Consider the following 55,968-nt stretch of genomic DNA (forward strand, 5'->3'; position numbering starts at 1 on the left):
TTTTCTGCTGAAATGTTGCCCGAATTGCGTTTGTTTTCTGCTGAAATGTGGCCCAAATTGTGTTGTTTTTTGCTGAAATGTTGCCCATATTGTGTTTACTTTCTGCTAAAATGTAGCCCAAATTGCGTGTATTTTCTGCTAAAATGTGGCCCACATTGCGTTTATTTTCTGCTGAAATGTGGCCCAAATTGTGTTTGCTTTTTTCTGAAATGTGGCCCAAATTGCGTGTATTTTCTGCTGAAATGTTGCCCAAATTGCTTTTGTTTTCTGCTGAAATGTTGCCCAAATTACGTTTGTTTTCTGCTGAAATGTGGCCCAAATTGTGTTGTTTTTTGCTGAAATGTTGCCCAAATTGTGTTTATTTTCTGCTGAAATGTGGTCCATATTGCATGCATTTTCTGCTGAAATGTTGCCCAAATTGCGTTTGTTTTTTACTGAAATGTGGCTGTGAGAAAATGCGGAAAAGCCGCCGCGAGCACTCAGAGCAAGGCGACTGATTCCGCGTCCAACGCGGCAGGTTGCGCGCGTGGGTCTGCATCCACTGTCATGACGGAGCGCGATGAAACCGCCGCATGCCTTATGAACAAGGCGGCGGATTCCGCGTCAGACGCGGATGTTGGCACGCATAGGCATAATTCTGACAGTACTGCTGAACGCGGAGGAACCGCCGCATGCTTGGACAGCGGTGCGGCTGGTTCCGCATCCAACACAGCAGAAACATTACAACACATGTCTGGTGTGGCTGGGACTGATAGTCCACACAGGTTCAGGAGGACGCGCGCGCGGAGAGGCAGATCCTTTATGACAGTCAGAAGGGCGTCAGCTGACCAAGCCGGTCAGCTGACAATTCCAGCAGTTTTCATTGGTCCAGCACTTAGGGGTGGCGCTGGAGAGCGCTAGGGTATATATACTGGGTGCTGGTCATTTCTCTGGTGTCTGGCGTTGCGATCACTATGTGGTAGCACTCAGACCTTCTGTCAGTATCTGTGTTATTATCTAGATCAGTTTCCAAGGTGTTGATGACCAAGGAGCTCACACCTTAGTCTAGGAATCCTGTTATTATCTGTGTTATTATCTAGACCAGTTTCCAAGGTGTTGATGACCAAGGAGCTCACACCTTAGTCTAGGAATCCTGTTACCATCTGTATTATTATCTAGACCAGTTCCGGGGTGTTGATGATCTAGGAGCTCACACCCAAGTCTAGGCATTGTTGATTATTTGTTATGACCTTCTGCTCTCCTGACCACTCTTCTGATCTCTGATTAGGTACTTCGCTATATCTGATACTCTGTTGCCAAACTCTGCTAGTCTTAGGATTCTGCATCTGTCTCCTGTCTCTGTACTTTATCTGTCTGTGTGTTAACGACCTGGCCTGTCCGACCTCGAGAACTATCTTCCCTGTTGGGAGATAGTTCCCAGTCCTGTCAGTGACACTTCACCTTTGGTGTCACTCACTCTCTGATCCTTCCCACTCTCAGCCTGGCTCCGCCCTTTGGGGAGCATCAGACCAGTGGAAGGAACCTGTTCTCTAAGCAGTATCTCGTACTGCCTAGCACCCTCTACGCGGGTGCTCTCCTCAAAGTATACGGTTGCACCAAACACTCATATTACTCAGGTGTCCAGAGGTTAGAGATATATCTGATTATCGGTGATACTGCAGATCATCAATAATCGGGTATATATCTGCATTCTTGGTGATACTGCAGATCACCGGTAATCAGATCCTCTCTGTGTTACACCGATCGTTACAGAACGCCAGACCCAAAGACAAATGGACGCACACAGCCGTCTGGGCACACTTACCACTTCGGTGGATAACATCAACCAAGTGCTGGGTGGCCACCAGACTTTAATAGACGCACTGTCTGAATCCGTACGAACCCTCCAGACGGGTGTAGTTCAAGTGTGATCTCCTCCTAGCACAGACATACGTATGCCTGTACCTGAAAAATTTTCTGGTCACAGATCTGACTTCCGAAATTTTAGGAGTAGAGTGTTGTCATACTTTGAGTTGAGACCTAGATCCTCAGGAACTATGGCCCAAAGGGTCACGTTCATAAAGACTCTATTATCAGGCGATTCTCAGACCTGGGCGTACAGTCTACCCGCCGGAGATTTAGCCTTAACCTCGGTAGATGATTTTTTTAAGGCTATGGCAATAATTTACGACGATCCAGACATTGCCTCGACTTCTGAGCGGAAGCTCAAATTGTTGCGTCAAGGCAAGAGTCGGGTCGAGGAGTATGCTGCAGAATTTAGGAGGTGGTCAGTTTCAGCCAGGTGGGACACCTATGCCCTTTAGGGATTTAGGGTTATCAGATGAGGTTTCTGATCTAATGTTAAGTCAGCCTGAACCTAGAACCGTCGATGAGGCCATTTCCTCGGCCATTAGGATTGATCGCAGGTTACGTTATCAAAGGCAGACCCGGGGAAAAAACAATGTTAAGATGGTGTCCTACGCTGCGCCTCCTGTGACCCCACCTCCTTCCGTTTCTCCTCCACCCGAGCCAATGCAGATTGGTCGGTCCAGATTGTCTCAAGTGGAGCGGAGACGCAGGATTTCGGAGCAGTTGTGTCTTTATTGTGCAGAGGGGGGTCATAGAGTGCGGAATTGCCCTAAAAAGTCGGGAAACACTACTGCCTAGGAGTAGTTGGGGGTAATACCCTAGGCGTACGACTCTTACCCCTAGAGGATAAACGGTTACTTCTTCCTTGTACGATTACATGGGAAGAAAAATCTGAAGTCTCTGAGGCCTTCATTGATTCAGGCTCAGCGGCTAATTTTATGGATTACGAATTTGCTAAGAAATTGGGTATTCCGCTTACCCCGGTAAAACCACCCATCCAGGTTACGGCAGTGGATGATTCCCCCCTGCACCGTAACCATCCTCTGTCTCAAACACCAGAGGTGGAGGTCACTATAGGGGTGCTGCACAGAGAGAAATTGCAGTTTTTTGTGTTACACATGACAACCTCCACAGACATCCTTGGCATGCCGTGGTTACACCTTCACTCTCCTCAGATAAATTGGGCCACTGGTCAGCTAACAAGCTGGTCAGCCCATTGTTTCTATCATTGTTTAGTGAAGGTGACCTTGGGTCAGACCAGGATTCATTTAGAGGGAGTTCCGGAACAGTATTCCGAGTTTTCAGATGTGTTCTGTCCCAAGGCTGCCGATAAATTACCTCCACATCGCCCTTTCGATTGTCCCATCGATCTCCGATCTGGTTGTATGCCCCCTAGAGGTCATCTCTACAATTTATCTGGGCCGGAAAAAGTGGCCATGCAGGAATACATCCGTGAAAACTTAGCTAAAGGATTAATTCGCCCTTCCCGGTCAACTGCAGGAGCAGGCTTCTTCTTTGTAAAGAAAAAAGACGGAGGCCTTCGGCCATGCATTGATTACCGAGGTCTGAATAAGATCACAGTAAAAAAATCGCTATCCATTGCCTTTGATAGACGATTTATTCACTCAGGTCACTTACGCTAAGATCTTTTCTAAATTGGACTTGCGAGGGGCATACAACCTTGTGCTGATGAGACAGGGCGATGAATGGAAAACGGCCTTTAACACACCCGATGGGCATTACGAGTACTTGGTTATGCCCTTCGGGTTGTGCAATGCCCCGGCCGTTTTTCAGGAACTTATTAATGAAGTATTCAGAGAAGTGTTGGGTAAATTTGTCCTGGTATACCTAGATGATATACTTATTTTCTCAGACACCTCACCCAACACAGGGCTCACGTCAAATTTGTTCTGAGCAAGCTAAGACAGAACATGCTTTATGCTAAGTTGGAGAAATGCATTTTTGAGGCAACATCCGTCACTTTTCTGGGGTACATAATTTCCACCTCGGGCCTTTCTATGGATTCTGCCAAGGTCTCTGCTGTTCTGGAATGGCCTCAGCCAGTGGGACTAAAATCTCTCCAGAGATTTTTAGGATTCGCCAATTACTATAGAAGGTTCATAAAGGGGTACTCCACAGTCATAGCACCCCTCACCAGTCTCACAAAGAAATGGGCAGATACCAACCACTGGTCCCCCGAAGCCCTGGCTGCTTTCTCCACCTTGAAAGAATTGTTTTGCTCTGCACCCATTTTGAGACACGTTGACACCTCCTATCCCTTTATTGTGGAGGTGGACGCCTCGGAGGTCGGGGTAGGGGCTGTGCTGTCTCAGCGCTCTGGGTTGCAGGGAAGATTACACCCGTGTGCCTATTTCTCTCGTAGGTTTTCACCAGCAGAGAAAAACTACGATATAGGCAACAGGGAGCTCCTAGCCATTAAACTGGCCTTTGAAGAATGGCGTCATTGGTTAGAAGGAGCAGAACATACGATTACAGTTTACACTGATCACAAAAATTTGGAATACATTGAGGGGGCTAAAAGATTAAGCCCCCGTCAGGCTCGGTGGTCATTGTTTTTCTCGAGATTTAGATTTATTATTACGTACACTCCGGGTAGTAAAAACATTAAAGCGGATGCCCTGTCCAGATGTTTTGAACCGGAGACAGCACAGTTCTCAGACCCAGAGACTATTATCTTACAGAAAGTTGTGTTGGCAGCCACAGAGACTTGGAAAGACTGGACAGAGACTTTAAGTCCCTTCCAGCAGGATGTCCCTGAGGGAAAGCGGGAAGGGGTTATGTTTGTACCACTGCCATTTCGTCTCCAGATCTTACAGATGTTCCACTTGCACAAGAATGCTGGACATCTGGGGGCCTCCAGAACACAGGACCTGGTTGCCAGATGTGCTTGGTGGCCTTCTCTGGCAACGGATTGCAAGGAGTATGTTAGAGAGTGTGCAGTTTGTGCAAAAAGCAAACCCTCCCGTCTGGCACCTGTGGGAACGTTGCAGCCTTTGCCCACCCCGGATGAGCCGTGGACCCATTTGTCCATGGATTTTGTGGGTGAACTTCCGAGGTCTGAAGGCATGTCGGTCATTTGGGTGGTAGTCGACCGTTTCAGTAAAATGGCCCATTTTGTGCCCTTGAAAGGACTCCCCTCGGCCCAGGAGTTGGCCGATCTTTTTATCATCCATGTTTTCCGACTACATGGCATTCCGGAAAACATAGTGTCGGATCGGAGAGTCCAATTTGTTTCTAGATTCTGGAGGGCATTTTGTCATCAAATGGGCATGGAACTGTCATTTTCATCGGGCTACCACCCACAGACCAATGGTCAGACTGAGAGAGTGAATCAGTCATTGGAACAGTTTTTGAGGTGTTATGTTGCGGATGCGCAAAATGATTGGGTCAAGTTCTTGCCGTTCGCAGAATTTGCGCACAATAATTTGAAAAGCTCATCCTCTGAATTTTCACCGTTTCAGGTGGTAACTGGAAAGTTGCTTAAGTTCTCCCCACTGCCAGTAGCTTCCACTCCGTTTCCAGCTTTGGAGGCGTGGCAAAAATCATTTAAGAACATTTGGGGGAGCGTGAAAAATAATTTGGAGAAGGCTTTTCAAAGTCAGAAAGGTCAAGCTGACAAGAGACGCTCCGTAGAGTGGAAGTTCCGACCAGGAGACTTGGTCTGGGTGTCCACGCGTCATTTGACCCTGAAACAGCCCTCGCCCAAGTTAGGACCCAGATTTGTGGGCCCTTTTCCAGTGACCAGGAAGATCAACAATATTACTTATGCCATTGATCTTCCTGCTAGCATGCGCGGTGTAAGATCCTTTCATGTGTCCCTGCTTAAACCAGCAGTTCATGTAGGTCCCACTCCTCCTCCTGTGATGATAGATGACCAACCTGAGTACGAAGTAGAAAAGATTTTAGACTCACGTGTTGTACAGAACTCAGTGCAGTATCTAGTTCACTGGAAAGGGTATGGTATTGAGGAGAGAACATGGGTACCTGAGTGTCGCATGCACGCGGATAAATTGAAGAAGGAGTTCCACGCCCAACATCCTGGGAAGCCGGGTAGGAGCTGTCCGGAGTCCACTCCTCAGGGGGGGGCGGGGTACTGTAAGAAAACGCGGAAAAGCCGCCGCGAGCACTCAGAGCAAGGCGGCTGATTCCGCGTCCCAACGCGGCAGGTTGCGCGCGTGGGTCTGCATCCACTGGCAAGACGGAGCGCGATGAAACCGCCGCATGCCTTATGAACAAGGCGGCGGATTCCGCGTCAGACGCGGATGTTGGCACGCATAGGCATAATTCTGACAGTACTGCTGAACGCGGAGGAACTGACGCATGCTTGGACAGCGGTGCGGCTGGTTCCGCATCCAACACAGCAGAAACATTACAACACGTCTGGTGTGGCTGGGACTGATAGTCCACACAGGTTCAGGAGGACAGAGCCTTTATGACAGTCAGAAGGGCGTCAGCTGACCAAGCCGGTCAGCTGAAAATTCCAGCAGTTTTCATTGGTCCAGCACTTAGGGGTGGCGCTGGAGAGCGCTAGGGTATATATACTGGGTGCTGGTCATTTCTCTGGTGTCTGGCGTTGCGATCACTACGTGGTAGCACTCAGACCTTCTGTCAGTATCTGGTGTTATTATCTAGATAGTTTCCAAGGTGTTGATGACCATAGAGCTCACACCTTAGTCTAGGAATCCTGTTATTATCTGTGTTATTATCTAGACCAGTTTCCAAGGTGTTGATGACCAAGGAGCTCACACCTTAGTCTAGGAATCCTGTTACCATCTGTATTATTATCTAAACCAGTTCCGGGGTGTTGATGATCTAGGAGCTCACACCCAAGTCTAGGCATTGTTGATTATTTGTTATGACCTTCTGCTTTCCTGACCACTCTTCTGATCTCTGATTAGGTACTTCGCTATATCTGATACTCTGTTGCCAAACTCTGCTAGTCTTAGGATTCCGCATCTGTCTCCTGTCTCTGTACTTTATCTGTCTGTGTGTTAACGACCTGGCCTGTCCGACCTCGAGAACTATCTTCCCTGTTGGGAGATAGTTCCCAGTCCTGTCAGTGACACTTCACCTTTGGTGTCACTCACTCTCTGATCCTTCCCACTCTCAGCCTGGCTCCGCCCTTTGGGGAGCATCAGACCAGTGGAAGGAACCTGTTCCCTAAGCAGTATCTCGTACTGCCTAGCACCCTCTACGTGGTTGCTCTCCTCAAAGTATACGGTTGCACCAAACACTCATATTACTCAGGTGTCCAGAGGTTAGAGATATATCTGATTATCGGTGATACTGCAGATCATCAATAATCGGGTATATATCTGCATTCTTGGTGATACTGCAGATCACCGGTAATCAGATCCTCTCTGTGTTACATTGATCATTAGAGTGGCCCAAATTGCTTGTTTTCTGCTGAAATGTTGCCTACATTGCGTTTATTTTCTGCTGAAATGTTGCCCACATTGCGTTTATTTTCTGGTGTCTGGGGTAACTGTTGCTGCATATATTATTTAATGGTCATAGTTGAGAACATACAAACTCCTTGCAGAGGTTGACCTAGCTGGGATTCGAACCGGGGACCCAGCGCTGCAAGGTGAAAGCGCTAACCACTACGCACGCCACCATGCTGCCCATATTGTTTTTATATCTGGCTTTCCCCATGCCCTATCACTTGTCGGTGACGTGTGGCCGAAGTCACCACACTAACGGAGAGGACCCAGAGAATGCCGAAGGGCCTTACGGGCTACGGGGACTGGAGGACGCCCCAGGTAAGTGCTGATTTTGATTTAAGTACTCCGCTCAGGGGTTTTAGTGTGAGAGACAGGATTGTGAAAGCCAGGTAACTGAGAAGTTACCTAAACTAAGCTAAGTAACCTAAGCTAGGTAACTGAGAAGTGAGCAGGTGCTATGCGAGCCCTGAAAAGAAATGACAACTGTGGGACCGAGTGAGGAATGCTCTTAGAGTGAAGCCATGCTGAGGAACCGCTAGTAGAAAATACGGCGCTCGCCATAGAATCTAGGATTCTATAACCGCTGATTATAGAACTCCAGCAGGGATGACAGGCACAGTTACTAAAAAGCCTCGTTTACCCGGCGTGTCCGCTCTCAGCTGCAGAAGTAGAAGCTCTGCAAGCCAATAAGCCATGTATTCATTGCACCCAGCGTGCCATGCACCGCCGCTATTACTCCACTCTGACTCAGCATGATTAGACAGCAGCAGGCAGGGTGGAGGATGTGACGCACGCGGCCCTGCCCCTAGAGGAACAGGTCAGGTAGACACTAGACAGGAGGAGGAAAGAAGGAGGAGAAGGAGATTCAGCAGGCGGGAAGCTAAGTGATGGAAGACAGCCTGTCATCTGCCGCTCTCATTTACATAATGCACGACTCACCTACTGCGACCAGGGACTGCCGATCCATCCCAGTAGGGACACGTAAGATACTGTTTCCAGCGCAGCTTGACACTTTACTGCTTACCACCCTCCGCAGCTTGCCACCCAGTGTTATTTAGCACCCTTGTTACTTTGGCACACAATTTGTTTTAAAGTTTATCTGAGGCCAAGGGAGGAAAGTATTTTTGCTTACCTGGGATCTGCTCCTTTGCCATCCTCCTGGTTCCATCCTTCCTGTTACTGAAAGCCCCATACATTCCAGACTTGGTTGAGTAGCAGACTACTGCACATGCCACATTCCTGTGGTCGGCAGCTTTCTGCGCATGAGTTTGTTGCATATGCGCAGAATGCTCCTAGCCATGCGCAGTAGTCCACGACCCAGCTGGATCACTGACTAAACAAGAGCCCAAAGGAGTGGACCAGGAGGATGATGAGGTAACTACAGGGGGCTGGAATAAGCCCCAGGTAAGTATAAATCCATTTGCTTTTTTCTTCTCAGGCAGGGAACACACTTGTCTTTCAGTTTTCTGCGCGCGGTTTCCTGCATACTTTTTCTGCACACCAAGTGTGTCTCTATGCAGGAAAACGCGTGCGTTTTTTCATAGCAGCTGATGTAATTGATACAAAAAACGGACAAAATGTGCAGTCATGATGCAGAATGTCAGTTTTTTTTCTGCGCACGAACAAAATATTAAGTGTGCACTAGCCCATTGATTAACATGAGTTCTCAGTTTTTCTGTGCAGAAAACGCGTACGAAAACAGTCAAGTGTGTTCCCTGCCTCAGGTTTACTTTAATATCCCAATACTTGACATTCAGCAATACTTGGCACCTACCATTTGTCTGTCACCCACTACTTGTCAACCCTCTGTGCTCTGTCTCTGGAATCCATCTGCCCAGTGCTAGAATTTACTGACTCCTACCTGCCCTATGCTAGAGTTTACTGACTCCTATCTGCTTGGTGCTAGAATTTATCAACTATTCCATACTTTCCACTAAAAACCAATCTTCCACTGCCTGCCCCTAGAACATAGCTATGGCTTCCTGGCCACTGCTAGAACTTGCTGATCTCTGCTTGCCTGCTGATAGAACTGACTGCCCACTGCTAGAACATACTGAACCACAAGAATATACCTACATACATATCTACTGATAGAGCTAACTGCTTGCTTATTGCCGGAACCCTTCCATTACTGCTTGTGTGCCTGCACAACCTACAGATCACTGCTTGTTCACTGCCAGAACCCACCAATCAATGCTTGCTCACCACTAGAACCCACCAATCACTGCTTGATTGCTTGCCACTAGAACCCACCAACCACTGCTTGATTGCTTGCCACTAGAACCCACCAACCACTGCTTGATTGCTTGCCACTAGAACCCTCCAACCTCTGCTTGATTGCTTGCCACTAGAACCCTCCAACCGCTGCTTGATTGCTTGCCACTAGAACCCACCAACCGCTGCTTGATTGCTTGCCACTAGAACCCACCAACCACTGCTTGATTGCTTGCCACTAGAACCCACCAGCCACTGCTTGATTGCTTGCCACTAGAACCCTCCAACCGCTGCTTGATTGCTTGCCACTAGAACCCTCCAACCGCTGCTTGATTGCTTGCCACTAGAACCCACCAACCGCTGCTTGATTGCTTGCCACTAGAACCCACCAACCACTGCTTGATTGCTTGCCACTAGAACCCACCAACCACTGCTTGATTGCTTGCCACTAGAACCCACCAACCACTGCTTGATTGCTTGCCACTAGAACCCACCAACCACTGCTTGATTGCTTGCCACTAGAACCCACCAACCACTTCTTGATTGCTTGCCACTAGAACCCACCAACCACTGCTTGCTTGCCACTAGAACCCACCAACCACTGCTTGCTTGCTGCCAGGACCCACCGATCACTGATTGCTTGCCACCAGAATCGAATGTAATTAACATAGTTAAACTTCCTCTAGCACTGACATTCTTGACACTACCATGCACACACCATGCAGAATGATGACGACAAAGAAGGCATATTGGAAAGTGGCAGACTGCTTTTTGCTTCAGGAAGTTCGGACCAGGTTATGCTTCTAGAATGAATGGTTGTCCACAGTTCATGGACAGCATGCTTGGTTATAGGTGTGTTTTAGGATTCATCAGTAGCCAGAACTCCATATTGTCAATGCTGCAGTCATTTTGATGTGTGTCTTCCTAAGTGTGATTTAATGTAGCTGTAATAAAGCATGTCAGTGATGTTTGCAGTTTGAGTAAGTTTCTGCTCTGAGAATCATGATAGCTTGGTCAAGTAGATACTATAGGGTGAGGGGTGAGAAGGAACTTTGACCTCAGAGTGCAGATGCCCCTGTGCTTCATCAGAAGATGAGCTTTGTGGTAGGGAAGTGACTTCAGTACCAGTACCTTCAATCATTCTGGGACAGCAACACAGTATACGGTCACATTTTTACCATTGACTGGGTACTGACCCCTGGTTTAAAAATGTTTGCCGAGCATCAAACTGCAAGGCCACACCAAATGATCTGGGAGTCTGTAGCTGAGCCAAGGTAATGCCTGGAAATGTTCACTTGCCTTCACTGTGCATATTTATTTCTATAGAGCTGATAGCCATTCCTGATATATAGAGGGCCACAGTTGTCTGCAATACTTTGCTCCTGGTGGCTACGTGTTGCCTGGTGATTCCAGCTGCAGAGGCATACACATTGAAAGGCTAGCAATTTGCATTCCTTCAGATTCCTAGATTAGGCTTTTAGAGTTTTTTGTAACTTTTTTTTCTTTTATTTCTAGAATTGCCCAGCACTCTTGCACAGTCCCATGATCTTCCAGTTGAAGTATGTATATAGGTTTGCAGAAGATGGAAGGCATGTTCCCAGACTTGAGAGATCTTCACAAGAAGTTACTGCAAGCAGCTTCCCTACATGAAGATCTGCATGCCTATGCAGCTCTGTTGGCACCATGCCTCCCAGGGGAGCCATCCAAAGTGTCAGGTAATCCCTACTGAAAGCATTCCTGAACATGTGACATCATGAGATAAACATGGATACATAGGCTTCAATTCATCAAGCATTACCGCATTCGGTAATGCTGAAAACAGCTGACTTTACGGAGCACTTAGTAAAATGTTAATTCATCAAAGCAGTTACCGCATGAGAAGCAGACATTCCTGTGCAGAGAGATAAATTACCGACTTGTTAAGTGATTACCTCAACACATGTCAGTAAAATGTTAGCAAATGTTAATTCATCAAGCTCACAGCATTCGATAACATGTGCGGTGTTTATCTCCAGCTCTCCCCTGTCGATAAGGAGCTTGGAATGCCTTCTCCATGTGTGACAGGACCATAGAAACCTCCCCTGTCCCCTGCAAGTGCTGCTGATAGGTTGGCCAGGCTTCTCGGGTGGAACAGACCCCCCCCCCCCCCCCAGGCAGCCAGGGGAGAGAAAATAATTAAAGTTATTTTCCAGGCACCCTTCTTTTCTAGGCACCCTTCGGTAGTGTAACCCCTTGAGTGCCTGTTTAACTATGCAGGGATGCAAGTGGGAGCTCGTGGCAAAATGACCTAAGCAGGGAATGTGTAATGTTTCTCAGCAGTTCATCTAAGCTGTGGCAAGTAAATAGAAACTTAAGACTAATGAGACAGATTCAGCAAGAGCAGAGGCAGCACAACAAATATAAAAGGCACATGTATAGGGATGTCGGTGCTGCCTCTTTCCTATTGTAATGCCCTCACTGCACGGACCTCTTCGGTAACTTACCGAACATCTACCACGTGTGAAAATATTGATGAATTAGCACAGTGAAGTGTAAAATACCGAATGCGGTATTTTAAGGACTGGGATTTTGTTATCGAACACCCTTTGATGAATTGAAGCCTTAGTGTATTAGTCCTACAAATAACTTGCCTTGTATCCTTTTCCATTTGTTCACATTGCAAGAGCTAGTGCTTTTATAACTAGTTCACACCATGGCGAGACTATTGCAGTGCCCTCTATGCAGGCCTTGCAAATAAAGACCTACGCCGCCTGCTTCTAGTACAGAATCCTGCCGCAAGGCTGTTAACAAGCCAACCCTGCCATTGCTGCATAACACCCATCCTTTGCTTACTCCGCTGGTTACCCATAAAATGGAGAATCCTCTTGGAAATTGGCATACTAGCATTCAATTCTCTACACAATCTAGGCTCTGTTTTTTTGTAAGTTTGTAGCAACTGCATCATATCTCCCACAACCTCAGATCAATAGGATCTAACTTGACCACTCCCAGAGTCGAATTCAAAACCTTTGGAGCCAAATCCTTCTGTTGAGCTGCCCCTAACCTTTGGAACACCTTGCCGTTTCTTGTCAAAACAGCTCCAACCCTGTATGCATTTACTGTATGTACTCGAATACAAGTCGACCTCGTTTATAAGTCGACTCCAATAATCGACCCTCTTAGGCTGGAATTTTTTATTGACTCAAGTATTAGTCTACCCAGCAAAGTTAATGGCTGCACTTGGGGCCCAGGTGGGGTTAATGCCTGCAATGCATAAAGCTTTCACTTTAAGTTTCACTTACCTGGGGCTTCTACCAGCCCCATGGAGCCATCCTGTCCCCTCATAGTCGATCACTGCTGCTCCAGTCCCCTGCCGTCAGCCAGTTTCGTTTTTGCTGACCTCAGGGTCGGCGGGCCGCATTGCATACATTTTTACGCATTCCCGCTAGTGCAGGAACATTAACGCTTACAATTTTTCACGTTAGTTGTGCAACGCTAATAAATTTTTCCCCACAATCCTTCAGGGCAAAGGTGAGACGTCGCTCCTCCCAGGAACAGGAACAGACAGCACTTCCCCTATAAAAAAGTCACATGGTTAGTCCACCCTCAGTGCTGTTTGTTCCTGCGTCCAGGCAGGTCGGCATCTCCCCTCTGGGTGAAGCCTGTGTGCTGGGCTGCAGGTGGATCCTTCTGGGTGGCTGAGACTGTGGTACTGAGGCAGTCTGGCCATGCGCCCCAGGCTGGATCTTTACTGGGGTTTGCCTACCTTTCTCTCCCGCTGCCAGGGAGAGCAAGTGTGGAAGGCGTGGGTTCCCCTTGGCGGCCTTGCGGCAGAGGAGCAGGACGGAGGTAAGCCAGCGGCCATGTGCAGCGTGGAGCGCATTGCGGCCATTAGGACGCTTGGCCGCGTCCGGATGCGTAATTTCCGGCGGGTATGCCGAATGTAGCAATTTGTAGAGCTGGTTCATTACTCCTTCTGAACCTCCGGTCCGCCCCTCATCCAATTGCGGCAGGCCGGATATGTTTTAAAGGGGAGGCTGCGCAGGCCTGTTAGCACTGTTGCTCAGAAGGAGTTTGGTCCTGCGCTGGACATGAAAGTTTGGAGACATGTCAGACGCTGTGAGGATTGAGAGCAACCAGGCCGCCCAGAAGGTGAGATAATGGCTTCTCTTTCTGGGCTAAATGTGCTAAAGCTGTACAGAGTTACATGCCTTGTTGGTTTTGTTTGTTTGCAGGCCAAAACTGAGGCCGCTGCTAAATCTGCTGAGGCTGCTGCTGCAGATAAGCATAGGCTCCCTCCTAATTATAAGAGATGCCCTTTGTGCAATGTTAAGTAATGTTGCCCTATGCAAAGACTGTCAGTTGTGCATAGAGAGGGTTATGAGGGAGGAGCCGGGTCACTCTGTTCAGAATATTATTATTATTATTATTATTATTTATTGTATTTATAAAGCGCCAACATATTACGCAGCGCTGAACATTAATTTAGGTTACAGACAATATTTAGGGGTGACATACAGCAATATGACAATACAGGAATACAAGAAAACCAGATCACACAGCACAGTATTAGTACAAGGTAATGCTTAGTCACTGGATGAAGCATGGAGATTAGGCAAGTTAGGTTCACTCAAATGCATGGCATGGGTTCACAGTAATGGAGGTGCCAGATCAGGTAGGACACAAAAGGAGGAGGACCCTGCCCAAAGGCTTACAATCTAGAGGGAGAGGTAAGGACACGAATGGTAGGGGACCAGAGTTCAGCTGTAGGTTTAGAGCACTTGTGAGGGGTAGTAGGCCAGAGTGAAAAGGTGAGTTTTGAGGGCTTTCTTGAAGATGTTGAAGGAGGGGGCTGCCCTAATGGGTGGAGGTAGGGAGTTCCATAGTGTTGGAGCAGCTCTTGAGAAGTCCTGGAGGCGTGCATGGGACTGGGTGATGCGGGGGGTGGTTAGGCGAAGTTCATTGGAAGAGCGGAGTGAGCGGCTAGGTGTGTACCTCTGAGTAAGATCGGAAATGTAGGTTGGACAGGTTTTGTGGACAGATTTGTAGGTCAGACACAGTATCTTGAATCTGATTCTGGACTGGATAGGAAGCCAGTGGAGGGATTCTAGGAGGGGATCTGCCGTGGTGGAGCGGTGGGAGCAGTGGATAATTCTGGCTGCCGCATTCATGATGGACTGCAGTGGGGCTGTTCGGGTCATAGGGAGACCAGACAGCAGGGCATTGCAGTGGTCAAGGCGGGAAATTATGAGGGCATGGATGAGGAGTTTGGTGGTGGCAGAGGTCAGGAAAGGGCGAATCTTACAGATGTTACGAAGGTGGAAGTTGCAGGACTTTGTGAGGTTTTGGATGTGGGAAGTGAAGGAGAGTGTGGAGTCCAGGGTGACACCCAGACAGCGGGCTTGAGAGGTAGGGCGAATGGTAGTGTGGTTAACAGTGACATGCACATCTGGGAGGTTCGTGGATGGCCGGGGTGGGAAGATCATAAATTCCGTTTTGTCTAGATTTAGTTTCAGGAACCTAGCAGACATCCAGGAGGAGATGGCGGATAGGCAGGAGGAGACCTTGTCCATGGTAGTGGTGGATATGTCAGGGGTGTGGAGGTAGATCTGGGTGTCATCTGCATACAGATGGTAGTTAAAACCCATGGAGGAGATAACCTTGCCAATGGAGGATGTGTATAGGGTGAACAGTAGGGGGCCAAGGACCGAACCTTTAGAGAGGAGATTAATGCTTCATTGGAATCAATTAAATCTTCATTATTGAATGCTAATCCATCTACTTCTCAGGTTGCTGTATCTGGAGTATCTGTGACTGAGGTTGATGTTAGTCAGGCTGAGTTTGCAGCTAGTTCTGAGGATTCAGACATTAGAGAAATAAAATCTGAGTCTGTTCCAAAGTTTAAATTCCGTATTGAGGATACGGAGGCGTTGATTGCTGCCATTAATTACTCTTTTGGAGTTGAGTAAGGATGTGGTAGCTAATTTGTCTATTCATAATCAATTATACAAAGCTAAAGGATCCACTGGATAAAAAAGTGGATGCTTATTTGAAGAGGTCTTTGGAGGCTAGGGTGGCTATGTTTAGGCTGGCTGTTGCCTCTACATGTGTGGTCAGAGCTTTGGAGCTGTGGATTAATCAGCTCAGAGCTAATATACTGGCACCTGTTGAGCATTTGTTGAATTCTATTGCGATTCTCATTAAATCTGCTGCATATTTAGCGGATTCCTCGGCTGAGGCAATTAGGTTTACACCCACTGCTGAAATTAATGATCAGCTTTGGAAAGTACATCGAACAAAAAGAAAAAAAATTTTTCCTAAAAAGAAAAAAGCTGTTGCAACTAAAGTTTTTTTTTTGTGTGATCAAAGAGATGCCTCTAAAGATCAGAGAAAAGGCAGAAAGTGGACTTCTGACAAGTCCGGGAAAAGGGGCTTTAAATATAAAGCTCCGAAAACCCAGTCAAAATCCCAATGACTCGTGTAAGGCGGTGGGGGGAGGCTAAGATGCTTCTCTCTCAGGTGGGCAAAAGGGGAAAAAGCCCGTTTATTTGCCGAACAATAAAGTTTGGTTACCAAATAGTTTGCGCTCCATCCATCGTCAAGATTTGTGGTCTCAAAGGCCCCAGGAGAGCCCACTCTGTTTCCAGAAATTTTGAGTATATTGCAAAACATGCTAAAACAGAATGTATTTTATCCTGTGCCGGATCAAACAATCCGAAACAGTCTGTATGCATGTTGAATTATTAGGGCTCTGTACAAATTAACAAGCTGACACATCATTGCATTCCAGCGGTGTGTAGCTGCTAAGGGTAACAATGGTTAATTTGCATATAGTCAGCAGTGATGCACTGGGAGACATCTCAAGCTCACTCCAACCTGAATTATTGCAAATTCTTTCGGTTTTAAGAAAGCAAACTTTTTTGCTTTTCTTAGCATTCTAGTAAGAGGGCTTTTAGGACCATTGTAGCCTCTTACACACTCTGAGTTCTGGGTCACCATGAGCTTGCTGGTTAGTCTGTATCCTGTGCCAGTAAAGGAACAAAAGCAAAGCTTCTGTTTCACTATTTTTGTAGTAAAAAGTCGTCGGGCAAGTTCCGCTTGATTCTGAACCTAAAAATACTTAACCTGTTATGAGACAGAAAAAGTTCGGATGGAATCCATTTTTTCAGTAAGAGAGCTACTGTTTCCAGGGGCCTTTATGGCATCTCTCTATCTAAGAGATGCATATTGGAATTCACCAAAAATCGCAAAAATTCCTAAAATTTGCAGTTGGAGTAAATAGGAGGGTAGAACACTACCAGTTTGTTTGCCTTTCGTTTGGGATCACTTCTGCCCCAAGAGTGTTCACAAAGATGCTGGGAGAAGCATTGATTCCGTTAAGAGAGCAGTCGATTTTAATCATTCCGTGTTTAGACGACTTGCTTATTCTCGGAAGTTCAGCAGATCAACTGACAAACCATTTAAATCTGGTATCGGAACATCTCCGATCCCTAGGTTGGATTATCAACCTAGAGAAGTACTCTTTGATTCCAAGTCAGAGAACGCCTTTTCTAGGCATGCTAGTGCATTCATTAAAACAGAGGATTTTCTTTCCTCCGGAAAATATCCTAAAGATAAATTTGGCAGTGAAATCATTACAGAGGGAAGACAAGGTTTCCCTAAGGATGATTTTGTCTGTGCTGGGATTGATGTCATCCACAATGGTGGCAGTACCCTGGGCACTGGCGCACATCAGGAAGTTGCAGAGTTTCCTTCTAGGAAATTGGGACGGTCGTCCATAAACATAAGATTTCAAAGTCACAATTCCTCAAACTGTGGTGTTGTCTCTGCAGTGGTGGTTGGAGGAATCCAACCTTGTGAAAGGAAGGCTTTGGAAGGAGCCTGTAGACAAGGTAATTACTACGGATGCAAGCGCTTGGGGCTGGAGAGCTCGTATAGCTCACAGAGCCTTTCAAGGGAAGTGGACAGAACTGGAGTCTGAGGTCATCCAACTGGAGGGAATTAAGTAAAGCGGGCCTTATTTCAGGCGCGATCGATACTGTCACAGTCCAATGTTCTGATCCACTCTGACAATGTTACGGCAGTAGCGTTTTGTCAACAAACAGGGAGGCACGAGATCCCTGTTGTTGCAAGAAGAAGTGGAGGAGATCTTGTCCTGGGCAGGAAAGAATGTGTTATCCTTGAGAGCTGTTCGTCTCGAGGGAAAACTCAATATAGAGGCAGACAAACTGAGCAGAAGCAGGATTCTGTCATCAGAGTGGTCTCTAAACAGAGAGAGGTGTTCCCAGACATCACAAAACGATGGGGAACACAGTCAATCGATCTGTTCACAACAGAAGACCATGGCCAGATTCAGAGTTTCTTCTCCCTCAATCCAAAAAAGCATATATCTGGGGGTGACTGCATTTATTCAGGAGTGGAACTTTCCACTTCGGTATGCATTTCCTCCTCTCAATTTGATTCCGGCAATTATCAGCAAGAGGTTGTCAAAATCGGATGATTTTGATTGCACCTTAGGGGACCCTTGGAGACTTCCTTGCAGGCCAGATCTGCTGCTGCAAGGGAACCTGTGGCATCCACATCCTGGTAGATTGAATCTGTCAGTCTGGATCCTTACTCAAAAATTGGGAGTATCTGACAAGGCAGCCTCTACATTGATGGGTATCCGTAAAGAAGTTACTAGGAAGATTTACTTGAAATGCTGGAAAACATTCCATCTTCGGCTGTCCGGCTTTAAGTTTGATAGCCTGTCAGTTCCAGCAGTCCTGGATTTTCTTCAGGAGGGTTGGGATAAAAATGTTTCTGTAAGTACGCTTAAAGTGCAGATTGCTGCTTTATCTGCTTTTTCGGTTATCCCCTTGTCTTCCTCTCCTTTTGATAGTGAGGTTTCTGAAGGCTTTTTCTAGGAAACTGCCAGTTTATAAACCATACGTTTCTCCTTGGGATTATCAGGGGTTTTAAAGGGACTGTCCAAGGGTTCCTTAGAGCCTCTTTAAGGACAGTTCTTTTAGATATCTTACATTAAAAACAGTATTTTTTAGTAGTCATCACTACAGCCAGAAGGGTCAGTGAGCTACAAGCTTTGTCTATGGAAAGTCCTTACTTTCAGGATACATTAGGGTTAGACATATCCAGAGTTTTGTCCGAAGGTTATGTCTAGGTTTCACAGGTCGCATGATATTATTTTGCCTACTTTTTGTGTGAATCCAAAGTGTGGAAAAGAGAGGATTTTTCACTCATTAGATGTTAGAAGATGTGTTCTGGAATATTTGAACAGAACTGCAGATTTCAGGAATACAGATTCTTTGGTTTATTGTCAGGGAAAACTGTAGGTCAGAGAGCTTCTAAATCTACTATAGCTAATTGAATTAGGTTAGCTATTATAGAAGCTTACAGAGTTATGGGAAGTGAGGCTCCTGCCTCATTTAAAGCGCATTCTACTAGAGCTAGGGCAGCTTCTTGGGCTAATAATGCAGGGGCTTCGCCTGAGCAAATATGTAAGGCAGCAACGTGGTCAAGCTTTTCTACGTTCATCCATCCTTACCGAATTGATGCAATGTCTGCACACGACCAAGCGTTTGGTAGAAAGGTTCTCCAAGCAGTGGTCCCACCCTGAGGTTGTATTACTTGTTAATCGTCTCACCTTTGCCCTGAAGGATTGTGGGGAAAAAGCAGAGTTAGTACCTGCTAACGATGTTTTCAACAATCCTTCAGGGCAACGATCCCACCCGGGTGTTAATTGTCTGTGTCTGATAGTTGCACGGTTATGGGTTAGTGGAATGTTCACCTGTCGGGTACTTGGCTAAACGCACTGAGGGTGGACTAACCATGTGACTTTTTTATAGGGGAAGTGCTGTCTGTTCCTGTTCCTGGGAGGAGCGACGTCTCACCTTTGCCCTGAAGGATTGTTGAAAACATCGTTAGCAGGTACTAACTCTGCTTTTCAAGTTGCAATGCTAAAATGTATTAGCGCTGCACTGCTAACGCGAAAACATGTATGCGTTAATGTTAACTAGCGGGAATGCGTAAAAATGTATGCAATGCGGCCCGCCGCACCCAAGGTCGGCAAAAACCAAACTGGCTGACGGCGGGGGACTGGAGCAGCAGTGAGGAACTACGAGGGCACAGGATGGCTGCATGGTGCTGGTAGTAGCCCCAGGTAAGTGAAACTTTTTTTTTTTTTTTTTGCCTGATAATTCCTTTGTGTAACCAATAAATCCTCTAGGCTTCCAAGTGCTGCAATTATTCACTCCCCTTTCTGCAGTTCAGCATTATCCCCCCCCCCCCCCCCCCCCCCTTCCCCTTTCCTTGAAAATTGTTGTTGCCAGTACTTTCAGACCTGGGTTTTCTTGGCATTTTCTTTATCAGTAAAGTGTCACCTACCACTGGGTAAATTGTTGCAAATCCGAATGTCACTACTAGTACACACATTACTCAGTGTGCTCAGTGTTGCTTGTGACTCGTGTATTAAGTCGACCCCTATACATTTATTTAGTTAGTCAGACCTACATTTCTAGACTTATACTCGAGTATATACGGCAAATGAAAATTGAGAAGTCACCTGTTCATCCTGGCATTTTAGATCACATAACTTTTTACCCTGTAACATATCACAAACCACAAGTGTAAACTAATCTGAGACAATGCTTATATGCCCTTTGGGTCCTACAGGAGAAAAGTGCTGTAAACATGTTCTGTTGTAGTGGAAAGGCTCCCTGAGTACTATTGAGAAGGACCTGCTGTATTTCTTCTCAACTTATCCTATTTCTGCCACTAGGTGTCAGCCTAGTACAAGCCTGTGGGAATTTTCTGGCAACCAGGGAAAGAGGGACTTAAAAGTTGACTATATTTATAATTTAAAATACATAAGTACACATACACACATTTGTGCCAGAGTAAATGCACTGTAGATTTACTTTTTACCTCGCTGTCTCTTGGTTCTGAATATGTTATGGATTAATAGGCTTTGGAATAGTGCAGGCATGTACAAAGGTTTGCCCATGGGCCAATAATGGCCCGAGATTGGATTCCATAAGGCCTGCAAGTCTCCCTAAAACAATGCTGATTGTGGCCCGCAGCAGCCGCATGTAGAGGGCCTCCCTCCTCTGCAGCTCTCTGCATGTTTAGCATGACCTCATGAATAAAAGTGCTCCGGGGCGTGGCCAGTTGTGATGTAGAAGGCCACTCTCCATTTACAGCTCTCTATCATAATTATGTTCAGTGTCATATAGTGCTGCTCTGCTCATACTGATCACAGAAGTAGGGACTGCTTTATCAGCTGCTGCTGCTCTTCTGGGCATTTGTATCTGTGCAATCATGCCTCCCGTATTCCCCTGATCCACATCCGTACCAAATTTTCCCTAGCCCTGCAAGTTCTAAAGAGAGTTTTCATCCCTCCATGAAAACCTGATACATAAACTGCATGAAAACCTGACACATAAACTCGGGGAACCCCCATTAAACCTGAGGCGAAATATCTTAATTAGATGGTGGCAGTGAGCAGGAGTCCTTGTGCTTACCACGCCTCCCGTTTCTCCTTTTGTCTGTTAAAGGCCCTATGAATGCGCATGAGTCGGTCAAGTTGTGCGTGTGCAGGTCCAGCGGCACACCTTCTTGACCCTGCTCCTGTGGGTGGGAACGCTTTGTGCATGTGCACTTCATTAAGCCTCATAGCTGCACACATGCAGAACACTCCTGGACAAGGGAGTGCGGTCAAGGAGGTGCGCCACCGGGCCTGCACATGCACGGTAGTGCGCACCTTGGTCATCTTGCGTGCACTAACAGGCTCTGATGGCCCTCTGGCACTTTCACATCACCAAATCTGACCCTCCTTGAAAAAAGTTTGGACACCCCTGGACTAGTGCATTAACTCATGGGGAATTCTCAGGGTATGCCTTTCAAAAGCATTTCATGTTCAGGATCTAAACAAACATGTCCTCTGGTCTCCCTACTCATCAACACACTTTTCTGGCAGACTCCACTCTCCCATCCCCCATGAGGAGATGGAGTAGTTCAAAACATGTTGGTAAATGTTTCAGCGCTGACAGATTAATAATACTGGCCACATATCAAGGAATAAACTTAGTGCATTTACTCTGGGACAAAAGCATGAATGTGCATGTATACATTTTACCATTTTTTATTATAGTACCGCTGTCTCTACTCGCAGTAATTCAACCGTGTTTCTATCCAGTGGCCAAGCTTAAATCCAACTAATTATTATTGCAGAAAAAAACACATATATCCAGGCACATTACCTCTGGTTAGGACATTAAATAAATTATTAAGGAAAGGGAGGTGCCTTCAGCACCTCCCTTTCCTTAATAACTTATTTAATGTCCTAACTAGAGGCGATGTGCCTGGATATATGTGTTTTTCTTGTTACTGACCCCTGTGGCTAGGGTTTTAATTCGGTGCACACCCTCCTTCCCCTGTATGTGGTTTTTTTTTGTCAGCATGCTCACAGCTTATATGTGCATGGTGCGCATGGATACATTATGTTAGCTACATACAAACAATGGAAAGTCCACGGGCCTCAGATAAAGTACTGTATCACGGGGAGTCACAGATTAAGGTGGGAGGTACATCAAGTCTCCCAACAACTGAAGTCCATACACATATAATCCAATCCGGACTCAACCCTTCAAGACCAATTTAGAGCTTTATTTCCAATAGGTAGCGGTTATACAGCAAAAAACAACAAGCACAACGTTTCGGGCCATCTGCCCTTTCTCAAGCACTTGAGAAAGGGCAGACGGCCCGAAACGTTGTGCTTGTTTTTGCTGTATAACCGCTACGTATCGGAAATAAAGCTCTAAATTGGTCTTGAAGGGTCAAGTCAGGATTGGATTGTATGTGTATGGACTACATTATGTTAGCTCCCTTGTGCGATTGGTAAGATGCGCTATCTGTCCCATGAGAGGACGTCAGGATGTGTGCTCCTAATCCATTGATAGGTTTGATGCAATGAATGTGTTTGCATGTCTGCACTATGCATGTTACAGGGCCAGAATTAGGACACCTATGTTTACCTGGGTACTTCTGCGCAGTATAGGTGACTAAGCATAAGAATGCATTCTTCTGTGAACTAAGACCCCGGCTTTCAACTTAGGTGTAGGGATAACAGTGGTGCCTGGATGAGTGAATCTGTAAATGCATTTGTTTTGAACATTTGCATGCGAGAGTGCGAAGGGGTATTAGATTTTTGCTTTTTTAATTATTATTGCAGAGTACCTAGTTAAAGTGAATGGGAATCCATATTTAAATAAAAAGTCAGATACTCACCTAAGTAGAGGGAGGCTCTGGGTCCCATAGAGCATCCCATCTCCTCTCCCGGTCCCTGTTGTTGCGCTGGCTACCCCGTAGCGGTATTCGACCGTTTCGGTCAAATACCGCTGTTTCCCGGCCGAAGGGAGGCTTCGGAAATGCTTCGGGAGCCCGAGTACTCCCGAAGACGGTACACTGCGCACGCACGAGCGCCCTCTGACGCACGAGCGCATGCGCAGTGTGGAGCTGCCTGTCTTCGGGAGGACTTGGCTTGGCCGGGGATTTGAGCGGAGGAGCCAGCGCAGCACCAGGGGCATCGGGAGAGGAGAGGGAAGGCTCATTAGGACCGAGCCTTCCCTCTCCTTAGGTGAGTATCTGCCTTTTTTTTTTTTTATTTGAATACGGATTCCCATTAGCTTTAAGTTATGGTGAATCAGAACCAATAGGATTTTGTAAGAGTAAGGTCTTTAAAATGTACCTGACATAATCATAGCAAAAGTATTTTTACTTACCTGGGCTTCTTCCAGCCCCCTGTAGTCTGCCTGCTTCCTCAGTGTTCTGCCAGTCCCCTCTGTTGTGTCACTCTGAGCCCTGTAAAATCTGCAACTTAGCTGAGTTGGGGACTACACATTTTGTGAAGACTGTAACTGCGCTCGCACAGAGCTCTGCCTGGCACAGGAGCACAATCTTGGGGTGTGCATGGCTGTGACCTCGCATGCTCAGTGGCCTGCAACTCTGCTGGTTCTCCAACTTCGCAGCGGCACAATGGAGGGGACCGGAAGGACCTCGAGGTAGCAGATGAACTACAGGGGGCTGGAGGAAGCCCCAGGTACGTATAAATCCTTTTCCTACAATTGTGTCAGATTTACTTTAACCCTCACTGATAAGGAATTACAGTCATACAACACTTGCCTGGAAGAGAACAGCTGAGTGCAGACAATAGATAAAAAAAAATAAAGGTCAATAGTTCATATATTTTAGCTCTGGGATGCTGAGACTGTGTGAAAGACTGTATCATTCATATGAGACAATACAACATATTAAACCTACTTTTTTAGCTTTCAGAGAAAATAAAACCCGTGAGGTTCATAAGAAAAAATAAAAAAAATGTCAGGAGTGGGAGGATAGATGCAGTTGTTAATCTTGTCCTTTTTATTTTCACCTCAGGTTGCCTTTAGTTTGCATTTCCACTGGAGTGCCAGGCCCCCCCCCTTCCTCCTTCCCCCATTTTTGATCTCGAAATCATGTGGTTTAGAAGCAGACTATTGATTTTAACAGGCTGCGATTCCAAATTTGCATGCAGGAAATGACTGCAGTGGAAACAGATTTTTAAAGGAATAATGTATTGCCTTTCCTGATCTTTTGTGAAGGCTTGAGTAACTTGCTCTTCTTTTCTTGCATGCGCCATAACTCCTGACAGATGAGGCCGCATCGGAGCCCTTACCAGGTGTGAGTAATGTGTCCACTTCTTGGAATCCTCGAGATGTGACCTTGTTGAAGCTCTCGCTTATCCAGATTCTGGTCATCAAAGCGGACAATGTATGCATTGAAGCTGAGATCAGATGTCAGTACACTCGGGTCCTGGAGCTGCTGCTACAAAATGAAGTAGATGCATCAGTAGTAAGAAATTACAGTAATCTCTCTTCTGGACTTTGTAACTTACATGATATTAAGTTAGCAGTTTATTTTATGTAAACTTTTCATGGACTTGTATGGCACAAATCTGCAAAAAAAAACAAAAAACGATGTCATGGGCAACCGGATCGATCGTCCAATCGATTTTTGTCCGAAATTGATCAAAACAGTTGATTGCACCAGATGAAAGATATCGCTGGTCAGTGGGTTGGAAGCGACCGCAAATAGATGGCCCATAGCTGTGCCCTGCATCAATCAGTGCAAGGCTGCTTCTGAAATCTATTAAAAACCTATGTCTAGTGTGTGGCAGCATAGATCCCTCTCTGATCAGATGCAATGTGACGGGTATCTACCTGATAGTTGACTCTGGTGGCCATCTATAAGTGTCTGGCCATTTTAAAGGAGACCTAAACTCAGAACTTCATCTCTGCTCTAAAAGATGAGCAACAGCATAATAACCTTTACAGAAAAACATTTTTTATTACCTTTTTTATAGAACTCCCACAAAGATGCTGCAGTATCGTTACTTCCTGGTTTGCTGGGAGCACAAAAAGGGTTCACATCCTGTGTTTACATGTTAACTCAGGAGTCGGCAGACAGCTGAAAGCTCAGATTACACCTGCTGAGAAGGGAAAATTGGACGGTTCTTCTCTATAAACACGCAAGGTGGATTTTTCTGTGTTTTCCTTCCGATCCTAGTTTTAATCTATCCATGCGCCACCTAGTGCTCATCTATAAGGGCGCTGTCAGCCCGTGGGGAGAGCTCTTGCTTGCCTGGCTTGGTTTCTGTGTCTATCCCCCTCTGGCAGGCCCACCTCTTTCTCTTGCTTGGCTCTGCCCCTGGAGCCAAGCCGTTGATGCTCTGCCCCTCAAGACAAAAACTCCCTGCTTGGCACTCCGCGTCTAGGTAGTTGGATAGCACAGATCTAAAAGAAGCTTTATATTAGAAAAAGCTGAAGGGCTGTGGTCAGAGCTCTGACTTAGAGAAGGGAAGTTGGTAAAAAAATAGCAGAATGGCAATTTAAGACCTGCAGGACAGTGCTAAACTAGCCTACACTAGCCCTGCTGCAGTCCTTAGGGTCTTCTGTAATTTCGTTTTTGATCCATTTGTTTGTTTTATACATTTCAATTATTTGGTATATTTAACATGTGCATTTATTTTCTGTACAGATTGAACTGTTAAATACTTCTGACAGGATGCTGTCCCACATCTCTTCCAAGTGCCTCTCTTATTTGGTGCTGTTTCAGCTGAGATACCAGGTACGTTTTCTTCAGTCGACTTAGGGCAACATTACAGTCAGTAGAAAGGGCAGGAGGTACAACAGTGTGGGGTTGTTTTAATCACGGTCATTACTAAAGGCCTGAAATTGTCTCACAAAGATTTAGTCTGAGCCTGTCCTTTGCAGTCTGGATGATACAATCCATGCAGCAGCCACACCCACAGAATTTGAAGCTAACTTTGTAAATACAGCTGCTTTTGGTCATGTGATCTAATTTTTTTTTTTTAGACAGAATTCAATGTTGCAAGAGAAAACATTTGAATAGACTTTTCAATCTGTGCCCAGATATGGGTTTTAGAGGGGAATTCCACTTTTTGTTGAGAAAAATGCAATAGGTTTAGGACTTTATAATGCAAGTATAGGTAGCACACTGCTTATGGCCTGTACACTCTGCTGCACTTGCACTTTTAAAATCGCATACGTTTTTTAAATCGCAAGGTCTTTTGAAAAATCGTGAAGACCTGTACACATTGGTGCAATGCGATTTTCTATTTTCATAAAGTCTTTGCGATTTAAAAATCACATACGATTTTAAAAACGCAGTGCAAGCACAGCAGTGTCCAGGCCCTTACTTTGGTTTTGGATTGTAAACATACAGGGAGTGCAGAATGATTAGGCAAGGTGTATTTTTGAGGAATAATTTTATTATTGAACAACAACCATGTTCTCAATGAACCCAAAAAACTCATTAATATCAAAGCTGAATATTTTTGAAAGTAGTTTTTAGTTTGTTTTTAGTTTTAGCTATTTTAGGGGGATATCTGTGTGTGCAGGTGACTATTACTCTGCATAATTATTAGGCAACTTAACAAAAACAAATATATACCCATTTCAATTATTTATTTTTACCAGTGAAACCAATATAACATCTCAACATTCACAAATATACATTTCTGACATTCAAAAACAAAACAAAAACAAATCAGTGACCAATATAGCCACCTTTCTTTGCAAGGACACTCAAAAGCCTGCCATCCATGGATTCTGTCAGTGTTTTGATCTGTTCACCATCAACATTGCGTGCAGCAGCAACCACAGCCTCCCAGACACTGTTCAGAGAGGTGTACTGTTTTCCCTCCTTGTAAATCTCACATTTTATGATGGACCACAGGTTCTCAATGGGGTTCAGATCAGGTGAACAAGGATGCCATGTCATTAGCTTTTCTTCTTTTATACCCTTTCTTGCCAGCCACGCTGTGGAGTACTTGGACGCGTGTGATGGAGCATTGTCCTGCATGAAAATCATGTTTTTCTTGAAGGATGCAGACTTCTTCCTGTACCACTGCTTGAAGAAGGTGTCTTCCAGAAACTGGCAGTAGGACTGGGAGTTGAGATTGACTCCATCCTCAACCCGAAAAGGCCCCACAAGCTCATCTTTGATGATACCAGCCCAAACCAGTACTCCACCTCCATCTTGCTGGCGTCTGAGTCGGACTGGAGCTCTCTGCCCTTTACCAATTCAGCCACGGGCCCATCCATCTGGCCCATCCATCAAGACTCACTCTCATTTCATCAGTCGATAAAACCTTAGAAAAAAGTCTTGAGATATTTCTTGGCCCAGTCTTGAAGTTTCAGCTTGTGTGTCTTGTTCAGTGGTGGTCGTCTTTCAGCCTTTCTTACCTTGGCCATGTCTCTGAGTATTGCACACCTTGTGCTTTTGGGCACTCCAGTGATGTTGCAGCTCTGAAATATTGCCAAACTGGTGGCAAGTGGCATCTTGGCAGCTGCACGCTTGACTTTTCTCAGTTCATGGGCAGTTATTTTGCGCCTTGGTTTTTCCACACGCTTCTTGCGACCCTGTTGACTATTTTGAATGAAACGCTTGATTGTTCGATGATCACGCTTCAGAAGCTTTGCAATTTTAAGAGTGCTGCATCCCTCTGCAAGATATCTCACTATTTTTGACTTTTCTGAGCCTGTCAAGTCCTTCTTTTGACCCATTTTGCCAAAGGAAAGGAAGTTGCCTAATAATTATGCACACCTGATATAGGGTGTTGATGTCATTAGACCACACCCCTTCTCATTACAGAGATGCACATCACCTAATATGCTTAATTGGTAGTAGGCTTTCAAGCCTATACAGCTTGGAGTAAGACAGCATGCATAAAGAGGATGATGTGGTCAAAATACTCATTTGCCTAATAATTCTGCACTCCCTGTATAAAACCAATCTCCAGCGTTTCTTTTTCTAATCTTTTAAATAATCCTTGTTTCTTTTTGCAAAAGCTGACGTTTATTCAGTACAATCGGAACACCAGTTTACTGGATTGTATGCTTGTAATTGTCATTAGCTGTTGTCACAGAATGTTTTTGTAGTGTCTGCATTGTGCACTCATGTTTTCACTTTACAACCAGGCGTGTATCTTGTTGTGTACAGGAAATTAGAGATCTGTATAACCATGATGACGATGATAATAATAATAAAGTGTATTTTGTTCATACGGTATATTTCTTCCTAGAACGAGGTTAATGCCCACTGGCTACAGTTCTGCAACAAAAGCTTGTGCCTGGATCCAGGATCTCCGATATTGCTACCGTGTCTGACCTCTCTCCTAGCTGTTTATAAGGAGATTCTCACAGATGAAAGACTCCAGAAGGCAGGTATGGGACATCACACACACCGTGTTTCCTCGAAAATAAGACAGTGTCTTTTATATTAATTTTTGCACCAAGAAGTGTGCTAGGGCTTATTTTCAGGGGATGTCTTATATGGGCACTGCATGATATGACCCATGCTGGCCGCCTCTGCTTGCTGCTCATTGTAATGTCACAGTGCAGATCAGGCATCTGTCACGTCATCCCTGCACACAGTTGATAAACCTGCTGTGTGCAAGGATGACATGACAAGTGCCTGATCGGCACTGCACGATGTGTCCCCACGCTGGCCGCCTGTGTGGACACTCTGTCCAGCCTCTTAGCCTGTCTCCCTGCTCCGCTACATTAAGTGTTGCCCCCCCCTTCTGACATGTGGCAGCTCTGTCCCATCTCCTAGCCTGTGTCTCGCTCCCCTGTTTTAAGTGCCCCACGTGTGGCCGCTCTGTCCCACCCCCTGTCTGTGTCCCCCATGCATGTTACATGTAACGGCAGCCAGCGTGTCTTACTGTATCCATGCTTCCCGGAGATCGCCGACGTCCTCGCTTCTCCCTCTAGTAACCGGCGCTTGTGTAGATGACGTCATCTACACAAGCGCCGGTTACTAGAGGGAGAAGCGAGGATGTCGGCGATCTCCGGGCAGCATGGATACAGTAAGACAGGCTGGCTGCCGTTACATGTAACATGCACGGGGAGTGGGGGACATGGGGCAGGACAGAGCGGCCACACGGGGGGGGGGGGGGCACCTAAAACGGGGGAGCGGAGACACAGGCTAGGAGTTGAGACAGACCTGCGGGTGGGGATGTAATGTGGGTTTGGGGCTAGGTCTTATATTCGGAGTATGCCTTATATTGAATGAATGACATTTCAGCTAGGTCTTATAATTAGAGGATGTCTTACTTGAGGGGAAAGACAGTATCTCATTGGTTAATGAGTTGTCACCTATTCTCTTTCATTGACAAGTTAAAGGATACTTGTAACCAGAAAAAATGTTCATACTCGCCTATGAAAAGGGAACTGGACCCGATGGTTATAGAAGGACCAGAAGTCTGGGTTGGCAAGAAATGGGTTAGTTGATGGGAGATTAGGGGGACTCAGTGAGTCGAAAAGGTTTCTTCTGGCTGTGAGCATGGCCATTGGTAATCACATCCAGATTAGCCATGCACAAGTAAGGTGCATGCCTAGTAGAGGGGACGTGCTCATGTCCAGTGTGGATGCGCTTGTCCGTGCCCCGCCCCACAGACAGGAAATAAAGGGGCACCCTGTGCTGGAACAGTGGGACTGTAGGAGGATCCAGGAAGCCTCTTGACTGTCCAGAGGCTTCTCACTACTGAGGTAAGTAACTTTTGGGGTGTTTTTTTTTCACTTTAGTTTTTGTTGTGTGGCGAGAGAAGGTATAGAGGTAAGCATGAAGTTATAATAAGCTATGCCATTCATTTAAAACGGAGTTGCATGATGATTCAGCTGGCCGTTTTTCTTCATCTTGTGTCCTTTTGCAGCAGAAATGTTTCAATAACTTTATTATGTGCTAGTGGCCTTTTTTTTTTTATTTTTTTTTTTATTTTAGAGCTTACCAGTTAACCTTGTTGTGTTACGTTTTGTAAAATATTGAACCTAGATGTGTCTGGGCGCACCTGACTACGTAATGATGTTATCTGGGGCCACATAGCTTTCTTAAGGGAGACCTGGCTACTTAAAAGAATACTATCGATTCAAATATTTTTTTTCAATTGACCCAGGAATTGTTTGGGAAGTGCTGCTAAGTACTGGTGTATACATTTTAGTAGCAACTTCATTGTTTACTGTTATCAAAATACTTTCAAACTTTACTGACACCAGAACTGACGGCTGACTGAGCCATGAGGAGAGGGGAAATTCCCCTCACACTTGATCAGTTAACTCTATGTGTAGCTCTGTGTGTGACAGAGAGAGACAGGACACAGGAGCTGCAGCTGTTGGGAGCTCTGTTTCTGACTGAAGTGTCTGAAGAGAGCAGAAGAAATGTAACTAATTGACACAGCTTTTCATACTGTTTTTGCTTTCAGAGTTTGATATGTTTGATATTTGCTTTCTGTAGTCTGATATGCAACTTTGGCTGTGCATTGAAGCAGACACCCCTTCTGCAATTGATTTGTCCCAATATAGCTAAATCCTACCCTCAAATTACAGCTTTTGCCTCTGATATTTAACATGAAAAGTAGGAAAATGTTTACACAGCTACTTAGACATTATTTGCACACTGTCATTTTAGAACACTTGGGTATCGATAGTATTCCTTTAATCCTTGTATCTGGAGGGCATCCTATCTACTTTATTTTTTTTTTGTTTTTTTTCCCGGGGTTATGGCTTCTTAAATCCCCTATCTATTGTCACGTGGCTATTTAATTTGTGTATCCGGGGACACCTGGTTACTCAATTCTTCTTTCTTGGGTCATGTGGTTACTTCATTCTTGAATCTGGAGACGCCTAGAACACTTTTTTCTATCTGGACACAAGGCTACACAGATCCCTAAAATGGTCAGCTTTGTGATACATTGCTTGGTGGAGGGAGGGGGGTGTGTGGAAGGTCCAAATTCTACATCAGGGTCCAGAGGTCTTTAGCCACACCATTGTGAACACATCGGTCTCAATGCAAAGTTGATTATGTAAAAAGAATACATAACATGTAACATTTACATTTTTGGTTTAGCAGTCATTTCACATCCGCTGGACAGCTAGCTAGATACTGTTGAAATGCCCTTTTAGTGTGCAGGTACTATAATATGGATTACCTTATGCTTGCCAAACTTCATTGTTCTCACTGTGCCATACACCTATTCAATCTTATGGAATTTTACAGCTGTGAATAAAGATTACTTTTATGAAACTATTAAAGCAGAATGGATAGATTATTTTGAATCTTGTTTTGACCATAAACTGACATGTGATTTTGTGTTCCAGACCTTCTGCTAAGTATCTCTATGCCTCTTGAAACTGTATTTGAAAGATTCTGCTCTACCATTTTCACTTGCTTATCGAATCCTTCCTGTCCATCCCTTGCACAAGCTTCCGAGCACAGCAGCCAGCTCTCCTGTCTCCTGGACCTTCTAGAAGTTTTGGTTGCCTTAAGGATAATGGTGCCATTGAGTATTTCCCTTTGGAAACCAGTTCTGTTGGCCATCCTTCCTCAGGCCTTAAATATGATCTCCTCCCCTGTCCCTTACTTTGTGAAGAAACAGATCATACTGGTGCTAAAAAGATGTCTGCTGTATAAAGCTGGTGAAAATTTCCTGCCTTCTTCACTCACCATTTCACACCAACAAGATCCAGTGTTAGATGAGGACATGGGTGTGTTGGCTGGGACATTGCTGGGAGCCGTGCAACAGGGGTGGCTGCTACAAGTGCCTGTTAGCGACAGATCAAGCAGCTTTGGGGGCCTTAATGTTGGATCTGAGCGTGGCCCTGATCGGGTGGTCCTGGGAGCTCTCAGCCTCTCTGTTCTCAAAGCCATGGAAATTTACCGTCACGGTGGAAGCTTAGATGGTGGCAAACCAGGTAATATAGTCAACCACAAGTAACTCTTGATGCATTGTTTACAAGAGGTCTATTCTTCCTTAAAAAGCAGTACACAGATCTCAGATTTCCTTCACTGGCTATTTTTCTTTATGGACTGTTTTTCATCGGTTTCGCTAATTGATTTCCCTCCACTATTGAAGGTAAAATGTGTCCATTTGTTAATAGCAGAATGTTATGCCCTGTGTAGCATTTCATGTTCCTAGTATATACCGCAAACACTGCACAGGGTTTATTAAGAAGCTCAATCAGATTCCACCTTGGTTGGATTCAGTTGGTCCATTTTCAAGCTGCATACATTTGCACACTAAGTTTACATAATTCTGCATCAACTGTTTGCATCTCATTGACCAACCCTATTTGAAAACACATTTGTCATCTGTTTATCAACACTTGGTTGAAACCATGGTTATAATGTAGGTGTTGATTCAGAAAACCCTGCTAAAAATTGCCATGCACAGACCGGTGTTTATACCATCAATGTAGTGTATGTTGCGCACACACACAGAGCAACTCTGATATTGTACATAACACCGCTCGCTGGTCATGTAACGTGCATTGTGCAGTATACGACCAGTATGCACATTGTGTACATAATGCGAACTGCACTATGTGCACAACATGCATTACCTAAATACAGTACCAGTAAAATTGCTGTGCACAGACGATGTACATCAAACTTACAGGGGTTTCAGGTTTTTTTTTTTAACCTCCCTGGCGGTAAGCCCGAGCTGAGCTCGGGCTATGCCGCGCAGGGGGAGATCTCAGCCCCTGATGGGGCGATTTTCATTCTGTAAATTGCTGTGCGCGCAGCCAGCACTTTGCTAGCCGCGCGCACAGCTTGATCGCCGCCGCTCTGCGGCGATCGGCCGCACGCAGCGGCTGAAGAGGGCCCCCCGCCAGAGCCCTGCGCTGCCCGGATCAATGAGTTCCGGGCAGCGCTATGGGCTGGATCGGGTGTGCCTGACGTCGGCTGACGTCCATGACGTCATCCCGATCGTCGCCATGGCGACAGGAGAAGCCAAACAGGGGAACGCGTTATATACGCGTTCCCCTGTTTGCTATAGATGCCGGCGACGATCGGACTAGAGGGCCACATGCGCCCTCTAGTGGTGTTTCATGTAGCTACCACTCTGGTAGCTTTACATGAAACATTAAAAAAAAACTAAAAAAAATTTGGAATTCTGCAATTTTTGCAGAAAAAATTAACCGCCAAGGAGGTTAATCCTTATTGGAGCTTTATCCTTTGACCTGTCATCCATTTCCACTGGCGTTTGCGATGCGAACGATGTGGGTACTTCTGGTTGGCATCTGAACAATCGGATGCAACATAATGCGGCTTCCTGTTAGCGGCAATGGTGAGTCGGATGCGTGTTGCAGAAATCTACAGCATGCTATCCATAATTCCCCCCCCCCCCCCCTCCCCCCCCGTGACACTATGCGTCGGGAAATTCACATCAATGGAAACTGTTCAGTTGACTAATGGGAGTTGCAGTTTAAATACAGTGTGATGCAATGATCGCACCATACCGCGTGTGTAGTGGAAACTGGCCCTGAACCTTTGCACACTTGGATGATACAGTGATCTGGTTGAACATCAGGTTTGAAGAGGTTCACTGGATGATGGGAGCTTAGAAACATCCCAAGTGTTGATATGATTGTTATCAGCTAAAGTAAACACAAGATAAGCAAAATCTTTAGAACCTCTTTGGTTTTACTTTTGGACATGTTTAGTGTGTTTATAGTTTGTGCATTAGCACAAGTCATAAAAGGTAATCCTAGGGCATAATCGGTGACCAAAAAGTTTGAATTCTAAACTGTAAACCTGTATTCATTAGGTAGGTGTTTTTGAAACGGGGGTGAGATTTATAGAGATGGACTTGGCAAACATAAAAAAAAGTGCACAAACGACTTTGCAAAAGCTTTGTTTTATGTTTGCCAAGTCTACCTCTGTACATATCTCACCCCCTTTTCATACACATACATTTTGGATGCACAGGATAGTGAAGGGCTGCAGCTACAGCTTGTCTCATCCTGTAAAGCTGCTGACAGAGGCTGCTGCTGAGACTTCTCACAGCCTCTGGAACCAGCCTTGGAGGGCGGCATAAATTAGAAGGGGGCAAAGACTGTCGTCCGTCTGCACTGAGAGAGGCAGAGCTACTGAGAACGGCTCTGCTTCTTCCTGTTCTCTTCCTGGTAGCATATTCTGCGACCAGGAAAGTCGTGGAGAGATTAAGATGATTATCTGGACAGGGGGCACTCGTTTTTAAAGCTGGAATACTGTAGGAGACCAGGTATTTATAGCCTTAACATAATTTTCGGATAACATAAGAAAAAAAGTCACTTCAGATTCTCTTTAAGCACGACAATGATTACCGTAAGCGTGTGTATGAGACTTAAAGGGAACCTAAACTGAGAAGGATATGGATTTTTCCTTTTTAAAATAATACCAGTTGCCTGACTCTCCTGCTTATCCTGTCCCTCTAATACTTTTAGCCAGAGCCTCTCAACAAGCATGCAGATCAGGTGCTCTGACTGGATTAGCTGCATGCTTGTTTCAGGTGTGTGATTCAGCCACTACTGCAATCAAAGAGATGAGCAGGACTGCCAAGCAACTGGTATTATTTAAAAGGAAACATCCATATCCCTCTCAGTTTAGGTTCCCTTTCATTGTCGTTTTGGCAATATTGCACTGCATCACAGATGGGCGACAGCTCCAGCGCCAGCATTAATGGTGTTGACCTCCCAGAGCAAAACACATGTATGCACAAATTAGACCATGTTGTGTATAAAAGGGGTACATAGAAGGGGCACCCGTCTGCTTAGGCACCTTCTCTGTCTACTTCTTGCCCACCGCTGACACCATGTACCTTGGCTTCAGGTGGTCTTGGAATGCTGCATAGCAACATTTTGACAAGTTAAGTATTTTATTTGGCCCCCTTTTAGTGTTTTAAAGTAAATCTACCAGTTATGATTGCCAAATCCACTTAAACTGCTGTGTTTTGCAATTTTCTGTTCCCCCTGATATAAAACACAAGATATCAGAGGTTACCTTAAAAGTTCTATGACCTGTTTAATGGCATGCAGCCTGCATTCCTTCTGCCTTTGTATGGTCCAATGACTCTCACAGCCTTACTTCAGGGTACAGAGTATTTGTCTTCTTAACTTTGTGTTCATTAATTCATTGAAGTGCTCCATCATTTTGCAGAATTAATAGCTGCTGATCAGGCTATAAGTTATGTTTTGCTCCCCTGATTTATAGATCTTGTAGATCTTGTTTTTTAATATTTATCAGTATGTATTGAAACTTGCAGTTTTCTGAGAGCAACTGCATCTCGGGTATAAGAATTACTCAAGTATCTTACAAATGAGAACAAATACAGAAATTGGCTGCAGTCAGTCCTCAAACACTTGAGGTACCAGCAAGGAGCAATCTCCTTCTGTGTGCTCACCATGTGGTGCCAGCAAGGCTGATAAGAGATGCACTTTGTTTTTTAGGCAGTGCTGTTCTGGATCTGGGCGCTCTCATGACTCAGTTGTTGGAATTCCTAAAACCTCACATTGCGTGGAAGGATCCGGAACACCCCTGTGAGTGGCTTTCACTGATCTTCATAGAGCAGGATGATGACATGCTAGAGGTTGCCAACTGCTTGCTGAAGATGTACCATCATAATCCTAGGTATGTCTATTTTGTCCATTAATAGTGACCATCATATTGCAGGTAAACGGCTAGGTAGATATCACTATTCACCGTTACAACTCTATATAGAGCATCTGGTTACCCCCAGTCTGCTTGCTAGAACATGAATGTGTATTTATTTCCACAGTTTGAGATTTTGCCTCCCTTGTATGTGCTGTAGAAATTAACCACTTAAGATTTCAGGACGTGAATTTCACGTCCTAATTGGCTCTCTTTTGCATTTCAGGACGTGAAATTTACATTCTGCAATTAAAAGGCTGCCGAGCGCCCCCCGCACGTGCTCGCCCCCATTGGTCCCGCACGGGCACTCTCATTATCATGCTCATGCACTTATTTAACTGTGAATGAGTGCTGCTTATAGCAGCACTCATTCATAACAATAAGAAAAAAAAAGTTAGTCTTAAGTGACAGTGTTCCTGTTAAACAATAAAGTGTTTTCCTCCCCACCAAATGTTAACTCCTACCTAACTAATTAACCCCCTTTGTCACCTATACTTAGCCCTAAGATTAGTGGGCACCTCTAATGGTTGCCACCAGTAGCAATCGCACATGATTGCTAGGGCGACCCAATACTGTACATATACATTGCTGTGCTGTTGCCTAGCAATTTATCTGTGCAGCACTGGGGTCCCCAAACTGTGCTTCATATCGATCGGATCTAGTCCCTACAAACGCACAAGCTGGCGATAATGGTACGCCACCTTCCCAACTAGTGATGAAATATGGCATGTAGGGTATCCATTTAACTGGGATAAAACAAGTTACATATTTTGAGGATGTTTATTAACTGTGGCACTTGACATGTGTAATTAGTGAAGGGGGAAATGTGAAAAAAAGTTTTCTGCTCTTGCGCCTAATTTTTCTCTATAAAATTGAAATAATTCTTGAGAACATTTATTACCAAAAGAAAAGCCTAGATTGTCCTGAAAAAAAATACATGTGTATCACTTTGATGGTGTAAGTAATGAAAAAGTTATTGATGTGTCAATAGTGACAGCTGAAATGACAAAATTGTCAGGAATCTTAAGGGGAAACACCCTGGAATGTAAAATGGTTAACCACTTCAGCCCCAGTGACAAACTATGATAGGCTCATTATGATTTATTGTAATAGTTGGTAATTGGTTTGCGGTGTTGGCACTCCCACTCTAGATCACTTCTGAGCAGTTAATACAAAGCTTCATGTACATCTTCAAGGCCCACCAATAGTACATCGTTTGCAGGAAACCACAAACATTCATAGGTAGGGAAATTAGTATCTCAGCCGTTCTGATTTACTAACTACCTCTGTGGCTTTCCACAAAACATGCACCGTTGCTGGACCTTGAGGACAGGGTTGGGGAACACTGATTTAAAGCATCTGCTGCTAATATGTTGGTGCCATATTCGTTCACAGGTCTTGTGGAGTCCAACCTTTACAGCTCAGAGCTGTGGAAAGTGTGGAAGTACATACAGTATGTGTGTGTGTGTGTATGTATATGTATGTATATATATATATATATATATATATATATATATATATATATGTATGTATGTATGTATGTATGTATGTGTATGTATGTATATGTATGTATATGTATGTATATATATATATATATATATATATATATATATATATATATATATATATATATATATATATATATATATATATATATATATTATAATATTGGAATATTTATATTGGGCTAGATTCCCCTTTTGATCGGTCTGGGTTGGTGATGGGGCCCCGTACTTCACATTTGTAGAGTAGGATTGGGGTGGGAGTCATCATCTGTATCTGCTGACTTTCTACACTTGGCTACTAATTAGACATCTGATTTGCAAACATACTAGTCGGATATATGCTAATCAGAAAGATTAATTTGGTTGTGCAGTGCAAGAGATGTTGAGTGGGGCAGCAACTAGTGAATACAGATGATGATGAAGGGCAGAATCTGAATTGCCAGAAAGAAAAGGGGGTTCTCCACTCCTATTGAGATAAGCTCACTTCTTGTGACTGGAGCGCATTGTACACAGCAGGTCTTCAGCCCCTTCCTAGCTGCTGCCATGATCCCCCTAAGAACCTGATGGCCTCTCACTAGCCCTGGGCCTGGTACCCCAAGCCCTCCTGTACACCCCAGAGTACTTGTTTACTTTTAATTAAAAAAAAATCTATTGTATTGTTAAATAATTCAGTGCACTTAACACATTTGTTTTACATTTCAGCCTTTGCTTTGGTTCCACTAGCAGTGAGTCAGAGATGTGGACACAATGTGGACCCTCCCATCAGTGCGGCATTAACCCTCACTGCATTTTCCTGTATCTGCTCAGTAGTGTGTCGTTCGATTCATCTGTTCTGTTGGATTTCTTGATCTCCTCAGAGACCTGCTTCCTGGAATACTTGGTTCGATACCTGAAGCTGCTTAAAAGTGACTGCCCACAGTTCTGTCTTATTTGCACTTTATTTGATAAATCCAGTATTTGTGATGCACCTGCTTCAGAAAGTGATTCTGTCAGAACCCTGCAAGAGCCTCCTGTGAAAATAAGAAAGGTTCTTAGTGAGTGCACTAGTCTTCCAACTAGCCTGTCCTCTACCACCATAGAGACTGGCACTTCGACCTCTTCTCCAGTGCATCATACCAAGCATTCAACACCTTCTTCCCCATCTGGCTTCGCACACTCTTCTCTGGGTACTCTTCAGCGCCTCGTAGATTATGACAGCTCAGAAGATTCTGAATCAGAAGTTGCAGACAGCGAGTGTCATTCTGTCACTGTGCACTCTACAGGGGCTGACAACACAGATATAGATAATCCCATGAGAAAGCTGGAGTTAAAAGGCCAGCATCCTATTCAGCATGGCTCACAACCAAGTTCAGCAGAGGGAAGCAATGCTCTTCATGCCCAAGGAATCCAGCAGAGGGCAGTGCAGTGTTTGGAAGATCTCCGGGAAGCCATTACTCGACTGCACAAAAAGAAGCTGTTTCCGTATAACCCTTCTGCACTGCTGAGGCTTCTTTCACACATCAGTAATCCAAATACAGAATAGAGGCAATCACTTATTTGTTGCTGCACACAGCAAAGGCTTTTCCATCTGTTATGACTCAACAAATTGAAATGAAACACAGTTTGCTGCGGAGATTTCTGCTTATTCGCCTCAATGGAATTTCTCTAGCATACTGACATTATTTGTGCAGACAAATAGGACACTTATGGTGCTATAAACTACAAAGTGCCCAATAAAAGGGTCAGTCAGTCAGTCTGAGAAAGTAAGGGTGCCTATACACTACTTCATTTTCAGCATTGATAGCCGGACAATTTGATCTGATCAAATCTGGCAAATCTCTGGCGTTTTTCCAGGTAAAATATCGGTCCAAAGGGTCAATCAGGCAATCGGTCCAAATCTTGGTCACAAAGGCTCAGTGGACTGCACGGTGGTCACTGTCCTCAATTTCCTGATGGCCGATGGAGCCCCAGCCGGTGTCTCCTCTCACACAACTGCATGCGGCGGTGTCACATTATACAGGCGCTCGCTGTGACGAAAAAGACGCCGGACCCCGGAGGAGGCGAGGATTCATGCCGACATTACAGGCTGTGGTGCTAGGACATTTTCCAATAGATATCATACTGAAATCTATTGGAAATCTGTCTGCAGTGTGGGCAGGCAATAGATCCCAATCTGATCAGATTTGATCAGAGAGGGATACGTCTGTTGGTTGATCTGGTGGCAGATTGCTAGGTGTATGGCCACCTTAAGGGCTGGTTCAGACGGGCATACTGCGGCGTCTCGTCCAAATGCTTTTTTCAAAGTGTGGGAAAAAGCATTTGGCAGTTTCTAGTGTTGCTTCCCAGCATGCATTGTTTCTACCCCCTGCTGGGGGAAATTGAGGCGCTTAGTGATCCTGGAAGCTGACTGTAGCTTCCAGGATTTCCTGAAATTACAGGAAAAATTTGGACACGGCATTTGACAAAATGTCGGTAAACAATTGTACCAGCTCTGTCCATTCGCTTAAATGACGAGCGCTGTTTTGTTTAGCACCATGGGATTCCCCTCTGAACTGGCCGTAATAGTGGCGCATGACCAATACAAAGTGCAGTGTATTCATCAAAGATATTATGGTAACAGTGATGTACACTGACTGACTGACTCTGATCAGCGGTTTGCAGCCAGCCATGGCAGATTGTTGAATTTAACAATTGAGTATTTGATCATCCTGAGTGTTAGATTGTTTCAGCTTGCTGGACTAATATGATGCACAGCTTTCTTTTGTTAAACTTTCTCATGGACCCAGTGGTGCTGCGTGACTGCAAATGATCGAACAACTGATTTTGAACTAAAAGCAACTTCTGAGTAGAATTTATTTATTTCTTTTCACAGCACTGTTAACCGTACTCTGAAACTTCCACATCTGTACTTATTCCTCAAAAGGTGCTTACTTTCTCTGTCTGTGTTTTAAAGTCCTAAGCACATGTCTTATCAGATGTAGACAGGAACATGTTTCAGAGGAGAGGTAAAATGGAAACCTTATTATACAGCTAATGAGCCTTAGTACAGGCTGGATTAAACCCAGCAGAGGTGGCCTGTAAGGACTCGACTGAGAATCTACTGTGTGTACAGGAGCCTTTCAATATCACCTAAACATTCAGGATACCAGATCATAACTGTCACCCTCCGACACCCCCCCCCCCCTCCCCAGCACATTGTCACTCTCCTCACTACACCCACCAGAAGCTGCTCCGTCATACTCCTCCTCCACCCGTTCACAACAGGTGTGTTACTAGCCTGTACAGCACTGCTCTGAGGAGATTGAATCCCAATCACTGCTGGTGATACTCGTGTACGATGCTTTACACTTAGGATAATCTTTCCTTAAAGTGGATCCGAGATGAACTTTTACACATTGCATAATTGTGTTCCTTTCCTATTGTTTATAGGGCATTCCTCAAGCCAAATACTTTTTTTGTTTTAATACTCTAATTCCCTATAAACTAAACAAGCCTCACCTACAGCCTTTCAGCGAGCCTTGGCACTGTAGCAAGGGCTCATGAGAGCTCAGTCTGGGCAGGAGGAGGGGGAGGTATTACTAACCAGAGATTTCAGAGGCGGAGGAGAGGGGATTAGGCTGAGTGCTGAAGATGCAGATAAGCTTTTGCCTGTGTGTAATGTTTACAAACAAAATGGCTGCTGTCATTGTATCACAGGAAGAAATCTAAACTTTAGATAAGATATATAGACAAGTTAGTTTTTATAGTTAATTTTTCATCTCAGATCCGCTTTAAAGGACTGCTGATTGAATGCAGACCTCATGTTCAAAGTTTGTATTACCACTTACCACCTTTGGTTTATAGCCCAGGAACTGCAGTCCATTGTCATGGCTATGATGTGTGCCTCCTCTGCTGCTTTTGGGTAAGCTGCCCTCTTGAACCCAGCCTATACATGTGAATGTATCAGTTTGTGCTTCCTGATTATGCGAGGTTTCATTAGGACTTTGTGGAGATTGTACAGTATGCTCTAATCATGTGACCACTGGGGTTTCTAATACTCTAAGCTAAACATCCAGCGCACACACGACCGTCTTGTATGTAAGCTCTGTACATCCTCTAATAAATAAGGTGTTCATGTTGCACTCTCTAAACCTCTTAAAATTTTGCTGCTGCTAGATCGTCCCTGGCTTCAGCAAAGCACACTGGGTAATCTGCTGTGGACCAGAAATGTAGGGCATCTAGCTAATGCTGATTGGTGCTAAATAAGAAGCAAGTTAACCTACCTGTGTATGTATGGATTGTGTGAAGAAATGTGAGCACCCAAAAGGATGATATATAGAGAGCTCAAAGTAATACCCTGGGTAGATTTAAAACCCAAGTTCAGGATTGTGTAAATGCATTTTGTGTAGAATGAACCTTGCATAATGTGTGTATTGCATGTAAACCATGTTTTCGTTTTTTTTTAATGATCTGGCTGGGCTGAATTTGCCATGGTGACTTCCTGTATAATGTCAAATGTAGATTGGTTAGACTGGATAGCAGTCTGCTTTTTGTCCAAACTCCTTTCCCTGCCCCATTCCTCTCAGTAGATGGCGAGGGAGGACCTGCGAGGGGGGGCACTGAGCTGGTCTTGTCTTGTGAAGAAACTTATATTCTGTTATACTGTAGCTGTGTACTTTGTAACTGTCATCACTGTCAAAAGACAATCATTTGGTTGACTTGTCCATAGGGAATTGCTCTGGAAGAGCTGCATACTTACTGTATGAGTAATTGCATAAGCCTCAGTTCTCTCTTGAGCTGTAAACCCAGGATTCTAGCATTTATGAATACATTTTTAGACTATCCTAAATACCTAGCACAAAAAATATTGTAAACAGCAAAATGAGTCACTGCTTAAAATCAGAAATCAAGACCTAGAGGTTATTTAGTTAACTGGCACAATAGTGTTACCATGGTAATTTACATACTTACAGGGTAGCCTTTATATGGAATAAATGACTATACTACTTTTTGTAATTTTATTTAAGATGTGGCAATGAGCAGATACATATGCCCGATTTTAAATTAAGCCATTTGCATTTTGTAAATAAAACGGATATCTATTATGGTGCTAATGACTATCTAACCTTTAAATAGTAGTGTAGTCTAAATAAAAGCAATTAAGTTTGCCCTTCTAGGTACCCTAATGTAGTTCCAGCGAATGAACGGCAATATAAATCGGCTGTACGCTGGGAAATTTCCATGACTGGTAAACACCAACATCCATGTCCCTCCCACCCACCTGTTTTTTTGTTTTGTTTTTATCGGTGTGAGTGGGTGTTACCAATTATGGTCCCACCAAACAGATGTTTTACATTGCCATTCATTGGACCATTGAATTATGATTAGGACTGCAGGAGTAAAGGTAGCCATTAACGATCCAGTTTCTAGTGAAAAATCATTTGAGCGATCAGAAATTCTGATCAGATTGGTTGGAAATAATCTCCATTGATGGGCACAATCGATTATGAACGATTATAAAAATAGTCATCCGATTGGATTTTGGTCAAACCAAAATTTGGATTTTTCTTGTTGGTTGTGATAGAAAGATTGGTTCGTTGATGGTATAGTGAACGATTTTTCTTCCGATCAGAATTTCTGATTGCTCAAACGATTTTTCGCTAGAAGTTGGACCGTTAGTGGCCACCTTTAGATTAGTTGCACTTTAGTTTATGCTGGAGGCACTGTAACTTGTGGTAGACATGTATTTTGTCCATTTTCTTCATCATCCATTAGAAATTTGGGCACTACTCTAGTTGAGGGGACGCAATGGGAATCCCCATAGACAAGTGACGCTCACTGTACTAAACTGCAGGGGAAAAAAGTTGCGCACCTGACAACGAATTATATAAAAACTACATACAACTATAGCCCACTAGTTCTAGTAATGAAATACGTAATATATATATATATATATATATATATATATATATATATATATATATATATATATATATATTACGCACTGTTTATCTCAATGAGTGGAGTGACATCGACTGACCAAATAGGGGAATATCATTATGAGGGGAAGGAGGTTCAACTTGCTAGGTAAATTACCTCCGGTGCATTACCAAGCACAAGTGTTTTGAAGTGACTGTAAGGGCCCTTTTCCACTTGCAATCGCTAGCGTTCACGCTGAACGCTAGCGATTGCTGAATCGCAATTACCGGCGATTCCCCGACGTTCGCCGCCGCGATTTTGCTATGCTATGCACTGCATAGCAAAATCGCGGCAATTATCGCTCCGCCGCGCGTTCGCGACAAAAGCGAATCGCGGTAGTGGAAATGACCTACCGCGATTCCTATGTTAAAAAGCAAACCGTAGCGATTGTAAAATCGCTAGCGGTTTGCGGTTTTGCGATTCAGCCAGCGCAAACGCGCTGGTGGAAAAGGGCCCTGACAGATGCTGCTTTATGGGGCTGTGACAGGTATTTGGTGAGGCAATGTTTGTTTTTTTTGTTGTTTTTTTTTTAATTTGTTTTTAGTAACACCATTCATTTTCTATTTTTAAGGCTTTTTATTGACACTGGTTGGTATTTTTGGCACTAGTATACTTTTAGGGGACCCACAGCAAATCAGGGCTGTGGTGTCGGAGCAATTTTTGGTACCTGAAGTCGGAGTTGGATCGGGGTTTTCAAAAACTGAGGAGTCGGATCAGTATATCCCCATAGACTATTGCTGCTCTGTACAAAAAAGAACACATTTCCGGCAGTAGCGTGTATAACCCCTCACAACACTTATATATCCCCATGTACATTAGAAACTCTGCTAAAGAATTCTGCATTAACTGGTGAGAAAAAGGTTGACCTCACCGTGTAGCACTTCTGAGTCTGGCGGCCATCATAGGTCTGTGCACATGATTTCTCCCTCCTTGTTGAAGGGATTGTGAAATAAAAAAAATATATGGATGAAGTAAGAAAATTATAAAAATAAAGAGCAAATGACTTTAAAGGGAACCAGAGACAAGGGGAACCTGAAAAATGGAAAAGGATTTTATACATACCTGGGGCTTCCTCCAGCCCCCTAAGCCTGGATCGCTCCCACGCCACCTTTCTCCGCTGCCTCTATCCGCCGGTACTGGATCCCGTCACTTCCGCCAGACGCAGCCAGTTTTCCGCATCCACAGGGACTCCCTCCGTCTCTTTACGCATGCGCCTGCGCAGTACAGCCTGGAGGACGTCTGCTGACGTCAGGGCGACGGCGTGAGAAGCATGTTGGAGCGCACAAGAGCCTGACCTGGAAGCTGGCCTGGCCAGGTCGGGTGAGCCACCGGAGAAAACCGGGAGCCGGCGGAGCGGCGTCGAGGGCACGTCCTGCCTGCCACGGGCTGGAGGAAGCCCCAGGTAAGTGGATTAGTATTTTTATTTTTTTTTAAACATGTCCGTGGATCTTTCCTTTAACATTTGTCAGCTGTTTTTGGCCTATATAAACTTTGCTCATCAGCACCTGCTTCAAAATAGTTTGCAACTGGGCAAGCAAGTGTTATTTGTTCGTACGTGTTCTTTACATTTTTTAGCTGTTTTGGGGCTATGTGTATTTGTTTTTGGGCTATGTGTATTTTTTTTCAATTAGTAGTTAACCACTTGAGGACCTAGGGCTTTCTACCCCTTAAGGACCGGCCACTTTTTTTCCATTCAGACCACTGCAGCTTTCACGGTTTATTGCTCGCTCATACAACCTACCACCTAAATGAATTTTGGCTCCTTTTCTTGTCACTAATAAAGCTTTCTTTTGGTGCTATTTGATTGCTCCTGCGATTTTTACTTTTTATTATATTCAGCAAAAAAGACATGAATTTTGGCAAAAAAATGATTTTTTTAACTTTCTGTGCTGACAGTTTTCAAATAAAGTAAAATTTCTGTATACATGCAGCGCGAAAAATGTGGACAAACATGTTTTTGATAAAAAAAAACCCATTCAGTGTATATTTATTGGTTTAACTATGGTGCAAAAAGTGAATTTTCCCATTTTCAAGCATCTCTGACTTTTCTGACCCCCTGTCATGTTTCATGAGGGGCTAGAATTCCAGGATAGTATAAATACCCCCCAAATGACCCCATTTTGGAAAGAAGACATCCCAAAGTATTCACTGAGAGGCATAGTGAGTTCATAGAAGATATTATTTTTTGTCACAAGTAAGCGGAAAATGACACTTTGTGAGGAAAAAAAAAAAAAAAAAAAAGTTTCCATTTCTTCTAACTTGCGACAAAAAAAAATGAAATCTGCCACGGACTTACCATGCCCCTCTCTGAATACCTTGAAGGGTCTACTTTCCAAAATGGGATCATTTGTGGGGTGTGTTTACTGTCCTGACATTTTGGGGGGTGCTAAATTGTAAGCACCCCTGTAAAGCCTAAAGGTGCTCATTGGACTTTGGACCCCTTAGCGCAGTTAGGCTGCAAAAAAGTGCCACACATGTGGTATTGCCGTACTCAGGAGAAGTAGTATAATGTGTTTTGGGGTGTATTTTTACACATACCCATGCTGGGTGGGAGAAATATCTCTGTAAATGACAATTTGTTAATTTTTTTTACACACAATTGTCCATTTACAGAGATATTTCTCCCACTCAGCATGGGTATGTGTAAAAATACACCACAAAACACATTATACTACTTCTCCTGAGTACGGCGATACCACATGTGTGGCACTTTTTTGCACCCTAACTGCGCTAAAGGGCCCAAAGTCCAATGAGTACCTTTAGGATTTCACAGGTCATTTTGAGAAATTTCGTTTCAAGACTACTCCTCACGGTTTAGGGCCCCTAAAATGCCAGGGCAGTATAGGAACCCCACAAATGACCCCATTTTAGAAAGAAGACACCCCAAGCTATTCCGTTAGTAGTATGGCGAGTTCATAGAAGATTTTATTTTTTGTCACAAGTTAGCGGAAAATGACACTTTGTGAAAAAACACAATTAAAATCAATTTCCGCTAACTTTTGACAAAAAATAAAATCTTCTATGAACTCACCATACTCCTAACGGAATACCTTGGGGTGTCTTCTTTCTAAAATGGGGTCATTTGTGGGGTTCCTATGCTGCCCTGGCATTTTAGGGGCCCTAAACCGTGAGGAGTAGTCTTGAAACGAAATTTCTCAAAATGACCTGTGAAATCCTAAAGGTACTCATTGGACTTTGGGCCCTTTAGCGCAGTTAGGGTGCAAAAAAGTGCCACACATGTGGTATCGCCATACTCGGGAGAAGTAGTACAATGTGTTTTGGGGTGTATTTTTACACATACCCATGCTGGGTGGGAGAAATACCTCTGTAAATGGACAATTGTGTGTAAAAAAATCAAAAGATTGTCATTTACAGAGGTATTTCTCCCACCCAGCATGGGTATGTGTAAAAATACACCCCAAAACACATTGTACTACTTCTCCCGAGTACGGCGATACCACATGTGTGGCACTTTTTTGCACCCTAACTGCACTAAGGGGCCCAAAGTCCAATGAGTACCTTTAGGATTTCACAGGTCATTTTTGTTTCAAGACTACTCCTCACGGTTTAGGGCCCCTAAAATGCCAGGGCAGTATAGGAACCCCACTAATGACCCCATTTTAGAAAGAAGACACCCCAAGGTATTCCGTTAGGAGTATGGTGAGTTCATAGAAGTTTTTATTTTTTTGTCACAAGTTAGCGGAAATTGATTTTAATAGTTTTTTTTCACAAAGTGTCATTTTCCGCTAACTTGTGACAAAAAATAAAATCTTCTATGAACTCACCATACTCCGTACGGAATACCTTTGGGTGTCTTCTTTCTAGAATGGGGTCATTTGTGGGGTTCCTATACTGCCCTGGCATTTTAGGGGCCCTAAACCGTGAGGAGTAGTCTTGAAACCAAATGTCGCAAAATGACCTGTGAAATCCTAAAGGTACTCATTGGACTTTGGGCCCCTTAGCGTACTTAGGGTGTAAAAAAGTGCCACACATGTGGTACCGCTGTACTCAGGAGAAGTAGTATAATGCGTTTTGGGGTGTATTTTTACACATACCCATGCTAAGTGGGAGAAATATCTCTGTAAATGACAATTGTTTGATTTTTTTACACACAATTGTCCATTTACATAGAAATTTCTCCCACCCAGCATGGGTATGTGTAAAAATACACCCCAAAACACATTATACTACTTTTCCTGAGTACGGCGGTACCACATGTGTGACACTTTTTTGCAGCCTAGGTGCGCTAAGGGGCCCAACGTCCTATTCACAGGTCATTTTGAAGCATTTGTTTTCTAGACTACTCCTCGCGGTTTAGGGCCCCTAAAATGCCAGGGCAGTATAGGAACCCCACAAGTGACCCCATTTTAGAAAGAAGACACCCCAAGGTATTCCGTTAGGTGTATGGCGAGTTCATAGAAGATTTTATTTTTTGTCACAAGTTAGTGAAAAATGACACTTTGTAAAAAAAAAAAACAATAAAAATTAATTTCCGCTAACTTTTGACAAAAAATAAAATCTATGAACTCGTCATACACCTAACATAATACCTTGGGGTGTCTTTTTTTTCTAAAATGGGGTCACTTGTGGGGTTCCTATACCGCCCTGGCATTTTACAGGCCCAAAACCGTGAGTAGTCTGGAAACCAAATGTCTCAAAATGACTGTTCAGGGGTATAAGCATCTGCAAATTTTGATGACAGGTGGTCTATGAGGGGGCGAATTTTGTGGAACCGGTCATAAGCAGGGTGGCCTTTTAGATGACAGGTTGTATTGGGCCTGATCTGATGGATAGGAGTGCTAGGGGGGTGACAGGAGGTGATTGATGGGTGTCTCAGGGGGTGGTTAGAGGGGAAAATAGATGCAATCCATGCACTGGGGAGGTGATCGGAAGGGGGTCTGAGGGTTTGGCCGAGTGATCAGGAGCCCACACGGGGCAAATTGGGGCCTGATCTGATGGGTAGGTGTGCTAGGGGGTGACAGGAGGTGATTGATGGGTGTCTCAAGGTGTGATTAGAGGGGGGAATAGATGCAAGCAATGCACTGGCGAGGTGATCAGGGCTGGGGTCTGAGGGCATTCTGAGGGTGTGGGCGGGTGATTGAGTGCCCTAGGGGCAGATAGGGGTCTAATCTGATAGGTAGCAGTGACAGGGGGTGATTGATGGGTAATTAGTAGGTGTTTAGGGTAGAGAATAGATGGAAACACTGCGCTTGGGTGGTGATCTGATGTCGGATCTGTGGGCGATCTATTGGTGTGGGGGGGTGATCAGATTGCCCGCAAGGGGCAGGTTAGGGGCTGATTGATGGGTGGCAGTGACAGGGGGTGATTGATGGGTGATTGACGGGTGATTGACAGGTGATCAGGGGGATAGATGCATACAGTAAACAGGGGGGGGGGGGGGGGGGTCTGGGGAGAATCTGAGGGGTGGGGGGTGATCAGGAGGGGGCAGGGAGCAGGGGGGGGGATAAAAAAAAATAGCGTTGACAGATAGTGACAGGGAGTGATTGATGGGTGATTAGGGGGGTGATTGGGTGCAAACAGGGGTCTGATGGGTGCTGTGGGCGATCTGGGGCAGGGGGGGGAGAAATCAGTGTGCTTGGGTGCAGACTAGGGTGGCTGCAGCCTGCCCTGGTGGTCCCTCGGACACTGGGACCACCAGGGCAGGAGGCAGCCTGTATAATACACTTTGTAAACATTACAAAGTGTATTATACACTTTGTATGCGGCGATCGCGGGGTTAACATCCCGCCGGCGCTTCCGTATAGCCGGCGGGATGTTGCGGCGAGCGATCGGTGACAGGCGCCGGCGGAGGATCGCGTCACGGATGACGCGATCGCTCCGCCCATGCCCTTAAATGGACCGCCGCCTCTGTGGGTGAGGCCGTCCTGAAGGGCTCCACTTCCCCGCCGCCCCTGTGTAGTGGGCGGTCGGGAAGTGGTTAAATTGTGTTGGCCATATGTACAGTGCCAAGCAACCATAACTTTTATTGATTGTATATCACTGTAGGCAATGTAACATGTGGATACTGTGTTGTGTGACTTGTGTTGTGTTATTGCTGACAAATGTTTAATGTAATTAAGAAAAATATTAGTTTGCACCCTTGTGAGTAACGAGTGTGCTAGGGTCAACAAAATGATACTGCATGTAGAAAAAAGAGGCGCTGGAAAAAGCACCACTCAAAACTGATATATGACAAGTCACAAATGATCTTTATTATACATGATCAGTCACAATTGGCAGGGATTCACCCCCAACAATAAATCTAAAACCATGATAAAACATCTCCATGCTGGTAAATAATGCTTGCTATATATTATACAGGATCTTCTCAAAAAATTAGCATATTGTGATAAAGTTCAATATTTTCTGTAATGTACTGATAAACATTAGACTTTCATATATTTTAGAATCAAATACACACAACTGAAGTAGTTCAAGCTTTTTATTGTTTTAATATTGATGATTTTGGCATACAGCTCATGAAAACCCAAATTTCCTATCTCAAAAAATTAGCATATTTCATCCGACCAATAAAAGAAAAGTGTTTTTAAAACAAAAAAGTCAACCTTCAAATAATTATGTTCAGTTATGCACTCAATACTTGGTCGGGAATCCTTTTGCAGAAATTACTGCTTTAATGCGGCGTGGCATGGAGGCAATCAGCCTGTGGCACTGCTTAGGTGTTATGGAGGCCCAGGATGCTTCGATAGCGGCCTTAAGCTCATCCAGAGTGTTGGGTCTTGCGTCTCTCAACTTTCTCTTCACAAAATCCCACAGATTCTCTATGGGGTTCAGGTCAGGAGAGTTGGCAGGCCAATTGAGCACAGTAATACCATGGTCAGTAAACTATTTACCAGTGGTTTTGGCACTGTGAGCAGGTGCCAGATCGTGCTGAGAAATGAAATCTTCATTTCCATAAAGCTTTTCAGCAGATGGAAGCATGAACCCACTTTTGAACCAGAAACAGTGGCAGAAGCGCCTGACCTGGGCTGCAGAGAAGCAGCACTGGACTGTTGCTCAGTGGTCCAAAGTACTTTTTCCGGATGAAAGCAACTTTTACATGTCATTCGGAAATCAAGGTGCCAGAGTCTGAAGGAAGACTGGGGAGAGGGAAATGCCAAAATTCCTGAAGTCCAGTGTCAAGTACCCACAGTCAGTGATGGTCTGGGGTGCCATGTCAGCTGCTGGTGTTGGGCCACTGTGTTTTATCAAGGGCAGGGTCACTGCAGCTAGCTATCAGGAGATTTTAGAGCACTTCATGCTTCCATCTGCTGAAAAGCTTTATGGAAATAAAGATTTCATTTTCAGCAAGACCTGGCACCTGCTCACAGTGCCCAAACCACTGGTAAATGGTTTACTGACCATGGTATTACTGTGCTCAATTGTCCTGCCAACTCTCCTGACCTGAACCCCATAGAGATTCTGTGGAATATTGTGAAGAGAAAGTTGAGAGACGCAAGACCCAACACTCTGGATGAGCTTAAGGCCGCTATCGAAGCATCCTGGGCCTCCATAACACCTGAGCAGTGCCACAGGCTGATTGCCTCCATGCCACGCCGCATTGAAGCAGTCAATTCTGCAAAAGGATTCCTGACCAAGTATTGAGTGCATAACTGTACATAATTATTTGAAGGTTGACTTTTTTTGTTTTAAAAACACTTTTCTTTTATTGGTCAGATGAAATATGCTAATTTTTTGAGATAGGAAATTTGGGTTTTCACGAGCTGTATGCCAAAATCATCAATATTAAAACAATAAAAGGCTTGAACTACTTCAGTTGTGTGTATTTGAATCTAAAATATATGAAAGCCTAATGTTTATCAGTACATTACAGAAAATAATGAACTTTATCACAATATGCTAATTTTTTGAGAAGATCCTGTGTAGATAGATAGATAGAGAGAGAGAGAGAGAGAGAGAGAGAGAGAGAGAGAGAGATATATATATATAGATAGATAGATAGATAGATAGATAGATAGATAGATAGATAGATAGATAGATAGATAGATAGATAGATAGATAGATAGAGAGATATATATATATAGATATAGATAGATAGAGAGATATATATATATATATTTATATATATAGATATATATAGATATATATAGATATAGATAGATAGAGAGATATATAGATATATATAGATAGATAGATAGATAGAGATATATAGAGAGAGAGATCTATAGAGATAGAGATAGATATATATTGTATTGTGTGTCAATATACCACTAATAATTGTACAAGGCAGCAGTTTCTCAATAGAAGCTGCCACCTGTAAGAACCCGGGTTCAGTATTGCAGTGCTATGACTTTAAGAGACAATATAAACACATAACATCATAGGAATCTCTATATAGTGAGTAATAAGTGGTAAAAAGAAAAAGTTATTATCACCAACAACAAATAATGGTCCACTGATGTGGACAAAGTGCTAAAATAGTGCAGAAATCCCTGAATTAATGAACATACATCAATTTCCAACAATCAAAAAACCTGTGCAAAATTGCTCCTAGTAAAGTGCGACAGTGTAGCAGCCCACAAATGTGTGCATAGGAAAAGTGCAATAGGGCAATACTTAGCCGGTTGAAGATCGAGAAGGCAAGCATGCAGCAGGAGAGACGGAAGAGCCCCTCAAAGCTACCCCACTAGTTACGCGGGAGCAACCCCGCTTTGTCAAGGAGAGGAGGAACCGTCAAATGTTTAATGTAAGACACTGTGAAGCTGCAGCACACTGCTGGGGACACCGTGAAGCTGGGACACAGTGCGTGCTGGAGCTGACTTGGTGGTAAAGGGAACAATAGGCCAAGGGCCCCTGAACTCAGCGGACACACACACACACACACACACACTTCCCCCTCCCCCCCCCCTCCCCATAGGGAACATGTATTTACATGGTGTTGTTGGCCCCTTACAGATGCTTGAATGTGCTTGATCACATAAATTAGTATTTATGACATTTAAACGTATGAATAGTCCTGGACAAATGTTAATTTTTATTTATATATTTTTTTTATTATTTTTTTTATATATTTTTGTTTAAATTTTCCTTTAGTGATGGAACCATTTGAGGTTTGACTGGATGAGTGCATGTTAGGTAATGAATGCTAACTTTGCTATGTTTTTAAAGCACACACTATTAAACTACACACTATTTAAATTAATAACATAATTTTGTATACGCCATCTCCTCCTGGCCGCAATAGCAGCATAGGGGGCGCTATTATGGCTGGGAACGCGAAGAATCACTCGAGTTCCCATGCCTGTCGGCCGGTGACGGCGAACCCGGAAGTGTTCACCGGCGTGTCCTGGAGCATCGGAGCGGGGCTGCGAGGGCACCGATCGGCTGCAGGGTGCTGAGGGAAGCCCCAGGTGAGTAAATCTCATTTTTTCCCCCCTAGACTTAAGGATCACTTTAACTATTTCACTACCGACCCCATCTAAAGAATGCGCTCTACCGTACTTGCTGATAGCACGCACTTGCAGCGTTATGCCAACAGCGCACACAGAGTTATGAAATAGCGCTATTTAGTGAATCAACCTCTTGATGTTTTCATGAAAGGGCAGTGGAAGTGAATGATGAGGCGATTCTTCATTTTCCAATTCGGCCTGTAGGCAGCTTTTATTTTCTCTTGAGAATGCCTGTCAAGCCCCCAGCGCTGCAAGGCGTCCTAGCAGGCGGCACAAGCTCAGAGAGCAAATGCTGCTGGCCACAGGAGGACCCGAACTCCGGAGTCTGATTATTGGTGATTATACTTCAATGAAATTACATATTTTGTTAGTAAAAGTTGTGGGCTATGTGTATGTAGTTTATGTATTTCGGTTTCAGCAGTTTACATAGCAGTTTAGTACAGGTGAGTTTTCCGCAGTTTAGTACAGAGAGTGGTGACTATTTATGGGGGATTCCTGTTGGGCCCCCCCTCAACTAGACTTGCACCCAAATTTGAGATGCTTCACTGAAGAGTTCTTCAGGCAGTATGTTAAGCCCACACCCTTGACAGACTTGTCAGTGCGGACAGTTGAACTGACAGGTATTTCAGTCAGCAAGTTTACTCTTGGTCAGTCAACATTATGTGACTGTATATTCGCACAATGTTTTGTGCCATTGGTGTGTGACAGGTGTAGAAATGCGTGTTATTGAACTTTCCAGCAATTCTAATGCATGTTCATTGAGTGATTATATTGAAACCATGTAATTGTATGTAAAAACAAATAATAAAATTGTACTTTCATTAACAGAAACCTGATGCATTTACTTATTTTTCAGTTTGCAGGCCTGGATTATGGCTGCAGTCACTCAATGGCTGGCCTGGCTGGTAATGCTGATCCTGTGCTTGTAATACCTTCTGAATGACTGACCTAGGGCAGCTGAGTTTGGCAGGAAGGGGCAGGTTCAAGTAACTCAGGCCTGAGTCTCTTCATATAAGTAAGAAAATGCAGTTTCAAAGCAACTAAAAATTACATTGAGGCCGTAAATGGAGTAATCATAAGATAGCAACATCCATGAGGTTTGCACTTTTTTGCTTTACTTTGAATGATTTGCATTAAAGTGCACTTTAATGTGGACCTGAACTCTTGCACAGGACAGAAGGAAAACAGAGAAATGTACCCTGTATGTATTTAGAGAGGTTAGCCTGACTAATGCTTACTCATCTGTGACTAATCACAACAGTAATTTGATCTCTTAGCTGTGTCAGCTGGCTGCCTCGGCAGACCCACTAATTTGTAAACACACAATGTTAACCCTATGTCTGCTTCCATGAAAGCAGGAAGTAGACACTGTAAATTGCAGGATTTGTATCAGCTGTAACAAATTAAAATCAATTCCTTATTTTTATCTGGTAAACGAGTAATAAGGATGCTAACCTGGCAATCCAAAAGTTAAAATCACTATTACTTTTCTTGTTGGTAAATGATCATTCCCCAGTTTACCTGACTCTTATTTGGTACATTGCTGCAAAAAGGAAGTTGCAGGGCATGCTGGGTTGTCTTTTTTTGTTGTTGTTTTTTTTACTTTCCACTCAGAATTAACTAATGCAGCCCGATTGGCTGAAGCCTCTTTCCCTCCTGTTTTCCCCTCCCGCACCCCTGTTCCTCTCTGATTGGCCAATTTTTCTCATGCTGAGACGATGCACTTTCTATTGCAGAACTGAGTGTGAGTGCCTGAGGACCGGGAGGAGGGCAGGCAATGCATACACAACCAGGCAGAGGAGAGTAATCGAGGAAATTACATCAGGGTTAGCTTCAAGATCAACACAGTTAAAATGGAAAATCTTAAGAATGAATTTTTTTTTCCATAGGTATTGCACTGTCCACGTTTTGATTTGAGTGATTTTTCTATGTAAGTAGAGCAAGTATTTATCTACTTATATATGTGGGGTTTTTTCTGAGATAGTATGGCTGACAGCTCCTCTTTAAAGGTTATTATGCTGTTGCTTATCTTTTAGAGCAGAGAGGAAGTTCCAAGTTCAGGTCCACTTTAAAGGAGGTAGCGCATAATGTCTTTATGTGCCACAAAAATTGCATTGGGGTGCATTTTCTAATGCAATTTTATGTGCGTTTTAACCACTTCCCAACCACAGGGGTTTTTTTCCCCTTAAAAACCAGAGCGATTTTCACATCAAGCTCCTCCCATTCATTTAAAAGTAACTTTATTGTTACTTATCACATTGAAATGATCTGTATATTGTTTTATTTGCCACAAATTAGACTTTCTTTGGGTGATACTTTTTGCTAAGAATTATTTTTTTATATACGCATTTTAAAGGGAATAATAAGAAAAAATAATCTGTGTTCAGCTCTTATACTGTAGTTTTAAAATAAAATGTGCTGCAACATGTTTTTATTTGCCCATCTGTCCCAGTTATTAAAAATTTTAAATTGTGTTCCTAGTACAATGTATGGTGATTGATATTTTAATTGGAAATAAAAGGTGTATATATTCTTTTCCATGTAGTGGTTTTATACTAGTAGTACAAACTATGAGATAGAGTAAAGGAGGAGTGAGACCTGATTGAATACAAATCAGTCTTATTCAAAAATACAAAACTTTATTCAAACATATGCTCATTATTAAAAACTGCAAGATAAAAATCCCACCATATAGCCCATCCCCCACCCCATCCATGCACATACCCACCCAGGCTTCCCCTATACTCTCCCCCTCCTAAGCATAGATGTATCTCTGGATCGTGTGCACACGTATTAATGGCTGCGCAGCCCTGCAAAAATAGATCAAAACCTTGTTATGAAAAAATGTTGCTGAATCCCTCACAAGCGGAGATTTATGGATATCATAGGAAGTTCATTTGAAAAAATGTATTCCAGAACATTCATCCAGTACATAATGATTTCTTCATGTCATATAGCCTCCTATATTGTGCACATAATCATCCAATAGAACAATATGGAGTACTCAGCGTCCCATCAGGCTAGCAAGTCACCTCAGTATAGTATGTTGATATGGCAGAGTGCAGTCCTGTATTATAGCATAGCATAGCACATGCAGTGTGATTTCTAAGGAACTTTTGGCAAACAAGCACATCAAGTAGCAGCATGTATCAAGTTGAAGCAGCAGCAAGGCACATCCAGTGCTAGCCAATTCATAAAGCAAAAGAAGCAAACAAGGTGCATGGCAATGTTAACAATGTCTCTATGCAGGCAGCATGTGCAGTTGAGGTGCCCTGAGGGCTCTTACTGTATCCACCGGTCTCGGGCCTTGGTGTTGACCTGCTATGAAGGAGCCTGGAAAGACTAGCCGAGTCTCTAGTGATGGAGGTATGGAGAGAAGGATGCAGCACGCGGTTTAGACAGCATGGAGGCATGGAGGGGAAGACCTCATGGTGGAGGACGGCGTCCTCGATCGATTTCGCCGGACTCTGCCGGCTTCTTCAGGAGGCGTGTCTCTCTGTGGACTGCGCTGCGTCTATGTGCAGGCCGCCGTCCAATCCGACCGCAGGTACGGCATCTCCCGCCCCCACACCAGGGCCAATGCGA

The 55,968-nt window shown here is 44.2% G+C and overlaps 1 protein-coding gene across 1 annotated transcript; it reads left to right on the plus strand.

The window, feature by feature from the left end:
- Window positions 1-8,151: 8,151 nt before the first annotated feature.
- Window positions 8,152-42,924, plus strand: LINS1 (lines homolog 1). The gene is made up of 8 exons (XM_068275103.1): window positions 8,152-8,294; window positions 11,043-11,242; window positions 24,193-24,392; window positions 25,578-25,667; window positions 28,147-28,288; window positions 31,220-31,813; window positions 35,330-35,510; window positions 37,739-42,924. The coding sequence occupies exons 2-8, from the start codon at window positions 11,089-11,091 to the stop codon at window positions 38,556-38,558; spliced, it is 2,181 nt and encodes a 726-aa protein (XP_068131204.1). The 5' UTR covers window positions 8,152-8,294; window positions 11,043-11,088; the 3' UTR covers window positions 38,559-42,924.
- The last annotated feature ends 13,044 nt before the right edge of the window (window positions 42,925-55,968 follow it).

The sequence above is a fragment of the Hyperolius riggenbachi genome, chromosome 3 (assembly GCF_040937935.1).
Source record: "Hyperolius riggenbachi isolate aHypRig1 chromosome 3, aHypRig1.pri, whole genome shotgun sequence".
In the NCBI taxonomy this organism is placed as follows: Eukaryota; Metazoa; Chordata; class Amphibia; order Anura; family Hyperoliidae; genus Hyperolius; species Hyperolius riggenbachi.

Coding starts and splice junctions, on each gene's coding strand:
- LINS1 (XM_068275103.1), top strand. CDS start 11,089: ATGTATATAGGTTTGCAGAAGATGGAAGGCATGTTCCCAGACTTGAGA. Junction 24,393..25,577: donor ATGAAGTAGATGCATCAGTA/GTAAGAAATTAC, acceptor TTTTCTGTACAG/ATTGAACTGTTAAATACTTC. Junction 25,668..28,146: donor TGTTTCAGCTGAGATACCAG/GTACGTTTTCTT, acceptor ATTTCTTCCTAG/AACGAGGTTAATGCCCACTG.